Below are 71,768 nucleotides of genomic sequence, written 5' to 3'. Positions count from 1 at the left end.
AAGAAAGAAACTTCAGCAGAAAGGTGGTTCACAACCGTTCACTGAGAAAACTCTCTTTTGGGTCTGAACTATATTTATAATATAAAACATATGCATGTGGCTTCTGATATATATAGAGAGAGTATATTGTACATATATACATATAGAGAGTATACATATATGTGCATACAATATAGATTAGATAGATAGATAGATAGATAGATAGATAGATAGATAGATAGACAGATACAGTTATCACTTAGTACTTAGTATTTCTAGGCTATTGACTCTAGGACTCCTGCAAATACCCAGATTCACAGATGTCAAGTCTAATATAAAATGGCACAGTAACTGTTTGAAAGAGAATTGTCCCCAGAGGCTCAGGCGTTTGAACACTTGGTCCTCAATTGATGGTGTAGTCTTCAGAGGTGTGGCCCTGCTGGAGGAAGTATACTGAGGATGAGCTCTGAGGGTGTATAGATTGACCTGACTTCCGGGTTGCCACGTCTGCTAGGTGCTTGTGGCTGAGGGTGTGAGCTCCCAGCTTCCTGCCCCTTGCTGCCATGCTTCCCCGTGGTGGACTCTTGCCCCTCTGGAGCTGTAAACCCAGACAAACTCTTTCTTCTGTAAGTTAATTTTGGTCTTGTGCTTTATCACAGCAATGGAAAGTAATACATTTCCTCTAATCTGTGCGCATCTGCTTGCAGACTTTAGTGTTATTAATTATGATATCAGGACCGTGGAAGTACTGGGTAGAGAGATGTTTTACTGTACTGTTTGGGGAATAATAGCCAGAAAAACGTTGGAACGTATTTTCCACAGCTGCCTCTTCCCTGAATATTTTAAACTTAGGTAGGTACAGAGGATCAATGGTACATATACATTCCTATAAAACATTATTATGCTTGTTATATGTGTTTAAACAATTCAAATACTTCCCAAAAGTACAATAGAAGAAGCAAACAAGAGTTTTCACTTCCTGGATAGCTAATATTCTACCCCCAAAATTGGTCATATCAGACTGTCTTTATCCCTCCATCCTCAAGAGACTCGTGCAAAGGGGCGGTATTTTGCACGCTCTTTTGGGCCTTGTTTTCTTTAAATAACTCATTGGTTCATCCAGAGCAGCACAAAGTGTCCTGGTTTCTTCGTGGCTGCACAGTACTCCACCACATGGCTATGCAGTGAGTCATGTAACAGGACCCGCCTGAGAGCTGGGGCACCTGGTAGGCATGCTGGGCTCCTCTGCCAGCTGCTCTCAGTTTTCAAATGAAGGAAACAGAAACATAAAAAGTGGAAGAATTTTGCCACCAGAAGCACAGAGGACTAAGACAAGTGGTTCCAGCTGTTAGAGATGTCGAACGTTTCTCATAGTGTTACAATTTGTTTATCACCGAAACAATGTAAAGGTGTTCCTGATGAACAGTGGCAGGGGCGGGGGTGTGACTCTCACATCTGCATGCTAAAACACACACACACACACACACACACAGAGAGAGAGAGAGAGAGAGAGAGAGAGAGAGAGAGAGAGAGAGAGAGAGAGAGAGAGAAACATGTAACAGTTTTTTCATCTGTCTGCAACTCTTCCAAATGAAGAGTATAGTGGCCTTTTAAAAAATATAAAATTGCAACAAGTTCCTAATAGTTTGTGCAAACAATTGGTTGACACCTGGAGAAATGGGAAACTTAAGTAAAATTTAAACAGAAGCTTCTGTGAATGTTTTAGTAGGGTTTCTATTGCTGTCATCATGAAACACCATGACCAAAAGTAACTTGGGGAGAAATGGCTTTATTTGGCTTATGTTTCCTGAATCACAGGTCCTTTGGAGGAAGCCAAACTGGGAAGAACCTGGTGGCAGGAGTTGATGCAGAGGCCTTGGAGGAATGCTGCTTACTGGCTTGCTCTTCATGGCTTGCTCAGTCTGCTTTCTTAGAAAACTCAGGACCAGCAGCTCAGAGATGGCACCACATACAATGGGCTGGGCCCTCCCCAATTAGGAGCTAATTAAGAAAATGTTCTACAGGCCTGCCTACAGCCCAGTTTAGTGGAAGAATTTTCTCAGTTGAGGTTTCTTCCTCTCAGATGACTTTCACTTGTTTCAAGTTGACGTAAAACTGGATCTTGGTTGGTGTGGATTGGAAGATGAGCGTCACATCTTCTTTAGTGAAGCTGTTGTTTGTGTCATTTGCAGTCACATATTTTTGTGTGATGATGATTTTTTTATTAGCAGTGATAGCCACTGAAACTAAGTATTGAAATAAGCCAAAAGGCTAGCTGCCCTTACTACTTCATGCTGAAATGCCATTGAATTAAATGTTCTCAAGCTGATGCAGCATTTCTGTCTGTATTTTGCTCCATAAAATACCCTTAGCTAAGTATATTAATTTGTCAAAATCTAATACATTTTCTGTTTTATTTTGTTATTTTTCAAGACAGGTTCTCACTGTGTAGATCTGGCTGTTTCGGAACTCACCATATAAGACCAGGCTGGCCTCAAACTCACAGAGCTCTGTCTGCCTCTGCCTCTGCCTCCTAAGTGCTGGAATAAAAGATATGTACCACTATGCCTAGAAATATTCATTTTTTAATTTTATTGACAAAATTGAGTTTAGGCTGTTTTATATATGTGATTCTTATTTTACGTATGTTGTGTTATGTGCATAGTAAGTATGCAATGCATGTATTGTGGAGATGTAATGTGTACTTATTCTAGAAGTCTGAACTCAAAATAATTTTTGCTTATAAAACTATGAAAGAAACAAAGTTTGTAAAACTATAAATTTAAATGCTAACCAATCTAGTCATAACTTTAACAAAGTATTGCTCTGAGTTCTAAGTGCTTGCGGGAAAAGAACTGAGAGCCTAGGACTTATTTTCAGCTAACTAAAATGCAAGATAACAAGCTAAGACATCTTCACGCAATCAAATATCCAATGAATTACCCTTCAGAGTTTCATGCTGATTCTAAAAGTCTGTTACAGGCACAAGACCTTTAAGATAAGTGAGGCCCAGTGGGTGGAAGTCAGTGGGCAATGCTTGCCTGGCGTGTATGCTGTCCTGAATTTGATCCCCGACACCAAGAAGGTGTGGGGAGGAAGGAAGAGAAGGAGGAAGAATGGAATGGGGGGGAGGGGAGAAGGATCCATGCATATGCGGGGAAATATAAACAAGCCCAAGTGGATCATAAATTTGAACTGATTAAGTAGGCAGAAAACCATGCAATACAAAGAGTGACCAGAATCAGCATTTCCTCAAGTGCACTTCAGCACAGTGTGAGGCTTCGTGAGATCAAAATGTCAGTGAAGACGGCAGTGAGAGACCAGTGTGTCTTAGAAGGCATCCAAATGTGAAAAGAAGAGTAAGAAATACGCTTTGTCCTCCAGTTTTAGCAAACCTAGGAGGTGGCTAAAAGTTTGTGTTGCAAAATAGATGACAATGATCCTTGGCGCCGGGGACAGTGAAGTACATGGGTAAGAACGGGGTAGGCTGTGGTCCTAGGGTTGTGGGTCCTGATTCAGGCCCAACAGGTAAAAGGAAAATTTCGGGAGAGAAGCGATCCCATAGGCAGGCTAGAAACCATCCTCCAGGAAGACCAAAAATTTCGGAGACAATAAATATTGGGGTGGGAACAGATCGGGTCTTGTTATGTCGTCCAAGCTGGCCTTGAACTCTCAGTGATTCTCCTGCTTCAGCCTCTTGAGTTCTGAAATCCTAGGTGTGCACCTGGATCTAAACATTTAATAATACAGTCTCCATCCAACCCAGCACTGTGAACCCTGTCAAAAGCCCGTGACTGTACGGATCACAGGTGCTAAAGGTGAGCCTACTGTTGTTTTGCTGTGCTGTTGGGCTACGTTCTGAGGGTTTATGTTTGGTCCCATAGACGTGCGCTGCTTTCAATTTCAGTCAGACAAGCTTCCTTTTCCCAATGTTTGGAAATTTTAAAATACTTGCAAATAAGTAATGAGTCAGAGTAGGAATAATAACTGAAATTCAGAAATGCCTACACCTGAATCATGGGGCGGGGGGGGGGGGGACAACAGCAGATGAGGCTGTGGGACGCAGCTGTGGAGATGGCTCAGACAGTAAAACACCTGCCACTCGAGTGTGAGCATGAGAATTCAGAGCCCCAGAACCCATGTCAAAGCCAGTCGGCCTGGCAGCCCACCTGTAATTCCAGCCCTTGGCAGATGGAAACTTGATCCCTGGAACAAGCTGGCCAGACTTGCCAAAACAGGAGCCTCCAGGTCAGTGAGAGACTCTGCCTTGGTATGTAAAATGGAGAGTGATAGAGAAAGACTTCCAACATAGACGTTGTCTACATACATGCATGTATGTTGCTTTGTACACATGTGCTCTCACATAGGCCACCACATGTACACTACATGTATGTATGTAAAAACATTGTGAGATATGGTTAAAGCAAAGCTTCAGAGAAAATGTCAGATATAGATACATATGTAGATAACACTGACTACAGTGGGTTTTTTTGTTTTGTTTTGTTTTGTTTCTGCAGGAACCCACTAACTGATCTGAAAATACTGGGAATGTCAAGATGAATGAAGGAAAAAGCAATTTCTTTTTATTTAATTTTTTTTCATTTTCTGTACTAGCCCCAGTTTCCCCTCCCTTCCCTTGTCCCAACCCACCCCAGCTCTCCCCATCACAATCCCCATTCACTTTTCAGAGGGAGTAAGGCATCCCTTGGGGAGCCAACAAAGTCTGATATAACAAGTTGAGGCAGGACCAAGCCCTTCCCTGCTGGATCAAGGCTGAGCAAGGTATCCCACCATAGGAAATTGGTTGAAGAAAGAGAGGAAGGATTATATGAACGGGAGTTAGGGAGAGAGGGTCAAGATCATGACTGGGAAAACCACAGAGACAGCTGACCTGAGCTGGTAAGAGCCCATAGACTCTGAACTGGGGATCCTGCATGGGACCCAGCTAAGACCTCTGAATGTGGGTTATACTTGTGTGACTTGATCTGTTGGGAGACGGGGCCCAGTTAAAGCAAATTTAGGGTTAAAAGAAGAGGGGTCACTTCAACTACTAGACCTGTGTTTGAACTAAAGTAGTGTTGGAATCTTGAATGAATCCATGGAATAGCAAGGTGGGTCCAGAAAAGGACCAACTTGTAGGCAGGAATATATACTCAAAGGATGTAGAATTTCAAATACTGGGAAAGTCTGTACTATCCTTAACAATTAGCTTTCTATTGAAAAGAAGAGATAAATCTAGATGCACATTTCACCATATAGGAAAAATAAATTCCAGATGGACAGAGATTTAACGATGAAGAAAAATATTTCAAATTTTCAGAAAATAAGTAAGCGAACGTCTTGGATGCAGTTAGGTGCACATGATTAAACAAAAGGCAAATGTTCTCGAACCTTGAGTAGATACGAATTTGACTATGAAATAAAGTACGATCTATAATGTATAACAAACAACAGCAAAAGGCAAGATGCAGATTGAAAAGGGATAATTACAACTAAAATAACTTAATTTTCATGTAAATATAGTAGCAAATGTATGAGAAGAGAGGGGTTAGAATCCCTCTCTCGCACACGATTACCCCTGACCCCCACACCAGAACTGGCTAGCTAAGAAATAAAAATGCTCTGCCCATGAGTCATGAGGGATATGTGCAGTAAAGTGATTGAATGCCACTTGCATCTGGAAGATCAGGACTTTTTTAAAAAAAAAAAAAAATCTCACAAGGACTGGTAAGACCTCAGAAAAAACGGAAAGCTATTCTAGTGAGAGTGGAGTGGGCACAGCCACGGGGAGCTCCAAGGGAGACGAGGCACACGTGCCTACCATCTCGCAATTAATTCTACCCACGTGAATTTATGCTGAGGCTTGCACAAAGAGCATTCGTAGGCAAATGCAAAGCAAACAAGGAACTGTCCCTCAAAAGGCAGACTGGTAAATGGTGGCACCGCAGACTGAAAGGAAAGGGAGCGTGCTAGGGCAGCCTTCTATCCCTGCAACATAAGCAAATCTCTGAAATTCATGGTTGGGAAACAAAAGAAAATCGCAAGATTGTGTGTGTGTGTGTGTGTGTGTGTGTGTGTGTGTGTGCGTGCTATTTATGCTAATTCAAATACACATAAAACAAAGAAAAATGTTGGGATTTATAAATATTTAGTGAAAGTACAAGATCAAGTCTCAGTACAGATGGTTGTGAGTTCAACCATGTGGTTGCTGGGAATTGAACTCAGGACCTCTGGAGGGAATAACAGACACCTATTCAGACTAAAGTCCCCTATGGGAGCACGTATGGATGCAAAGGAAGGGGCCTTGGCTTTAGCTGTTACTATGTGAGAAAAACGTTAGTCATTTAATCTGGTCAAATGATTGTCTATTTTATTTTCTCTACCTTTGTACAGGTATGAAATAGTTCTTTTCTGCATTATTTATTTAGATTATGTGTGCATGTCACATAGGCCCCGGCACACGTATGAAAGTTAGAGGAAAACTTGCAGGCGTTGGGTCTCTCTTACCACCATGTGGGTCCCAGGAATTGAACATGGGTTGTCAGACTTGGTGGCAAGTGCCCTTACTCCCTGAGGCATTTCTCTGGCCCAATGCTTCTTACTGAAAAAACTGAATATAAGAATAATTCTAAAACATTTAATACCAGAAAGCAATCCCTTTCTCTCTGAATCTTTTTCAATACAATAAAATCTGTGCACAACATGTGAGCCAGACACAGTTGAGCTACCTGTCTAGAAGTCCCCAAACTTGGGGAGAACCTGTCCTAACAGGAGGAAAGGTAATGGTTACTCCGTATTATTTTGGGTTGCTATGCAATACCTGCTACTGAGAAGGACAACGGTAGGTTTTGTTTTTGTTTGTGCTAAATATAAACGCGACAAGGAAAGACCCATGGGAAGGGCTTCCCCCCAGGGTCACATCCTTGGCTGTCATGTCTGCAGATGGCAGTCACAGGTTTCCAGGGAGTGCCAAAATATTCTCGGTGTTGGTGCCTGTCCTTGCTTGCATGGTACAGCCAGGGGGCCTGTGATGACAGAGCCTCTCAAAAACTGCAAGTAGCAGGCTCCTTCTGTAAAGGTCATGTTCTCTTGGGTGACCCTGGGGCATTGCTGCATTGAGACAGATGGATGAAAAGAGGAGCTAACAGTCTAGCCAGAGTAGGGGAGAGCAATGTATAAATGCATTATCTTAGAACATACAGTTTGGGTCTTAAATGTTCCCCACCAGCCTACGTGTGTCATTCTTAGTCCCTAGCTCATTGTGGGATGTGACAGAATTCTAAGCAGTCAGGTCAGTTGAAGGTGTTTGGCCATTGGAAGTACTCCCTCAAAAGGATGAGTTGGGATCTCCATATCTTCCCTTTCCTCTTTGTTTTGCTTCCTCACCATGAGGTGAATGGTTTAATCAGGTGCCTTCATCCTGGCTTGCTGCTTGGCTACAGGCCCAGAGCAATGGGGCCAATTGACCATGGGGACCTAGACCTCCAAAGTGGAGCCAAAGAAAACCTTTGGTTCCCCATTAGGTTGATTTAGTTCAGACATTTCTTATAGTTCCAGAAAGCTGACTAGCATAGGTCTGCAAAAGAAAGACATGCTGAAAGAACTGGGGAGAGGGAATGAAGTTTAGGGGGCTCCTCTCAACAGAAGGTGAGATTCCTCCTACTTCTAGCCAGTGAGTGAAATTCAGCTGTAGAGATTCCCCATCCGAAGGGTCAGGGGTGTCAAGTTTCAGTTGCCAGGAGAAGCCTTATGGAAGGGACACTGGAATCTGCCAGCAGGCGTGGGTGTTCCTCTCCTGCTTCCCTCCCCACCTACTACTGTGTCCTGAGAGTGTTATCTGGTCATACAGACAGCAGACGCTTGAGCATGGGGACAGACACTGGATTTGAAGGGTAGGGGGCAAGGGAGGGAGCAAACACAAGAACAGATTTTAGAAATGGCAGGTAGTTCATGCCTATTACTGATGCTCTGGTGTTTCCCAATACAATTACCAACAAAATACAGCTATGCCCACTGAGGACAGGCTTCCTGACACAAAAGGCAGCAGCTGACAAAAAAAAAAAAAATCCAAAGGTTGCTTTATTTCCAGTGAAGAGGATGCACAGGTTGAGATCAGCGAATATGGCCTGGATGCCCTTAAGAATTTGCCATCTGATTTTATAGTATGTTAGATTCTAACCTGTCGTTATTGACAGGTTTAAGCTCTAAGACCTATGGATGTTATCTTATATGGTACAGAGAATATGGATGTTGTGATGGCTGTTCTTGGTTGTCAACTTGACTACATCTAAAATTACCTGGAGCCCAGAAAGAGAGGGCGCACCTGTGACGGACGTTTTGCTTGATTTGAAATGAGTGGATCCTCTTCTAGTCTGGACCTTTGAGCTAAGAAGGCACGTACCTTTGATCCAGATATTGAGGTGGGAAGACACACCTTTGGCTATAAGTCTTCATAAGGGTATAGGAAAAGGAAGCTTTTGCTCTTCGCCTGCCTGTCCTTACCTTGCTGGGATTCCAGTGTACACTGAAGACTAGCCGAGACCCATCTCGTGGACTGAACAATGACTAGATTCTTGGATTTCCCACTCACAGTCAGCCATTGTTGGATTGGTTGGATTGCAACCTGCGAGTTATTCTAATAAATCCCATACATTAAAATATATATTATATCTGGAGAGAGGAGATTCAGTCTCTAAGTTCTATTACTCTAGTGACCCTGGACTAATACAGCTGTGACTAAGCTAAGGGCCTTTGGGAAGGTAGAATGACTTCGTGGGCTAAAGTGGGCATCCCATACTAAGCATGAAACCTGAATTCGATCCCTGGGAGGGAGGACATGGACATTGTAACATGGTCTTCTGACCGTAACATACACACATGTCATATGTGCAACACACAACTCACATGCTTCGTACATGAAATCCACTCCTCTGTAAATGACTACATATAATTTAAAATTTTGAAGAGAGAGATGATGGAATTAGAAGATGTAGATACTCGGGTTTTTTGGTCATCCTGAATTACTTTGATGGGACCCGAGTGCAGTCACAAAAAGGACGCAGAAGATTAAGAAGGTTTGAGTCAGATCGAGGAGGCAGTGTGGCTGTGGTGGCAGAGTGCTACGTGGCTGGCTTAGAAAAATGGAGAATGGGGCTGAGTTAATGGCTACAAAACTCAGCACTAGAATCTAGAAAAGGCATGGACAAGATTCTCTGTCTGGAGTTCTGAAAGGAGCCGGTCCTGCTGACACCTTGATTGTAGTCAAAGTGACTGTAGACTCTGCCCTCCTATTGTAGTGGACAACATAGTGTTGTTTTAGGAGATCGGGTTTGTTGTTATTTGTTTTAGAGGCCCCAGGGAATGAACACAGATTTCTCTCACTGTCTTGATTTAAAAAAAAAAGAAAAGAAAAGAAAAAAGTCTTCCATGTTTTTGGTATGAAGTTGTCAGTAGAAGAGTCTCCATCAAGAGCAAGAATGAAGAAGAGTCTGGTCCCAAAGAAGGCAAAAGAGAAAGAGACTGGGTTAGTGTGTGTTAGGTGTGTGCTAGATCCAGTTCCTTGAATAAGAGATTCTGGATGAAGAGCTGCATCCAGTAGACTCACCATGGACTGGGGGGAGGGGGGACAGAGACTTGGGATAATATCTATGAGGAAGTCAGGAAAGCAGGTTGGACATAGGCTGGAGTCCCCCCTCTATGGGACGGCATAAAGGGCTTATCCTGGGATCCATGACGCTGGGCAGCCCTTTGCAGAGAGCCAGATGGAGCAAGCAAGCTAACCCGGAGGGATCAGATGCCGCAGATGCAGGGTGTTTCCAGAGAAGGGACTGCGATCTCCACTAAGGTCAACCCCCTGGGAGGAACTCAGCACATTGCAGCCTTTAAGATGCTATGGCGCATCTTCCAAGACATGCTGTCTGATTAAGTTCTTGGAGCAGAGACGTAGGGAAATTTTCTCATTGACCCTGCTTTCAGGCCACCCCAGAGCTTGCAAGTCTGAAGCCTGTGTGTTCCTTTTAGAAGCCTGCTGACAGCCACTCAGGAACACCTCGGACAAAGCTGCTGACATAATTGTAAGTGGTTTGGACTTGGACAGAGGTTTGCAAACAAACCTCCCAATTGGCGATTTGGAAAGGCCTCTCTGAGAGAGCCCCTGAATAGATTCCATAGCCCCTTGCTACACGCGTTTGGATTGTTTTGGCCTGGTTTTCTGGGATTCTCGCTGGACCCTGACTGATAAACTAAGCTGTGTAGAAAGCACAGGGGAGACAGAGCCAAACCCCGTCCCAGGCATCACACCACACCAAGCCCCAGCCAACTTTGGCTCCAGACGCTGATGCTGAAGTCCAGGGCAAAGCAGGGTTGGAGCTGATTTCCAGAGAGTCCTCTTCTTGTCAGAGCAGCCCTAAGCAAGGTGAAGACCTTTGATTTCAGCCTTGCTGCTCGAAGTCCTACCAAAAGGCCTTCTGGGATCACGTGATTAAACCCAACCGAACATAGGTATTGGTGCTTTGGCTACTTGGCCTCTCCCAGGGACTTGGAAGCACCGCCTTCTGAGCAGAGTCTGGCATCTGAGGGTCTGGGGTCCTTTCTTACTCTTGTCCACTATTACAGGTGTAATGAGCCAGGAACTGAACTTTTTTCCCTTCCCTGTAGCATGGAGTCATAGTGAATTATCTCAGGTTTGTTCCATCTTCAAGCTTCAGGAATTTGCGGTTCCCCTATAGGCCTGAGGGTACGGAATATAACAGGCATTTGCATAGAATCTGGCACATTCCAGCACCTGCTGGTTGGGAGAAAGCCCCTGTCATTGGATAGCTTCTGCCAACTGGATCGCTTTCAAATGACTGAGTATGTGACAAGATCATACTTGTTCACATTGATCGCTTTACCCCTTCCCCCCGAATCAGCATTTAACAGTCTCTTGTGTCACCAACCGAGTGCTGCCATCAGTAACTGAAGTTTCTCGGGAGTGTGTGTCTGCTTCCTTCATCTTTTTTAATCCATGAGATTACTTCTGAAGTGTAGCGGGATGGTAAAGAAGAAAGTCTGCTAACTTATTTATCAGGGTATTTGTGTTGCAATTTGTGGCAACTACTTACCCCGTGACACTGGCAAGCCATTACATCCCAACATGCTTCTGATAGGGAGGCCAGTCAGGTCATCCCTGCCTACCTCATAACCTCGAATTTCAAGTGCAGCGAGATTTGTGAAGGTTATCGGAATGAAAACTGATATTCCTTTTAATCATAATAGTTTATTACCTTCGGAGCAACATGCAAAACTGTGTACCCATCAGCTGTACTTGTTTGCGGGGGGGGGGGGACCCTTCCTTGTTTGAAACAGAAGTTTTCAGTCAGAATATAAACATAGTGAGTAAAAGATTTGTCATGCCAGCTTCTGATGTTCCCAAGAGAATGTTCCCAAGCAGTAGAAGTTGCTAAAACAGTTTGCAAGATCTTCAGCTCTTAGCAACTATGTCCAGTCCAGACGGACCTAACCCCAGAGGACTGATGCTTTTATTGGGCATTACACGGATAAGGAGCAGCTGTTCTTGTGACCTATGGTACCTTGTGCCTGCTTCTGCATCAGGATGTGCAGCTCTGTTAGCTCCTCTGGAGAGCAGTTCATTGGTCAGATGGCTCTTCCAGTCACACGGATGACAGCAAATGTGAATACAGCTGCAACAGCAAGAATTATCTATGTCTATTTTCCCCGGTTCTACTTGGCAACCTTAGCCCTTCTGGCTTCAGGGTTCTTATTGGAGCAAGCCCACAGCACAGCTCCGAGCCTATTTTCTTCTCCTAACTTAGTTTTCTAGAAAAAGCTGCCCATGGAAGACAGAAAACTCACAGAAATAGTCTCCAGAAGTGCATCATATTTCTCCCTGATTTTACTTGTTTTTATTGTTTGAGACAGGGTCTTCTGTGCCCAAGGCTAGCTTTGAACTCTATACAAACAAGGCTAAACTTGAACTCCAGATCCTCCTGCATTCACCTTCTGATTGCTACTATTACAGGCTTTTGCAGTTCTGCCCAGTTTATGTGGCACTGGTAACCACTACACCTGGCTTATGCGGCACTGTGGCAATCACTATGCCTGGGTTGTGCCATGCTAGAGATTAAACCCAGGGCTTCAAGCATGCTAACAAGCACTCTGCTGGTTGAGCTACACCCCCAGCTGTCTTTGGTGAAAAATAAAACCCTAAATTCATCTTCTCTTGCAAAAGACAGTTGAGGTGACATCATAGGAAGTCAAGGCATGGGCAGCTGACTTCCTAGTCTCCTTGCCGCAGCTTGAATGTTCCTAGAGAGAGCTCAGTGAAGGAAATGCAAGCCATAAAGATTAGAAGGGCTTATGGAAGCTCTGCTTTTATTTATCGTTTGCCCAAGTCTCCATTTCCCTCTCCCCACTCTTGGGTTATAACTGCTGCTCAACATCGTTGCCTGCCTGCATGGGAACAAGTGCCTCAGGTCTGGCGGGGTTGGGCTGGGCTCAGTCAGCATGGATTGGCAGATGGTCTTACACACCACAATGGGTGGACAGGGTCTGTTGTTATAGAAACCAAAGTCCTCTGAGAGCACACGAGTAAGGGCAACGTTGAATTTAGGAATCCGGCAGGTAGAAAGCTCTGGAACAAAGCCTTAGAATTCATCACAGGGTGACAGGCAGGCAGACGGATGAACAGTGTGACTGAGTGTGACAGGGGACCACAGAAGAGGTGCCTGCTCTCTCCTTTGAAAGAGTGAAGCTCTGTCTTTCCTTCCTCCATGCAGATGTTAACCGCCTGTGTTCTCTGGTCTACGGGTGAGACAGCTTTACAGGTGATTGTAATTGCAGAGCCAGCAGGGTCTGGTCTTCAGGAGCTGTCCGGCAGCCCTGAGACAGCTGCAATTTCTCCACAGACTGTCGACTGAGCTTCATATGGTGTTCATGGGCAATATGGACCCACTCCAGTTGCCTTCCGGGTGCACTCTCCAAATATATGTCAGTCTGGAGAGATCCTCACGTGAGTATCGTTCACCCCTTCAAACCCCAGCTGGCCACCCTTCTCTGATAGACGCATTTCTGAGGTCAGAGGAAGTTCCGGCATCAGAAATACAGAGAAAACATTTCCAAAACGTTATGACTTGCTGGCAAACAGACATTTATCTTCACGCTGGATGGTTGCTAGGCTCAGGTGTCTTGGGGCTTGAAAAGGAACCTGTCTCTTTTTAAAATAGCCACTTCCCTTGATTAAGGGTGTTTGTTTTTCAGCCTCCCTGAGATTTGTCACAGTGTGTGATTTAAACAAAGCCTTGCCAGGGACGCTACGGATGCCACTTGCTCACACACCAGTTTTTCCGTGGTGTACGTGAAATGTGCAAAGCACCAGACAGGAATAAGCCCAGCAGGGGTGACTTCTCTTAAGATGACAGTCCCCTCTCTGTGCTACTGGGCTAGGAACAGGAGCCTTGACCTCAACTGCCAATATTTTCCCCATCCCACATGCCTCATAGTTGAAGTATCGAGTAGGGTTCTTCAACCATGACTAGAAAAAGACAGCAAGAAGGGCTAATGGGGGATGACTGATTACAGCTATGGGATGAGAAATCTGAGGTTTGTCATGACTGATTCTGATGTGCTGCTACGTCCCGTAAGCTATAAATAATGTACAGCGGAGATCTTGAATCAATTCCCACAGCCTTCTTGCTAAAGACTTGTCTACAGGCAAATGTCTCTCTCTGGTTCTGTTGGACTCTCCCTCCCTTCCTTCGCCCTGGCTACTCTCCTCGGGGTCTCTTACTGTTTCCTTCTGAGACAGATCAGACCGAGGGAAGAGCGGTACTGTTTTCCTTGTGTTTACAAAGCCTCCTGGTCCTCTGGAGCACAGGTGGTGGGAGCCACCAACGGAGGCCTGGCCAGTGGGCAGACGTGGTCAGTGCCAAGTGACTGCTGGAGGGGGCAGAGGCTTCCTCGCCCTCCTCCCACACAACCATACAGACTGACTCGGTCAAGATATAACTCCTTATTAATGTTGGGAGTTTTGGGGATATATTGACACAATGCTTAAAACAGACATTCTCTTAAACTTAGATTGAGGCTTGGGATAGCAATTTCTTTTTCTTTTTTTTGGGGGGGGGATGTTTCTTCATTTCTAAATTTCTTTGTTTTATTTATTTATTAAAGATTTCTGCCTCCTCCCCGCCACCGCCTCCCATTTCCCTCCCCCTCCCCCGATCAAGTCCCCCTCCCTCGCCAGCCCAAAGAGCAATTAGGGTTCCCTGCCCTGTGGGAAGTCCAAGGACTACCCACCTCCATCCAGGTCTAGTATGGTGAGCATCCAAACTGCCTAGGCTCCCACAAAGTTAGTACGTGCAGTAGGATCCAAAACCCATTGCCATTGTTCTTGAGTTCTCAGTAGTCCTCATTGTCTAAGAACTTCTCCTTTCTCTCTCTACTCTGACTCAATGTTCAGACTTGGAATAAATTCCTGACTGACGGTCTATAGCCCAGAGCTGCCCTGAATGAGTGCAGTGCTCATCCTGAGATCCTCAGGATCTTCTCTGTTTACAAACCTGAACTCTAGTTTATGTCCCCTGGGTCACGTTGCATATGGGAATTTATTTAAAGAGCTCGTAGCATTTTGCTGCATACAGTGTAAAAAGATCTTAAGAATTCACTTCCAGTTCCTTCTTGAGGGGTAGCAGCAAATGCTTGTCTCCAGACTGAGACCTCTCCTGGGTCCAGTCGGGCCAGTCAGAAACAGCTGAAGAAAAGGGACAGTAGAGGTTGATGAGGAGTTCAGGTTGATTTAGGTGACCTGGATTTTACTCCAGGCTCTTCCATGAACTTGCTGATAAGTTTGGCCAAGGTACAACTTCTGTCAGCCCCATCCCTCTACTTTCTTGCCTATTATATGCAGATAGTATTCCTCCCACTTCCGCTTATCCAATAGGTTTCCGAGTTGCAACAGAAAAGGGAAGTGTAGAGATAAACAGAACACGGCAGTGGAGAAAATGTAAATAGTGATTTCAAGAAAGCTTGCTTATGAGCAGATAGCTTTGTGGCTTTGTGGTATGGACTGCCCACACCTCACTAGACACAGTTGTTTTGGAAAAGAATGGACATTATCGGAGAGGGCTGGGGGGTGGCTTAGTGAGCAAGAGTAGTTCCTGTGTAAGCCTGAGGGCTTGAACTCAAATCCCCAACACCCACGAAAAGAAAGATCAAAAAAAAAAAAAAAAAGTCAGGTGTGGTAAGGAGACAGAGACAGATGGATCCCAAATGCTAACTGGTCAGCCAGCCTCGCAGAAATGGCAATCTTCAGGTTCAGTAACAGATCTTGTTTCAGAGAAACAAGGTAGAGATTAGTAAAGGAAGAACCGGATGTGCTCTTCTGGCCTCTGTACATGGGCATGCTTTGCTTCTCGGTACACATGTGCACGCATGAGAGCATGCACACGTTGCACATATGCAGACACATAGTACATTATTTCTTGGGTTAATTTATGATTTTCTAACTTTAGCTCATACACAAAGAACAGAATAATGGTCTCCAAGTGGGATTAATATAATTTCTGGTTGATTCTTTAAACTCAAGGTCTTTGTCAGCACCACAGCTTAAATTGGCTACTCAACGTCTGAGCAACAAGGGCTAGCTCACTTATGATAAAAGCGATTAAAAACCATAGCTAGAGAGTCTTATGAATAGGTATACATGAAAATGGCATGTGCAAGAGACTATCCACTGTTTTGAATAGCACATGGTTAAAAACATGTACACTTGGCCACAGGGGGAAACGTCCAGTGGCCTGGCAAAAACTATAGACACAAATTCTGGAACACTGATCAATTGATATGGAGCATTCCCCCCAAATTTCATTAAGTTGAAAAAGCAAATTGCAGAACAGCGTGTGAAATATAATACCCCTTGTGTCAAAAAAAAAAAAGGTTTTTAGAAAATTGTATTTGCCTTGGAATGCATAAAATATCTCTGGAAGAATTCCAAAATGCTGGTATTATTGTTTGTCTCTGGAGAAGAAAATGGACCATCTAGGGAGCAGACTGTGGAGGTACTGTTTCTATGTTTTGCATTTAAAGCGATGTGGCTGTATTAACTACCCAGAAGGAAGGAAAAGCAAAACCAAACATATGATTTGATCAGGTTCACTTTTTAAAATTTATATTATTACTTTAGCAAAATGTACATAACAAAGCTTATCATTGTAAACATTATTTAAGGGGAAATTATTATTTAAGGTGAGCACAGCTGCAAGGATATAGCTCTTTTGTCTTTTAAAGCAGGTTAGCTTCTTGGAGTTAAGTTAACATGATTTCCATTTCAGAAAGCAACATTTATTCTGCATCCTTTTAATGTCTATTCGTTCAGATGCTTCTCCCCCAAAATGGAAGTCTGAACCTTTTGAATTTAAATTTTAATCTTTTGAGTAATTAAAAACCACTTGAATCTTTAAATTTTCTGTTTCAGGTTGGGCAGGGGGTACAGGTTCATAGTTTCAGTACTTGAGAAGCAGAACCAGGAGGGCCACAACTAGCAATCAGCCTTGGCTGTAGAGAGAGAACTTGGTTCTCACAGATACTTCTCAATGCATGTCTTTCAAAAACAGCTCTGAATGTTAATGGTCTTTCTTCTCTAATCAAAAGGCACAGCCTAGCAGATTGGAATCAAATATTTGCTGCCTGTGGGAAGAGACACTTCACTAGCAAAGACAGACACAGCCTTAGTTTGAAAGGACGGAGAAGGTCATTCCAAGCAAACGAATCTTCAAGCATGTGTTGCTTATCAAACAAAGTAGACTTCATGTCAAATTAGTTGGAAAAGATAAATAAAACCACTTCATATGAAGAGAACAACTCATCAAGAGCATGGTATAATTCTAAACATAGATTCACTAAACATTGGGTGAACCCGTTTCATAAAACAAACAGTAGCAAATACAAACGCACAGGTCAACCTCAACACAACAATGATGGACCACCACAGTATTTCACTCTCACTAGTAGGTCATCCAGACCTCCTCAAAGAAAACCAATCAATAAACATCAGATTTAAATGATATTATATGTCGAATAAACTTACCTAGCAATCATCTACAAAATATTCCAGTCTAATGTTACAAAACATTCCTTCTTTTCAGACTATGGAACATCCTCTAGTATAGACCACATTTTTGTAAGTCTTAAGATGTTAAAGAAAACTGAAATAATTTCTTGCATTCTGTCTCATCATAACAGACTAAAACTAGAAATAAATAGTAAAAGAAGCTTTAGAAAACATATAAACTCATTGTGATTGAGCACACTATTGAATTAGTCACTAAAAATAATAAGATAGAAATTTTAAAAAATCTTGGAATGGAATGGTATTGAAAACACAATGTATCAGAAACTGGGAGATATCATGAAAGAGAGTCTATAGGTATAATTTTAACTATAAATGCCTACCCTAAAAAATCAGGAAAATATCAAATAACTCAATAATGTGCCTCATGGTCTTAAAAAACAAGAGCAAATCAGACCCGAAATCAGTGGATGAGGATAAATAATAAAAACTGTGGTAGAAATTAATGAGGCAGAAATGATAAAAATATATATAAAGAATCAGTGAAAGTTGGTGAGATGGCATGGTGGATAAAAGGATCTGTGGTCAAGCCTGATGACCCACACAAAGGAGAGCACTGACTCCACAGACTTGTCTTTTAACTTCCACACATGTAACTTGGTATTCTTTCTTTCTCTATCTCTCTCCTTACCCCCCTCACTCACTTACACACACACACACACACACACACACACACACACACACACCCCAAATCAATAAATTTAATATAAAAGAATCAGTAAACGAAAGAGTTGGCCTTTTGAAAGAAAAACAAGATTGATAGACCATTAGCCAAACTAACCAAATAATAAAAAAGAAAGGAAGGAAAGAAGGAAGGAAGGAAGGAAGGAAGGAAGGAAGGAAGGAAGGAAGGAAGGAAGGAAGGAAGGAAGGAAAACTGGCCAAAATTAGCCAGGCATAATGGCACATACCTTTAATCCCAGCACTTGGGAGGCAAAGGCAGATATATCTCTATGGGTTCGAGGTCAGTATGGTTTAAATAGCGAGTTACAAGACAACAAGAGATACAGAGTGAGACCTGTTTTGAAAACAACAACAATAACGAAAAGAATATTCAAATTAATAAAATTAGAGATTTTTAGGAAAGAATTACAACAGTACCAATAAAAATTCAAAGAAATGACAGGGTATCCAAATAAATTAGAAAATGCATATGAAATAAAATAATTTCTAATCATATACCATTACCAATATTAAACCAAGAGGATATAAGCAATTTAAATAATAAGTAATGACATTTAAGTAGTCACCAAAAATGACCAAATAAAGAGAGTCCTGTTCACAATGGTTCACTGCCAGATTCTACTAGACTTTAGAGAACCAACACCAATACTCATCAAACTATTCCATAAAATAAAAGAAAAGAAATTGTAACAAATTTATTTTTCAAAGCCTATATTACTATGATATCAAAACGACATAAGAACATATGTGTGCGCACATGCACACACGTGCACACACACACACTATGTCAATCTCTCTGATGACATGTATGCAATTTTTTTCATAAAGTTCTTGGAAACAGAATTAACAGCACATTGAAAGCAATACTCACTATGAACAAGTAGCTTCATCCCAGGGAAGCAAGGATAGTTTGATATAGGCAAATAAATAAATGTGGTGTATCACATAAATAAACTCAAGGACAAAAATCACATGATCTTCACAATAAGTGCAGAAAAAGCTTTTGACCATGCCCAATATCTTTTCATAATAAAAGCCCCAAGGAAACTAGAAATAGAATTTATTTATTATGTTTACAGTATTCTATCTGCATTCTACGACAGAAGAGGGCACCAGATCTCATTATAGATGATTGGTGAGCCACCAGGTGGTTGCTGGGAATTGAACTCAGCTCTGGAAGAACAGTCAGTGCTCTTAACCTCTGAGCCATCTCTCCAGTCAGAAGGAACGTTTCTTAACATAGTGCAGACTACATATGACCAGCGTGTACCTAATGAAGGCTACCTATGACCAGCGTGTACCTAATAAAGTCTATGTTATCATTGTGTACCTAATAAAGACTACATATGACAAGCATGTACACAATAAAGACTACATGTGACCTGCGTGTACCTAATGAAGATACACAAAACAGGGAAAACCTGAAAACGTTTCTTTTAAAATCAGCAATGAAGCAAGGGTGTCCACTCACTGATGTTGTTCCATGCAGGATTTGGATTCTTAGCTACAGCGATAATACAGAAGGAAGAGCTAAAGCAGACACAGAGGGAGGAAGAAGTGAACTATCCCTAGTTGGAGAAAACACGACCCTATACTTTAAAAAGACTCCACCAGAAAAACTGTTACAACTGACGACCAGTTTTACCAAATGATCAAGATGTAGAGCTGAGAAAGACATCAGAACAATCACATTCACAATACCTTAAAAAACAAACAAACGAACAGCTGATATGCTGGAGAGATGGCTCAGCGGTTAAGAGCACACACTGTTCTTGCAGAGTCCAGAATCCACAGCTTGTGGCTCACAATTGCCTGTAATTCCAGCTCTTGGGGCTCTGCTTCCTCTGGCTTCCTAGGGCACCAGCACTTGTGTACACGCTCCCAACAGACACACACAATACACATAGCACATAGCTTAAAATAATAAAGAAAATAATTTTTTAATGCCTGGGAATAAACCTAAGTAAGAAACTGAAAGACCTCTAATGTGAAATTTTTGAAACACTGAAGAAGGAAATTGAAGACTATACTAGAAAATTCTTTCATGGACTGTCAGAATTAATATCATAAAATGGCTATATCATAAAAATTACCTATAGATTCAATGCAGTAACCATAAAAACTTCTATGATAATTTTCACAGAAATAGAAAAATCCTAAAATTCATATAGAAGCATTAAAAAAAATCCCAGTCAAAAAATATTGAGGGGGGAAATTACTGCTGGAGGTATTACAATACTTGACTTCAAGTCACATTGTAGTCCCATAGTGACAAAAGCACGGTGGTACTGTCGTGAAAACAGACACAGACCATGGCTACAACAAAGGACCCAGGCACAGTCACCCAGTTTTTAATATAGATGTTAAAAACAAACACAGCCTCTTCAGCCAAGGGTGTTGGGAAAACTCTACGTCTACATTTAGAAAAATGAAACTAAGTCTCTTCTCCTATATAAAATAAATTCAGAGTTGGTCCAAAATCTTAACATAAGACTTGGAACTCGGAAGTGGTTGGAAGAAAACTTGGACAAAACACTTCAAGTTTCAGAAATAGGCATGGGCTTGCTGAGAATACTCTGAAAGGATTAAAACCAAGAACTGATAAATGGGATTGCTTGAAATTAAAAAGTTTCTACGCAGTAAAAGAAATCATCAAAAGGAAGAGACAGCTTACAGAATGGGAAAAAATTTTGCTGGTTATACATCTGATAGAAGAGATTAATATCTAAAGTATATAAAGAACTAAAATAAATCATTGAAGAACGTGATGGCTCGGTGGGCTAGGGCACCTGCGGCCATGCCTGAGTACCTGAGTTTAATTCCTGGGGTTCACACGGTGGAAGGGTAGAACCGACTCCCACAGGCTGTCCTCTGTCCTCCACATGTCCATCCTAGCATGTGAATGTATACACACACACTTAGAAATCCTCAACAATCTACATGTCGAACACCTCAAACGATCAATGAACCAATGAAGTGAACAGACAACTCTCAAATGATGGCGTACAAATAGCCAACGAAGAAATGAAGGCACAGCCAACATCCTTAGCCACCACGGGAATGAAAATCAAAACTCAACTGCGATTTCGTCTCTCCCTGGTTAGGATGCCTGCAGGTGAGCGGCACATGCTGGTGAGGATGCAGGGAGAGAGAAACACTGTACTCTGCTGGGTGTATGCAGACGAGTCTAGCCTCTGCGGAAATCACTAAGGGAGGTTCCTCCAAAACAAGTGAAAATACAAGGGCTGTAGCCAACGAAAGCACTTCTCTAGTCAGCGTGCTGTAGACAGACTTGCGCATCTCTGTTTATTGTCAAACTGTTTGTGATCGTTACGCTGTAGCATCTGTCTGTCGGCAGATGAATGGATAAAGAAATTGTAATATGTATACAATGGATTAGCCTGTCTGTTGACCCCTCAGCCCTCTCCACCCCTGAACTTCCCAGCCCTGGTGCTGGGGTTATGGAAGTGTGCCACCACACCCTGATTGTATGCATTTTGAGGATCCACACTTGGGTAAAATATTTCACCCACTAAGCCATCATTCCAGCTTTGCTGTCCAGGACATTTGAGTTCAGGTTTCTCCGTGTTAAAATGCACACAGACGAAGTTAAGCAATTCCATTTTCACAATTCATTATCCACCCCTTAGACCTCTTCCTCCTCACAGCCTATGTATATATGTATAAGGGATCTTCCTCCACATTTTCACCAGCCTTTTATTTTATTTTATTTTATTTTTTTGAGACAGGTTCTCACAATGTAGCCCTTGCTGGCCTTGAACCTTGAACGCACAGAGATCTACCTCCCTGTGCCTCTGCCTCTGCCCTTGGAGTTCTGGGATCAAAGGTACGTGTGTACCATCATACAAAGCTGTGGTTATTTTCTTTTTTAAAAAATTTATCAGCTATGTAACTTTTTAACTGATAATTTATGTAGTGTATAGGTAGGTATAGGGTACAAGGTGATGCTAGGATTTATGATCAATTTGCAAAAAAATTCAATCTAGCTAATTAACATATCTATCGCTTCACATAAAAAAATTTAAATGTATTTTTATTGAATCCTTGGGGTTTTCACATCATGCACCCCAATCCCACTAATTTCCCAGTCCTTCCGTATCTGCTCTCCACCCTTGTAACCTCCCCCTGCAAAAGAAAATAAAAAATTAAAATTAAAAAGAAAAAGAAAAGAAGAAAAAAACCAACCAAGCAAACAAATAAAAAAGTGAAAAACCGTTTCTCCGTTCCTCTGGTTAATGAACTGCTCCTCTACCAACCACAGCCTGCTGTGCCTGTCCCATTCCACTGCCCCTTCCCGTCTCTCCATCACGTATTCATCTACCAAAGTGACATTGGGAGCTTGCAGCGTGTCACAAAGCATACCCTTTTGCCCAAACAGTTTTACGTGCGAACGTTCAATGCAATGAGTTGTTGGTCTAGTTCAAAGCCTCTGGCTTCTGCTACACTGTCAATATCGAATCCTCATAGAGACTCTCAGACACTCTGCTGTTGCCCTGAGTCATGAAGTTCCTACGGCTATGGATCCACGGAACAGATCCCTTCATAAACTCCAGCAGCTCATAGATGGGGCAGAGGTTGGGGTGGGCCAAATCAAAGACGTGGATCTGGGCCTGAGAGATAGCTGAGTTGGTGAGCCCACCAGATCTCCTGCACCCACGCCACTGAGGCCAGCTCTCCCACGCCCATGCCATCAGGGTTAGCTCTCCCATGCCCACTCCACCAGGGCAGCTCTCCCACCAGGCCGGAGAGGGGCAGGGCCAGCTTCCCCTCATGAACATTGCGAGAGGGGCAGGACCAACTCTCCTCTCTCACACTCATGCCATGGGGGAAGTCGCCCACGTCCTTGCCAATTCTCCCACGCTGCACAGGCAAGGGGCGGAGCCAGTTCTCACACTGTCTCACTGCTGGCGCCACCATGTGGTAGCCAGTGAGAGACAGAGCCAGCTCTGCTAGACCCTGGGACTTCAACATGACCTCAGGCTGCATGCAGTACAGACCACAGAACCTCACATGGTCTTTGGTGATAACACGGGTCACGGACATCAACATAGTCCTTGACTGAAGCAGGACCACAGTCCCGGACACGGTCCTCAGCGGTGGCACAGACCCAGGCATCACCATGGCCTCAGGTTGGCAGCGCAGGCCTCTCACACCAGGCTGTTCGTCCACAGGGCTCTGGTTCTGCCTCTCTGCATTGCCCGTAAGCCACTCGACTTCTCTTTCTGTCCCATCGCTCTCCTACGCACTTGCTCATTTCTGGCACAGGCCCGCACAAGTGAGGGTCAGGCACCGCCCAATGTCTCGGCCCTGATGTTATTTTCTTAATGGCAGTCATTTTGACTAGGACAAAGAGGAATCTCGATGCAGTTTTAATCCACATTCCCGTGATGGCTGAGGAGGTAAACATGTCTTAAGTATTTTGCCGTGGTTTCCCTAGAAGTTTGATAGTCTCATCTCTTCTATTGGGGGCTGTGGTCCACTGTGGATTGATTTTTACACCGGATGAGAGATGCAGACACAGTTTCATTCTCCCTCACGTGAGAATCCAGGTTTACAAGCACCTTTGTTGAAGAAGTTCTTTTCACAATGGGTGCATCTGAGATCCCTGTCAAAAATCGGGTGGCTGTGACGCTATGGACATATTCTTGGGTCCTATAGACTATTCCGTTTGTCTATGTGTCTGCTTTGGTGCATTATCATACTGTTTTGCTACCATGACTTTATCATGTAACTCGAATTCTGCCACCTTTGATGCCACTCCAAGAGCAAAAATTTAGGAAACCTAGTTGTTGCCCACACAGAGCCTTACACCCTAGCTCTGCCAGGACCCTGTGGACCCCAGGTGTATTTAACAAGGTCGTGTGGAGCCCTGTGCATGTTCATTGTTTCAAAAATGGGTTAGAGACCAAGAGAAACACAATATTGATCTTTTTTATAAGAAGGCGGTAGACTGTGAAATCATTTGCCGTGCTCAGTTGTACCTGCTGGCCACGGGGTCCTGATGTGTAAGTGAGCCTTGCTGATCTGCAGAATGCTGAAGGGCATTTGAAAAACTCCAACTATTTGCTGAGGATGTCCAAGATGAAAACTTATAGCTTGACTATTTTCCATGGCATGGATCTTACCCTTGGCAACATGTGTTCCGGGGTTAAACACTGGCCTGCTGTTATTGAAGCTTGTGTTGACATCTAGACTACTAACGGTAGTTTTCTTCGTTGGTCCTGTACTGGTTTTATTTAAAAGCACAACAAAGCGATAGACTTCCTGTGCTCATCACCAACAGAGAAATAGTCAGCCGGGCGGTGGTGGCGCACGCCTTTAATCCCAGCACTCGGGAGGCAGAGGCACGCGGATCTCTGTGAGTTCGAGACCAGCCTGGTCTACAAGAGCTAGTTCCAGGACAGGCTCCAAAACCACAGAGAAACCCTGTTTCGAAAAACTGAAAAAAAAAAAAAAAAAAAAAAAAAACAGAGAAATAGTCAATTGATAGACAGACTTCCGGTGCTCAGCACCCACAGATTCATCAAACCCTGAAGAAGATGGTGGAAAACATGATGATGGTGCAGGCAAATGACTGAGAAGAAGTAGAAAACTGGGAAGATGGGGAAGGTGAAGGCTTGCTGGGCAGTAAGGTCTGAGTCCGGATCTCCAGAACACATGTAAAAAGCTGGGCACGGTGGCAAACACCTGTAACCCTGGTGCTGTGAGGGAGTGACAGGAACCTTCTGGCAAGCTAGTCTAGCCAGTTGGGGAGTTCCAGGTTCAGTGAGAACTTCTGTCTCAAAAAAAGGTGAGTGTGGTGGTTTGGATGAAAATGGCCTCCATAGGCTCATAGGGAGTGGCACTATTAGGGGGTGTGGCCTTATTGGAGGAAATGTGCCACTGAGGGTGGGCTTTGAGGTTTCAGATGCTCAAGCCAGGTCCAGTGTTTCTCTCTCTTCCTGCTGCCTGCTGATCCAGATGTAGAACACTCAGCTCCCTCTCCAGCACCACGTCTGTCTGTGTGCTGTCCTGCTTCCCACCATACGATAATGGACTAAACCTCTTTCCTTTATAAGAGTTGCCATGGCAGCCAGGCAGTGGTGGCGCACACCTTTAATCCCAGCACTCAGGAGACAGAGGCAAGTGGATCTCTGTGAGTTCGAGGCCAGCCTGATCTACAGAGTGAGTTCCAGGACAACCAGGACTGTTACACAGAGAAACCCTGTCCCAAAAGATAAAATAAAATATACTAAAAAAAAAAAAAAAAAAAAGAGAGAGCGTTGCCATGGTCATGGCATCTCTTCACAGCAATAAAAACCCAAACTAAGACAGTGAGCAATTGAGGAAGGCTCGCAATGTCAACTGCATGCGCACTTACACACTCACACAAAACCACCACCACCCACATAAAACAGAAATGAAAATGTCTAGAGAGCATTGGGAAAGACACAGAAAATGCTTTCTCTTTATCCCCCCTGTAATATCTTGATAGACACCATGGGCTAACACTTGTGAAGAAGCCCAAGCTCCACGATTGTTATGATAGTTCTAGAAAAGACACAGAGCATGAGACAGGTGCCAAAGTCAAACGAGCTGACAGATGTGGCCACTGTCCAAGAATTCATTTAAAATTCAAACTTTTATTAAGGACAGATCAGAGCCCCATATCAGCGGGGAGCAAGCTGCCCTCGTTGAGTTGTGCTCAGTGTTGTTGTAGCATCAGTTTGCTTTGGGGGATGGTGTAAGGAGCAGCGGCAGGAGAGCCACGGCCTTGTCACTGTGCTTACTCTGGGAACGCTGCTGAGGGTATGGGTCTACCTCTCGCACGCACCATATCTTCTTCACCTGAGTCCCAAGGCAGAAAACCCCTTTCGCATTCATAATGAGAACTAGTTACTTTTCTGAGCGTCTTGGGTAGTTTCCACCTTCTGGGTAAAGCAGTGTGACAAAACAAAGTCTGGGTCCTTCGGTGTTGACTTGGTGACCTGATGGAGGAAGGCCATTGGTTAATTATAATAAACCAACTGCTTGGCCTCATAGCTTAGAACATAGATGGGAGGAGTAAACAGAATAGAATTCTGGGCGGAAGAGGAAGTGAGGTCAGACTCTGCTCTGCTCCCGGACAGACCCGACAGCTCTGCGCTCTGGAGCAGAGACGCCATGCTCTGCTCTCCCAGGCAGCTCCAACCCACGATGGATTTAGGCTATAATCTTCCCAGTAAGCGCACCTTGGGGTGCTTACACACATTACTAGAAATGGGCTAGTCCAGGTGCGAGAATTAGCCTGTAAGGGCTAGAGTTCATGGGCCAAGCAGTTCTTAAATGAACACAGTTTGTGTGTTGTTATTTCGGGCATGAGCTAGCTAAGCGGCCGGGGTGTTGTAGACGCAGCCCCACTGTTCTTATTTCAACAGTGACCCACACCAGTAGTGTACCGAAAGTTAAGGCTAGTATGTTTGGGGCCATACACTCATTTTACTGCTAGGTTCACAGTTTTTCTCTCTAGTTTCATCTCTTTTACTCCATCTTTAAAAATACAATGAATTAATTAGGACCTCTAATTGAGAATGACCAGGAACTCAAACAGGGATGCAAGAAGGGTATTATGCTTATTGAAAATGATACAGGAGTGGGTGTAGCCTCACCCATGGTTGGGTTGGGGGCTTTTTCCTTAAAGTGCAGTCTCCTTCCCTGCCACATAACCTTGTTCCATTCCTAGACCTTGACTTCCCCTTCCCTCCAGGGAGCTGGCTGCACCAGCTGGTGCTGTTTGGAGACAGCAATTCCAGGGGGAGATTTTATTCACCACAGAATTCAGACAGATTTTCTAAGGTGAGTTCCTATAAGTGGTTTGGCCAAGCTTCTGTAAGTGGAGGCAAGGGGTCCCCAGACTGACCAGGTGTGGGTGCCTGTGAGGGGATGGCACCATTATAACTGACAGGTCAATGGTTCCCCGGAGGGGAAATAAAAGGATGAAGTGGCTTTGAGACAGGCAAACCCTAAGCCTACAGTATTCTTTTCCTTTCGCTTTTATCTTTTAGACTTAAACAGATAGATTTTTGATAAGCCCCTCATAACCTTCTAACAACAGCACAGGCCGTTGATAAATGCTTGGGGGGAAATCGAACTGTAATTTGCCAGTCACTTGGTGAGAATGTGGTCAGAACAAGGGGCGTTATGTTTATGACTCAAATATCTTCTGGCTTCAAGTTCTGAGAGTAGAATCATCTGTCTGCTCAAGCAGGAACAGACAGATCACGGCTATGAGGCAGCGTGGAGACATGCTGCAGCTTCTTGCTCCATGAGCTCTCCTTTTTCTTCGTGGCTGCTGTTCACCTGTTCCACCCTCCATTGTCACGGCAAAGCCATTCACTTGGTGCAGCTGGAGCTGCGTCAATGGCGCTAGAACTGCCCCCCCCCCAATGCAAGACAATCTGCCTTCTATTTGTCTCTGTACACATCCTGCTTCCTCCGTCATAGGCTGACTTCATGTACCTGTGACAGCTTAGAGAAGAGAGGGGTGGGGAGCCTACTAAATGCTACAACGAAGGCAACGGGTTTCTTTAATGAAAGCTATTGTGTGCCAGTGTTGGTGTGGGCTTAGGTAGTCTGTTTCTGGCTGCTGGTATGTTTTATAAGAAAAAGGCACACACGGTGGTTGTGACCAAGTCGACAATCCAACAAGCAGGGCTGTTGACCCAGAAAGAACCTCTGCTCCTGGCAATCCCAAAGTTTCTATTCTCAAAAATGCTTCCTTACAGTCACGTGCTGTGGGAGAGGAGAGACCCGAGCGAGTCAGGTGAGTAAGCCCCTGCCTACCTGCCTGGACTGAACCTTCTTCAAGGAAAGACTTATTCCTTATCTGCCCTTCCCCTTCCCTGTCTCAGCAACTAGACTCAGGAGTCATTTTCAGTGAATTTATGTTTTTGCAAAAACTGAGAAAAAAATGACATTTTTTAAAAAATTGAAGTTAGAATTACAGCACTCTCCCTTCTTGATCCTCCCTCCACACCTTCCCCATAGGCCCTCCTTACTCTACTTCAAACTCATGGTCCCTTTTTCTCATTTATTCTTATTGCATGCATATATGTATATGCACATATATTCCTAAATATAACCTGCTCAGTCCATATGATGTTATTTTTGGTATGCTTTCAGGGACGGCCTTTTGGTACTGGACAACCAGTTAGTTGGTATTCTATTCCCTGGGGAAGACGATTTCTCCTGTTCTCAGCACTCCTTAGTTGCCTGTAGTTCCTTGTGTAGGGGTAAGGCCCCGGGGACTTCCCCCATCCACTTTGGCATGTTTATCGGTATTGTCCACACCCAGTTCATATTTGGACAGTCACGTTAGCGAGACTTTATTGGTGTAGCTTCTTACACACAGTCTGCTACTGTGCTCATATTGGTAGACACGGTGAGAAACACACAATACAGGAGAAAGAGGAACACACAGGAACATAAAAAGGAAGGAAATGATGCAGGTCTTACAAGCAGGGATGCTTTAGGAAAAATTAGGTTACATAGATAGAAGAGGATGGAGCCAAGGTCCCCAGTCTTTCTCCAGCAGTAAAGCACTGGGCCACTGGAGCTAGAGATAGGGCTCTATGCTTAGGAGCACTGGCTGCTCTTCCAGAGGACTTGGATTCAATTCCCAGCACCCATGTGGCAGCTCACAACCAAGACAGCAAATTCCATTTGAAAACAGAACCACAGACAACTAAACTAAAAGACAAGAAGTTATTCTGACACAGCCTCACTGGAATTTCTGTGCTTTTAGAAGCTCATTTCCTTAGTTTGTCCACCAGGACCCACGGCCCTGAATTACAGGGAAATAAAGATACAGTGAGGGGTGGCATGAGAGAATGTGTGCCCAGGTAGTTGGCAGAAGGACTGTGCCTGCCTCCACGCTGCCTGCTGCCATGCCCACCCTTAGGACCTATATGTCCCTCCAGCAAATGAGCCTTTGGTCTTAAGGCCATTTTAATAGACAAAGACCCCCTGTTCTTTATCTGTGAGTCACTGGAGTCCTTTGTTGTCCCTGCGATCTGTAGTTTTCATCTTTGCTAACCTCCCCAGTTCTATGGCTTCACTTACCTGCTTGAGGAACCGCTTTCCTTTTATTTAATCAGGCCAGGATGCATCTGGCTCAATCTATAATGGAATATAAGCCATGAGCCGAAGAGCACATTGTAAATGTTTGGAGAGATCGGAAAGATCACCTTTGGTGAAAATCTGAATTCTGTCTCTAGTTGCAAGCTGAGAGGGGATTTCCAAACAGCACTTATTTATATAACATTTGTTTCTTTTGCTTATAAAACATCAGCACATTCCATTATCTCGACTCTGAAAGTCTGGGGTCTGAGAAACCATGCAGGCTAACTCAGTTCTTGGTTATAGTTCAGGACATGGAGTTTCAGAAAGTCAAGGCTTCCTTGTGTGAAAGGGTATTTTAGCCTCGTGATTCTGCCCCTGGCCTTGATGGTACAACAAGAGACACTTCGTGCATCCTCTGTCAGTAGGGATTTCTCTAATTGCTTGGGGTAGGGTCCATGTCTTGGGAGGAATGGGATCTACCCATGGCCAAGAACTCATTTTTTCCCACTGTTATTTCCTTCGCTTTAACCAGGAAATACTCTAATGAAATGGAAAACGGAAAAACAACACGTAGCTGTTCACACGTTTGTCTTTCTCAGTACTCTATGCGTGAGTTTCCGTTTGGTTTTGCTCTTTCTCTCTTTAAAATTTAGTGTGTTTTTTTCTTTTTGAATTATTTTCTTTGTTTTTAAGGATTATTATATAATCATCTCTCTCTTCCCTTTCCTCCTTCCAAATCTTCCTGTATATCTCTACTTGCTCTCTTTCAAATGTTTGCCTCTTTCCCCATTAGTTGCTGATACGCTGTACGCATATGTATGCATGGTTCTATAAACAGCAATGCAGGCTGCTCAGTCTGTAGAATGCCACTCACGCTCCCTCTCCTGAAATGTTTCCTGATCCTCAGGTGTGAGAGTGGTTTTGTAATTAGGACTGCTCGCCACAGCTCCGCATTTTGATTGGTTGTGGTTTTCGGTGATGGTCTCTGTTGTGAAGAGAAGTTTCCTTAAGAAGGGGTGAGGACCACACTTATCTGTGGGCACAAGACAAATATTTGGATTGTTGTTAGGGATTATGCTGTTTTAGTGAAGTGGTGGTTGTAGGTTCTCCTACAAGATCCATGGCTTCACTAGCTGTAGGTAGTGGGAAAGTTTTCACTACCAGGCTCGCTTTCCTTCTTGTCGAGTGGCAGACATCAATGCTTTGCAGTGCCTCTGCCAAGGTCCAACATGCTGGAAGCAGACACAGGAGCTCTGGAGTGAGGTAGTGCCATCTGCAACAAAGAATAGACCACCACTTGGGTGGAGCTCCCAGAATACAGGAGAAACAACCATAGTCTGCTTCCTAGATGGACAACACCGGATGTACGTGGATCACATCCTGGCTTTCCCCGGAGCTACGATGGGTGACCCTGATGTACGTGGATGATATCCTGGCTTTCCTCGGAGCCACCCCAAAGGGCACTGCTGCAGAATACTATCCCAGTTCAGAAAGACTCTGTTTACACAAAGTGAGAGACAGCCTGAGGTACACTTACACGCAGGCCAAGGAGAAGTAAAGACCTGTCTGGCATGGACATTAGAAGGAAAACAATTGGAAGACCAGAGAGCAGGGAGTTTGGGAGTCGGAAATGAGATCAACCTGCCTGCATCTTGGAGAAAAAAAATACTGAACTAGTCAGCGAGATGAATTGTCCTGTGAAAAGAAGTCAGCTCCTCTTCTCAGTCACTGAGGTCCTTCAGCAGTGGGTTTGTGAGTGCCCGTTGGGAACCCATCACAGCAGGGATGGGTTCCCAACGGGATCCCTCTCCTTGAGACTCCACTAATAACTGTCACTCACAAATGCCCTTCCTGACGGCTGCTGAGACCTACACTGTCAATTTGCCATGTCACTCTACGGTGAGGGAACCAGCTGGCCACATGGTAGCAGTGAAGTGATCATGTGATTGCTGGTCTCTTAGGAAGGGCTCTGGTGAAGCCTTCCACACTGGGGAAACAGTAATCCACCCTTGTCTTAACTGGTATCTACTCCGTCTGAATGTGGGTTTCCTCCCTCTGCCTCCAGTGCTGCTCACCACATCACCTCTAAGGTCTCACAGAATGCCCGGTTTGTTGGTATGCTGCCTCCTATGTAACACAGATCAACGAGCCTACCTTAGAGTGAGGCTAACATCTTATCTGATAGACCGTTATAGAAGGCGTTTACCCTACCGCATATACAGCAGGTGGCCCTGCTGTAGCATCTTCTCAGGAAGACGACTCTGCAGAACCGGAATGGGTTATTTTAGGACCCAGTATATTTAGGGAACCAAGAGCTGATATGCGGCTTTGTGGCTCAAGTAGTTACAGCACAAGGGTCTGGGGACCAAAGACAAGGATTCAGGTTTGACACTGCGGCCACAGCTCTCAAGGACTCACTGGAGAATATGTGCTTCTGGTTTCTGCAGAAACTGGGCAGGACAGAAAACTCAGTCAACACTTCTTCCACCTTCAAAATCAGTTTTTTTTCTCTCTCCTTTCATTTCACTTTCTTATTCAGTATGTAATAAAATATCTAGTTCCCAAGCACACTTGTGTCTGAACTAAGGGATCACCTAGACAATCCAGAATAATGTATTATCTAAACGTGTTTAACTTAAACCATGTCTTGAAAGCCTAGTTTACTATAAAGTATCTTTGGGAGCCACCAGAAACAGGATCATATGGGCTTGCTAAAAGGATCTTCTCAGGCATTCCAGCACTCAGAAGTCTCAGAAACCGGAGAGCTAACAGCCTATGGTTCAACCCTTGGCCAGTGTGGAATGGGAGCTCATGGCTCTTCCTCTTTCTCACTCTTAGACAACTGACACACTTTCTGACACACAGCTGTCAGGATAAGAGCACCCGGATTGGAACTCTGGTGCTCACAATGGCAGCCAGCCCAATAGAGTGGAAAATTTTATGTAACAGTTTTTACCTCTATACTACTGTCTGTGAAGTATCTCCCCAAATGTAAACTGCTCCCTTGAACTCCAAATCCCAAATATACATAATAATAGCACGTAGGCTTAAATACACTGCAGTCAATGGCCAACAGCTGAAAAGGAAAGGAGTTAGTGAGATTACTCTTGCATCTGTCTCTTGGCCCAACAGCCTTAAAGGCCAACAATGACCCAATGCCAATAGTAGGTTCATATCCAGAAGAATCTTGCTAAGTCCCCTTACAAAACATCCTTCCCTGTTGGGACTAATGAGTCCTGGCCTTCAGCTGGATGTTGGGACTAATGAGTCCTGGCCTTCAGCTGCTCTTCCCTGCTAGAACCTTCTAATTGAAGTTGCTAGAAGCTGTGCCTGTCTTAGAGGATCAGAGGATGGGATTATGCCAAATTAAAATATAAACTCTCCATAACTTCCTGTGGTTCTATAGATGCCTTAGGTTCAAAGGGCCCTGAATAAAACCCCAATTCCTTCTTGCCCGGAACATTCTTCCCTACTTAATGAATGTAAGTTCATATCTCTATCCAATGGCTCAAAGAAAGCTCCATGTCATCTTGGACTCTTTGTTTTCTCACCCCTTACAAGTATTCATCTAACAGTGCTAGGCTCCACCTTCAAGCATACCCATTTTCCACGCACCCTTGACATGTCTGCTGTACCCATTCACAGCAGCCACTTGGGCTACTCTGATATCCTTGCAGTTATCTCCCAACTTCTATCCTTGTCCTACAGTCCATGCTCAATAAAGATCACAGAAGATTTAAAACTTTAAGAGTCACTTAAATAAAAATATTGATCCAATTCTTTAAAAATCTCCTCCTGTCTTCAAGCTTTCCAGTGTTTGTCTTGTCCTTCGAAACAATCCACAAGCTGTCCGTAATCTAGAAAGTTCTGCATGATCTGGCCTCATTGGGCTACAGTCATCCTGCCTCTTGGGTGTTCTCGGAGTACTAGTGCGCTTCTGCCTCGGGGATTGTTCGTATGCTTGTGTGCTCCATTTGGAAGGCTGTCAGCAGATACCCAAGGCAATTTCTGTTCAGTTCTCTCTTTGGTTCCTCCCATATCACTCTATGTTGTCAAACACACACACACACAAAACTTCATCCTTTGCTTTGTTTTCCTTCATGGGACTTTTGCAGTCTACAGTACACTCTTGATTATATGAATATTGTTTATGTTCTACACACACACACACACACAGTAGAATTCTCTTTCTTTCATGGAAGCAAGGATTTGGTTGCGTTTTTAGCTCTGCTAACACCGTAATGCTAGTACATTGTTAGCATTCAGCATATAAAGAATGGGTTAAATATCCTCCTTCACCTGCTTTGTGAAGAAGATGCCTCACATGACACAAGATGAAAACTTAGGTATTTTATTTCTTAATTTAATGATCCCCTCAGTGCTGTGTTTGAGGCATGGCCCCAAGTTAAAGGGGAAGATGCAGGCCCAGGTTGTCCCATCCTCACGGTCCCCAGCTCTCCCTGTCCTCTGAACCTTTCTGTGGCTAGTCCAGCGCTGTGCCTTTCACACAGGAAGTCGGTTCACCATAGCTTGCTCAGCAAACAGCCTAGGACAATTGATATCTCCCTAGGTTCGCCTCAGAGAATCTCAACTTCACCACCAGCGTGCAAGGAGGAAAGAGTTTCTGTAGGTAGTCTAAAGATCTTGTCCAAAGCTTAGGTTACTAGCCAAATAGCCCAAAATTCAGAAAATTAGGACTTAGAATAAAGTTCAAAGCAAAGCACTGAATTTAACAACAACATTTAATGGAGAGTTTTTATCCTATGGATCCCTTGCTCTCAGACTGAGAATGCAGCTCAGGTATAGTATTTGCCTAGTATGCACAGAGCCCTACATTAAATCCCCAGCTTCATGTCAACCAGGCGGTGTGGAACATGATTGCAGTCTCAATGCTTGGAAGGTGGAGGCAGGAGGATCAAACGTTAAACAGAATTCTTAGGCGCATATCAGGTTTTTTTTCAGCCTGGAACACACACTGCATTGTCTAAAAATAAATAAATAAGTAATCTGAGCCTGAATGGATGGCTCAGTGGTAAGGAGCACTTGCTCTTGCAGAGGATTGGGGTTGGTTCTTAACACCCATATCAGGGAGCTTACAATCTCTCCAGTTCCAGGGAATCCCGCGCCCTCTTCTGGTCTCTGTGTGCACCTGCACCTACATACTCACAATTAAAAAATAAATTTTAAAAAATCACTCATTCTATATATTTTATTTAAGTATGCTAACTAGAAAATGCAGTCGTTCATATGAATTTTTATATTATTATGAATTAATTAATTAACTTAATTTTTCACAAACATATATTGAAATTATTTTCTTCTTAACTGAAAGTCAAGTAAATAAATTCTCTAGAAAATGTCTACCTAACTAGATAGCCAACCACCAGAGGACAACAAGAATTATATTTTTAAAAAGAAGGTTGGTGGGCAAAAGGTCACATGTAGCCTGGGTATTGTGGTGGCTCAGACACTTACTGCCAGCCCTCTGGGAGGCAGAGGCAGGTGGATCTCCGTGAGTTTGAGGCCAGCCTGGTCTACACCAAGATTCCCAACCAGCCTGGGCTACATTGTGAGACTCTGACTTAAAAATTAAAGTCATGTGTGACTTGGCTACGGGATGTCCAAGACGTTAAAGTCACGTGTGACATGGCTACGAGATGTCCAAGACCCAAGAAAGGGAGGAAAGAAACAACAAATAGAATTTTTGATTGGAAAATGCTATGATAAAGCCTAATCATTTGTAAGCTAATGCAAGATTAAAAACAATAAATTACCTCTCACGGCCTAGCAAAACATGCTTCAACTTAAGTCATTTAGAGCAGAATTGACTTTTCTCCCGAGCCTTGTTTGGCTGAACATCCGCGACTCGTTCCTCTGTATTTTATCTGTGTGCCGAGCTGAAGAACTGACTGTGTGTAGGACAGAGGCGGGAAAACCTTGTCTGTGAAGGGCTGGGGGAGGGATGTGCATCCGACCATACGTGGTCATCGAAACCCACAGGCTCTCAGATGCCTCGTGCACTTCCCCATGGTGTCTGCACTCGTCCTCTCTGCAGTCTCCTGCATCTGAATAACCCGTGGCGTACTTTCACCTGGTGCAGTGCAGATGCTAAGGCCAGCTGTTTGGACGCCTCCTTTAGGAACTGCTGGTAAGAACAGCACTCTGTGTATGCTCAGCACTGACATATTTTTTTTTCCTCTAAAATTTTCATTCGGTGGTTACCAAGGATACGGAGGGCAGACTGTAGTTTAGATTTTGATTGCCACGCAGTCTCTGTAGCTAATACTCATGTCTGCCTTATAACACAGAAGTGACCAGACAATGCCCTGAAGCGTGTGTGTGTTCTGAAAACAATGCTCTATTTGTGGGTTCTACAGCCTCAACTGTGTGCAGTATTCGTGTGTCTTGGAATAATGATTGCTCTTTTTATTTTTCTCACTACGGAATCTGTGAAAACTATGTATGCGCATACTTGTAAACACACACATATACTAATTATGTGAAAAATAGTTTTAGGTAACAGACCATACAAGAACAGGTCATGTGTCACATCTGTCTGCTAACTGAGCACTTCGCCCTTAAACCTGCTGGTTGTTGTACCAACTCTGGTCCCCTCCACAAAGACGCTTGTCTTCCAGCATCCTGGAAACCTCTGTTCCTGGTCTGCAAGCAGCATTCTAAGACAGGGAGGAAGAAGCTTCAAAGCTTTTGAGAGCAAACCTCTGGCCCTCACTCAGCGTGGCCACAGCATTCAGATTCAGAATAAGCCACAAGAGGAGCAGACAACCACACCCCTTGCTGAAAAAAAGCTGCACGACATTATGGTAAGCTTTTTTTCCCCTTAAATCTCCTATAGTGAGTGAATGTTACCGAATGGATTTTGTCCTCTTCTCCATTCCTGTATTAAATTTTTAACACCTAGTAACTCAGAATACGATATTTGAAGACATAGTAGTAGTATATGCGATTGGTTAATATGACGTCATTCCAGAATCCTGTGGATGAGAATCAGCAGTCGTGTTCCACTTAGTTATAAGCAGAAAGGGCGTTTGCTGACAGATGTGCAAACAAGGAAGTATCTGTGAACAACAGGTAAAGATGGAGGTGAAAGAGCTATAAGCCAGGAACACCAAATCTTGCTAGCTTATTAGCATGGCCACACCATCAAAAGAAAGGACCACACTTGGGTTGAACAACAGAAAATTCCTTTCTACGGTCCTGCAGGTTGGAAGGCTGAAGGCACGGAATCAGCGGTGCTTCTTCTGACCTCTGTGGAGAGAGATTTGGTCCCCATCACCCTCCATGTGTCTTGCCTAGGCTGACCTCAAACACTTAACATTAGGCAATCCTCCTGCCTCAGCCTCCTAAGTAGCTGTTCCCTCTGTCTTTACATTGCTTTCCTTTTATGAGTCTGTATTCAAATTCTCTCATTTTAGAAGAACGCCATTCATACAGAATTAGAGTCCTCCATGATGATTTCACTATAACTTAACCCTGTCACTACTTTATCTCTAAATAAGTTCACATTCTAAATCACGAGAGGTTAGGATTTCAAAATAAGACTTTTATAGAGACAGAGTTCAACCTCCAGTAGCTAGAAGCCAGACAGAGAAAGAATCTATTTCCTTGGTGTTCTCAGATGGAAACAACCCTGTTCACAGCTTGGTTCCAAATTTCCAGTCACCAGACTTCGAGAAGAGAAATTTCTGCATGGTGTGGCCCCAGAACTTACTAGTAGTAAAGATGGTTTTACAAGCTAGAACTACAGCTCGGATCCCATGGCTGGCTTCACCACAGTGATGACTTGAAGTTTAGACCCAGACTCTTGGGTTCAAATCTGCTGACCAGTTCAGAATACTCTGCAAGTCACTTGGAGAGACTTTCTGTGTGCTAGTCACGGACTCCATCAGCTGGGATCCCTCATCATTCACACATTTCTGAAAGAGAGATCCAGGCAGCAGTCCCCATGATTTCAATTTACATCCCCCCCCCCCCCACACATGAAAACATAAGTTGAAGCAAGCCAACAGCCAGAAACCAAACTATTCAGGGATTAAAAAGTGGCATTTGATCACATCTGGTGTTATTTCATTTAATAGCTGAGGGGGAATGTTTTTTAAAAATGCATGACTTTTGTAAAGCCAGGAAGTTCCAGTCAGAGGTCACTCCCTGGAGCTGGGTTATGCAAATGCCTCCATCTCTTTGTCCTCTTTCAAATGATTCCTCGTCATTCATATTCAACCCAGAAAAGTAATGCTGTATGCTTTAATTTCAAGTTAGAGTTGATTTTTATTTTTTGCCCTTTTTTTTTTAAATGTATCTCTCCTCATCTTCATTTTGCACAGCAGGATTTATTACTTTCATTTTGTAGATGAGAATGTCGACTTTCGTGAGCACTCAATCAATTAGAGGGACAAAGCTTCACCTCATCATGAAATCCTAAACTCAGCCCGGTTTCTGCTGTGGAACAAAGACGTCTCAGGAGTTAAATCCAGTCAGACCACAGAATCAGAATATCAAATATTGCTTTAACTTTTAAATGTGATTTGAATGTGTTGGACTGTAATCCTCATCCAGACTTCTCAGAAATGTGCCAGTTTAATCTAACCATGGTATTTAAAGATGAAGCCTTTGGGGGATCAGTAGGATTAGACAGGACCTAAGTGGGTCTCCCATAACTAAAGTTTGTTGGATTTCTAAGAAGAGACAAACCAGAACATCCACACTCACTCACATACACACAGTCTTTCACTCTATGATATGTTGGTTCTGGAGCTCAGCCAGAAAGAGGCCATCACCCAGTGTCAGTTCTTGAGCCTCTAGAACAGTGAACCAGATAATGTTCTCTCTCTCTCTCTCTCTCTCTCTCTCTCTCTCTCTCTCTCTCTCTCTCTCTCTGTGTGTGTGTGTGTGTGTGTGTAAGCACTCTTGCCATAGACCATGAATAGAGGGGAAAGGACACTTGTGAAAGTTAAGTCTCCCCTTCCTTCATGTCAGTTCTTCCGCGTCAGCGGCAGAGAGTGAACATGGGCCGTTAGGGTTGGTAACAAGTGTCTATGAGGTGGACCATCTTGCTGGACCCCTGAGACTTCACTCAAGGCAGTAAGGATGTAGACAAGGTCAAGGTCAGGCAAAGTCAAGAAGAGTCTATGGACGAGCAAAATACTTTTCAGCCGACACTGAACAGTTCATGGTTGTAGGTGTACAACTCTTTAAAGACAGGAGGCTTAGCCAAGGATACGGATGGAGGGGCTGGTGCTGGTGATAATAAAAGAGACAGAAAGTGAAAGAAGGGTATAGATGCTTAGTGAAGGCTGAGCCTTGTGAGATTAACCTCCATGTTCCCTGGAAACATCCAGGTCAAATTTATTCCTACCTTCTGTCCATAAGAAACTGTGAGATTTGTGATTGAATGAGCACAGCATGGGAAACCCTAGCTTCATGTTTTAAATACTATGGTAAGTGATCTGGACTTTTCAAACTACTCGGTTTGCTTGCTTGTTTATGGGGAGAGTGCTGTGGGTTTTTTGCCTCTGCTATTAACTCTTGAAAGAAAGCGGTAAAATTTCCTAATGTCTGGCGGGCCTCCATTTCTTTTCTGTAGAATGGTGGGGTTGCACAAAATAGATCAGAGATGACATATTTGTGGCATGTGGGCTGCTGCCACTCCTGATTCTGATGTCCCTTTACAAACTTAATCAATAGTGATGCCTTGCTTGCTAAGTCTTAGCACATTCTGGGTCTCTTTATCAACATGATGCTTCCAGCCAGTCATGATCCATTGACACAGATGACCAGCAAAGAAGCCAGCTGGGCCCTAGGCAGGGAGTAAGACCTATCTTAGACCCAAGTCTCCTCTCTGTCGGCTGCCCTGTGACACCAAGAAAACACTTAACCACTGTGGCTCTTAGCCTCCTCGTCTGTTAAAATCTAAAAATGACCCTTCTTACACAGTTCTTTAAAGGACCATCTGAGACCACAGACATCAACCTTTGCGGATGACACAGGGTTGGGCACAATTGAACAATTCTTGCTCCTATGGTCTTGGTGAAGTCTTATTTTATTTTATTTTATTTTATTTTATCTTTTTGGTTTTTGGAGACAGGGTTTCTCTGTAACTTTGGAGCCTGTCCTGGAACTAGCTTTATAGACCAGGTTGGCCTTGAACTCAAAGAGATTCACCTGCCTCTGCCTCCCGAGTGCTGGGATTAAAGGCTTGGTGAAGTCTTGCACAAAGCATGTGCTGTGTAGATGACTGTAGACACTCAGAGAAAGGTAAACAGATGACGTTTGTTGCCAGTTTTCTCTCCAACTGAATTCAGAATGGGGGGCTTAGCCATAAGCATGGGATTAGAAAGTGTAGATGGCAAAGTTATCGCACTGATGTTTGGGTCCCAGATCTCTTCCTGGCACCCAAGGAAGGTTTTGAGCAAATTAATTTAAGGCATTGAACTCAGTTTCTTTGTCTATAAAATGGAAAAATGCAGTAAAGAGTTACACTGAGGTTCTTAAAATGAACAAATCAAACATGCCAAGGCTTGGCACCTGGCAAGTGGCCATCCATGGTATTAAACAGCTGAGGCTGGGAATAGTTTAGAATTTGTCCCAGGTAGGAACTCTTACATCCTACAGAGCCTTGCTGAAGACTTTAAACTCTTTAATCAGTTCCAAGAGCTGTAAATTGAAGAGGAAAGTATTCCTGCTTTTCTGGCTTGGGTTCCCCTAGAAAAAAAATTGTAAAAGTAAAACAGAAAACCAGGCCAGGCCTCGGGGCTGGTGAGGTGCTTCAGTGGTTAAAGCACTTTTTGTGCAAGCATGAAGACCAGAGTTCACATCCCCGGCATGAAGACCTGAGTTCAGATCTCCAGCATGAGGACCAGAGTTCGGATCCCCAGTACACACATAAAATCTGATGGCAGCAAGATCCTGTCATCTCAGCACTGAGTACTGAAGGTGGGACGGAAAGACTGGTACATCCCAAAGGCTCACTGGCCAGCCAGTCAAGCCCAAATGGTCAGTTCCTGCATCACTGAGAGTCTGGTGTAGGGGATGCATGCCATTAGTCCCAGCACTTAGTGGGCAGATCTCTGAGAGTTCAAGGTGAGCCTAGTCAACATACAGAGTTCTAGGTCAACCAGGGATACAAGGTGAGACCCTGCGTCAACGCTGTCATCACCATCATCATAGATAGATTGACCTCTGACCTCCACATGCTCACACAGGATAAGCACCCCCACACACATATGTACACATACATGTACAACACACACACAGCTTTCCTTTTCATTATTTTTACTGTGTGTGTAGCTCTAACATACTGCTCAGTAGCCTCTCTCTCAAGCCCCTCAACAGTAGGCAGCTGTCCAGTGTGGCTGAAGTTGCTCAGTTCAGATGGTTTCCTGTACATTCTAACAGTCTGCATTCTGAGGGCTTAGTTAATCAAAGGACTTCAATAAAAAGTTGATTTCTCCAAAGGTCTGTTAGAAATTTCTCAGGCACCTTTTACTCAAAGAGCACCACAGGGGGGGAAATGTTTCTCATATGGGTTAAGTCTCAGGCAAATAAAACTGTCCTTTACTCCAAAGAATAAGAAATCTCAGTGTTCTAGAAGGTTCTTGGCTATAGCCACAGCAGGAAATAATAGGAATTTTTGATATTTTAGAACCCTGAGGTAGCCAAATTCTTTGGACATTCTTCCAAAAAGAGGGTGTGTCAGAAAAATAAACCAACAAACCCTTCAATAGTTTCATTGTTGTACCTGCTCTAATAATCTGAGGGGAACTAAGGAAGATGATGCGTATGTAGCCAAGTGATCATAGCAGAGGCAGAAATGCAAATTGATTTGGAATGGAAAATTGACTGTATTACACCAAGAGGCAACTGCCAACAGAACGCCTTAGCTGCTTTTTCTAAACAGGGCTCTGGCTGTGTCCCTTTCCTTCCGGACCTGAGGTGTCTGGATTTCAGTGGACCATAGTCTCTGACAACCCTTGGTTTCCTTAGTTCTGGGCAGGATGCAAGCATTGCTCATCTGTGGTGATCTCAGCCCTCACCGAAACCTCTGACCATATTTGGGCCTCTGTAGCGCTTGTTCCAGCAACAGAAAATGCAGCTGAGCAGCAGCAGGCAGCAGCCACAGTCAATGTGGAATGCAAAAAAGGAAGGTGGGAGATGGAAAAAGACGAAAGAACGGGCAGACAGCCAGAGATAGGAATGCACCGTGTCCTGTGGGAGAGACAAGAACACCCTGCTCAGGGGTCCAAGTCCGCTATGCAGACTCTGGCCGATCTAAGGAGTAGAAGACAGAAAGACTTGAGCTTACTACCTGCTTAGTCATCCACATAAGTAAATTAATATAGAATGTGTGGGAGTCCTCAACCCACTCAAACATCCCCCCAAAATAAAATAAATAACACACACCAACATAGCGTAACCCCAGAAAGACCTAAACCCCTGTTGGCACAGAGTGTGGACTTGGAGATTTGGTTTGTGTGGTTTGTGTATAGAACACGAGGCATAAGGAGTTTGCTTACGTCAACAGCCCTTCAAATACAGAGATCCTGCCTCACTTTTGCTGGGAATTTCAGCTTATGCGTGCCAAGTTCTAAGCGGCACCCCAACTTTTGCCTAAATTGTGGTTCATTTAGCTGAAAGTGCCTACCTGGTTGGTTTTTGTTCTTGTTGTTTCTGTCTTTATTTCTTACTTTTTTGGTTAGAACAGGGTTTAATTTTCTGGTATGAATTCTTTCCCTGAAATAATGCCCTGTAGTCCTGAAACTGTCTAGCTATTAATCCCCTAAAGTTCAATTGCCTTGTCATTTTCTGATGCTGAAATGAGTTTGTTAGAGGAAAATTATGGCATACGCATGCTTGTGTGCATGTGCGTGCATGCGCATGCGCACACACACACACACATGCGCACACACACACACACACCATGCCTTGAGCATTGGAGAGTTCAAAAAAGGACACCCCAAGATCCTTCTGGGATTTTTGTCTCTTTCCTTATGATGCTATATGACTTCCATGATCTATTTATTGCAAGTTTTGGAGTGCTTTGCTGCTGTAAAATACTCATACAGCATAAATAACTCCTCCCCATGATATTCCAGAACTTTCCAATCTGGAAATCTGGCCTGAGCTTCCTGCTTAAAATAAACCAGAGACAGATTTTTCCAAGGGAAGACAGCAAGTTCCTATTGGGCTAACGCGGTCTTTTTTTTACTATATTTACTCATTCTTAGTATGCCTGGCTACTAAGTGTTGTGTCTTCTCCTTGTTGTTCTATGTATTGCTTTTTGCTTTGAATTTTATTCTGCCTCATACTATTATTATCCTTTCTATGTATTTTAGCAGTGTTTATACGCTATCTCCTTCCAGCTCTTCTCTTTTTTTTTTCTTCCTTTTTTTAGAAAAGAGTCCCACTCTGTAACCCGGGCTTATTTCAAGTGCCATGGCCTCTTGCGTCACCTCCTGAATGCTGGAATCCCTGCCGTAGCCACCAACCCTGAGCTCAGTGTTGTTCTGGCATAAGCAGTGTCTCATAAGCACCATAGCTTTGGGTTTCCATTGTTTTACAGTAAATAAGAGCATCTTTTTTGATGGTTTTAAGATGATTTGTTTTTCATTCATTCTTCTTCTTGATTTTGGTGGTAAGATACACATACGATTTACACATACAATTGTGTCAGTGTTCAGTTCAGTGGTGTAAACGCCATAGCATGTGACACTCACCACCATTCACCTCCACAGCTCCTGACACGTGCTTAAAACCAAACTCCAACTCCCTACTTCTCTTTTCCCCAGCCTCTGAGTACACTTTACTTTCTGACTCTTTGGTTTTGTTTTAAACTAAGTGCTGAAAATAAGTGAGATAATAAAGTGGTTTGTCTTTGGGACTTAACCTGGCTCAGCAAAGTTGTCAAGTTTCACTCGTACCTGTCATTCGCTGGGATAATCTTTCTCCCGAGGCTAAACGATATTTGATTGTATGTAAATACTACTTGGGATGCTTCCACATGTTAACCCAGGCTGCTATAAACTTGAGTGCATAAATATCTGTTTAAGGGGCTGGCTCGTTGGCTCGTTGGTTAAGAACGGTGACTGGTCTTGTGAAGGACCAGAGTTTGATTCCCAGCACCCACATGCGACCCACAGCATTAGTCATGGGGTGTTGGACACCTTCTTTTGGACTTTTTGGCACCAGGCACAAATGTGAAACACATATATACATACAGGCAAAACACCCATGCAGATGCCATAATAAAATAAATATTTAAAAATAAATAAATGTTAAAAAACACAAATATCTTTGCAAGATCCTATCTTTAGTCATTTTAGGTTTATAGCCAGAGGTAGAGTTCCGAAGGTTAGCTGCTACTTATGGGGTTTATTTAACTCATGTTTAGAGATTTATGAATAGATCTATCTTATATTCCTTCTACTTTAATTCATATATTTTAAATTTTTACTTATCATTATTGTGTGTGTGTGTGTGGTTTATGATGTGAATTTGTGCTATTGTATACATGTGGAGGTCAGTGCCTTCGTGTGTGTGTGCATGTGTGTGTATGTATGTGTGTGTTGTGGACATTTGCTGTGGCACTCATGTGGAGGTCAGTGTGTGTGTGTGTGTACATGTGTGTGTTATGGACACATGCTATGTCACTCATGTGGAAGTCAGTGTGTGTGTATGTGCATGTGTGTATTGTGGACATTTGCTATGGCACTCATGTGGAGGTCAGTGTGTGTGCGTGTGCATGTGTGTGTTGTGGACATTTGCTATGGCACTCGTGTGGAAGTCAGAGGGCAGGTTTATGCAGCTGGTTCTCTTCTTTATGGATCAAACCCAGGTCAGTGGGCAACCAGTCCTGTACGTGCTGGGCCCATCTCCCTGGCCCCTTTTGTTCGTATAGTATACTCATGTATTTACTGGTATAGTCAGTAAATATTTTCTTCCCTCACTTATTCTCAGAAACAGGATCGTTGGAGACTGCAGATGAATTTTGGTTGTAACCATGGTGATGCTGATGCCCAGCCCAAGTGCACCTTTAGATACAATATCCTAACGGAACCTGTCTTCAAGTTAACAAAGGCAGCCTTGGACAAAGCTCTCTGATTAGTGATTGCCATTATATTTGCACAGGTAGGAGTCGACTTGACTTTGAATTGTAGCTCCTCCCTCCACATTCACTAACTGAATGAGTTTGAGTATTTAATTAGCGGCTGCACCTGCTAATTTCCTCATTTGTAAGCTTCCAGTGATTGAGGAGCTCACCTGGGGTGGGAAGCATTTCTCCCACGGGTCTAGGCTCAGTGCATGGGCTGAGCCATGTCTATATATATATATAAAATAACACATCTCCTTCAGCTTGTGAAGCTGCTTCCTTTTCAGAGCTGGGGTCTGGTTGGTATGCAGAAGGCATGTGAGCTATGTAATCTGCTTGTCAGCAGGAGAGGAGGCAAGTGCCAGACCATTGGTTGAAGCACTTCCGGAGGACTGTGGTGGGCCTTGGAATTCCGAGATAAGGAAGTGCTAAGCCAGACCGCAGGCTTCTGCTGCTGGCGTGGAGAGGCAGAAGCCTGGTGGCTCTGAAGGCCACCAAATAAGGAAGGACCACGTTTTCCTCTACCTTATCTGTGTGCATGCCAGCGAGCAGAGCGACTTGCCTCATGCGTGGCAGCGTCCCCAGACAAGGTTTGGAAGAGAACTAGGTGCTGCGTTGGGCTGAGAGGTACTGCAAGGAAACGAATCAAACAACTTTTCTTTTCCTTTTCTCATAAGGTTTCTATCCTTTCCTTTAGTTTCTTACCTCCTCCTCCTCCTGTTGACGTACGTCATTTACCTAGAAAAGAGGACAGCTGTCCTTTCCCAGAGCTCCAACGACCCTGCCCCGCCCAGTGTGACTAGCCCAGGTTGGTGATTCTGCTCTCTTGCCAACCCAAACTGGCTCCTCTGGGAGCCATTTGATCTGTGTCCAGGGGCTGTTTCCTCGCCAAGCATTCCTGTTCAGTGAGAGGACATTTTTTTCATCCCTGATAAACAAGCCCGGCCTGCCACAGCTGAGAGGGGTGGGTGCTTGGCTCTCCCTGTTGCTCCACTTAGGCCCCAGCAGACACAGCCCCTGAGGCACCAGTGGCTCTGTGAATTCCTTTGTGAAACCCAAGATCCTTGTCTCCAGAGGAGAGCAGAAATTTCCAAGGGGCTTCAGGCTCCCTCCTCCCTAAAAGCTCTGCTCCTGCCACCAGGAGAGTCTGTTCGCAAACAGGCCCTTCCCTTTCTTGGATTGAGTTTAGAAAGCTCAGGAAGACTCCTTCACTGAGGAGAGAGGCAGGGTCACCTTGACTTTAGGGTCACAGGAACAATGACAAGCCTGGGGTGGTGGCTGGGGTGGGTGGGTATCGTTAGAAGCATCTGAATCCAGTCTCTGTCAGAGGATGAATGACAGCTCCACTTCCCAGGGGACTGGAAAGGTGGCGTGAGCCCTCCATGTGCTGAGCTGGAGGATTAGAGGTGGGGCACCAGAGAGTTAATTCCAGCACTTGGTAAGCAGAGGCGGACTGATCTCTGTGAACTCAAAGCCACCCTGGTCTACGTGAGGAGAGGTTGTCCGATGAAGGGGAGTACACAGGAGAAAAATAAATTGTAGGAAAAGGGTTGGTTGTGTAGCTCTTACCTCCGCTGGTGCCTCCCTCTCTATTACCCTCATTCCTGGGCATTTCGTTGACAGTTAAGGCTGGAGAGGGGGCTCTTCTGAGAACACTGTTTATAGATCTCGCAGGGGGCCTGGGTTTAGTTTCCAGCATTTACATGGTGGCTCAAGGCCACCAGTAACTCCAGTTTGGGGGATCTAATGCTCTCTTCGGACTCCTCGGACACTGCCCACGCGTGGTGCACAGAAACTAAGATGTCATTTTGGTGGGATGAAATGTAGAAAGAACTCAGCTCTCCTGTCCGAACTAGGGATGACGCATGTCATGGTCCCTGAGGGCTAATGGTCAATTTTTCTCCTGAATATATAGCGGTTGGCTGAGTCAGTGTGCCCTGTCCTTGTACTGTCATCAGAATACACCCCATGACATGCCTAGTGCCACCGAGGGACAAGAAAACAGGTCACGGTGAAGCTCTTTCTGGTCCGATGTGTCTTTTGTCCTAATCTGCTCAGCTGGCCTGCCACACAGGAAGCACAACGCCCAGAGGAGCCTGGTTCTGGGCATTGCTGTGTCTCCATGGAGTCTCCGAGAAAGTGACTGCTGGAGTTGTAAGAGCAGACTGGCTACTCCCTGGTTTGCACCTTCCAGTGACCTAAGCAGGGACCTTCTTCTTTTTAGCTTAAGTACTCAGTGCCTAGTGGGTACCAGGATTGCTGTAAGAGCTCGGTGTATGGGGAAAGCAAGACTCTTGCTTCAGGGAGGGAGCGTGGTAGTTGATACTGATTCCTTGGCAATTTTCAATTTTTTTTTTTTTTTTTACCTTCGAGCAGCAGATATCATTGTAGAAAACGATAAATACTCTTGATGGTGATATTCTTCCCTGGTGTTAGCTAAGACAAACAGAATAACTACCAAGGTTTAGGGGAGCCACAGAAACTTACATCACAACACAGTTCTGATGAGCCAGAGGTCTTAGCCCTTGGTGTCTCCCTGGCTGCCCTGGGTATTCCAAAGGGCCTAAGGATAGACAATGCCTTGCCAGTGCCTCCCCTGGTTGCAGAAGAATTCATGGTGAAGATGACCTGAAGCAGTTTCTGTTTTATTAGAAAACTCCTAACTGTACCAAGACACTTTTTTCTTTTTTTTGCCACAATCTCTCTTGAAGCCAGAAATTGCATTTTGAAACTGTTTTCCCCTGCTTTAATAAATGGCGGAAAATGCTCAGATGGATTTTCTCCCTATGTTTGCAGTCACAGAAGCGTTTATCTCTCATCCCAAGCGGATGTCCTATGTAATTGGGTATGAAGTAATTCCAAAGTTGCATCAGAATCTTTTCAGGGCGTTGCTATGGCAATTGGACTTCTTTTGAAAATATAATAATAATAATAAAAAACCAGCCCTGCTTCATTAGCAATTCTCTACCATCCACAATAAATTTAGCCTTCCAAAAACTTGAGGAGGAATAATTATGTGATCATATTTTAACTGATCTTCTTGAGGTTGTAATAGTAAAGTCATCCTTATCACAGCCTGAGAAAGATGGTTCTTTAGAATTTTTGCCCTTCTAAAACTATGGAAATCAGTGAAGAAGCCTAAACAATAACCTATTGTTTGGGGGGAAAGATAAATTTTAGAAAGTCACAGGCAACCTTTCTGACCCTTATCACAAAAGAAAGGGCTTTGGGGAGGCAGAGCAGAGACAATAATGCAGAAGTTTGATCAGAATATCTAATTTGCAATATGGTGGTTCACCAGTAATCCCAGCACTCAAGAGAATGAGGCAGGGGATTGTGAGTTTAAGGCCAGTATGAACCTCACAGTGAGACTTCTGCACCTCCTCCTCTTCTTTGCTTTCTCCAATCTTTGGGCTGTTTAGTAAACCCGGAAAAAAAATATACTCAAAGTAATCACGATGGTTGGTTTGGTTTGGTTCCCAGTTTGATATTGATATTTTAATTCATGTCAATAGAAGGTGTGACTTTTAAAAAACTCAGATTTGAGAGATTTGGCCTTGGCTGCTCACTGGGCTGGTGAAAGCCTTACAACCATGTTTTTTTTTTTTTTTTTTTTTTTAGACTTTGGAGAATCAGTGTTGTAGTGTATATGTATATGTATACACATATATATGTATGTATATGTGTGTATATATAGTGCATATATGGTTTTGCAGTTTTGGGTACTTATTTCTATTGTTTTTTCATTCTGTGATTTTCAAGGTTTCCATTCAACTTTAGACCCTGTGGTGGTTTGAATAAAAATGGCCCCCATAGGCCCATAGAGAGTGACGCTATTAGGAGGTGTGGCCTTGTTGGAGAAAGTGTGCCACTGGGGGCAGGCTTTGAGGTCTCAGATATTCAAGCCATCCATACCCAGTGTATCAGTCTCTCCCTGATTTCTGCAGATCCAGATGTAGAACTCTCGGATGCCTCTCCAGCACCATGTCTGTCTGTGAATAATTTTCTTTTAATTTCTCCTCTCTCTGTCTCTGTCTCTCTCTCTCTCCCCTAGTGCTGGGAGCCAGACCTAGGGACTGGACCATGATGGACTGGACATGTGAGAACTCTACTACCAAGTATATTCTCAGACTAGAAGGAATTCATTTTATTAACTTGTTTCTCATGATCTTCATGTTCAGGTGGAAGTTCCATCCCCTGGGAGTTGCCTTAGTTCAGACTCTGCCCCCAAGAAAGCCCGCCAAACGATGACCCCTCGCCAGAGATGCTCCAGACCACTCCCACAGCTCCTCCAGAGGAAAAACACGAGGTTTTCTGATCTTCCTTTCACATCTTCTCCCTGGGGGGCTGGGAAGCCATACAGGAGCATTGGTATCCATTAAGCCTGGTCTTTTTCTAATTCGGTTTGATTTGATCTGATTTGGATCATTGCATTGGCTTATTGAACTGTAGAAACTTTTTACTTCATAAAGACAGTCATTAATAATCAGATTCTGAGGCCAATAATATCAGGACAGCTGGACTGTCTAGTGCAACTTAAAGAGCACATGCGTATGTAGATCTATATCCTGGAGTGACATTCTCAAGATTGAGTGGAAGGTAGAACCAGGCGGAAAGTTTTCTTAAACACCAATATTTGTTCCGTAGTGCAGAAATTTGTATTTTGTTTATCTGAAATCGTGGGTGTAAGTTTTCATGTGTTAGTTTGTTTTTTTAAACTTCAGAACCCTCTAAGATGCACAAGTCCTCAGAACCCCCACCCTAGGAAATGTTAACTTACATCTCTGGGGCTCTAACTGGGAAGCTGAACTCTTTAGGGTTCCTTAGTATTTGAAGGATTATAATGCAGTGCGACCCTCCCGGGTCCTCAGCCATAAGCATTTACCTTCAACTTTCTTTATGACTAGAGGATTGCCTGTCAATTACCATGAGAAATGGTGCAATTTATTGCACACAAAAAGGGGAATTCAAGCTATGTGATTTGGCTGGAAATGAATTTAAGAATCTCACTGGAGTTCAGCTAAATATTTATTTAGCCCCATGGCTTACCAAACGTTTGTCTATTCCTTTGAAGTCCTGGGCCCTTAGTGAATGCTAAGAGTCAGTCAGATCCTGAAAGTAGCTGAAGTCAACTGTTGGAACGGAATTGTCTGCGTTTGGCACCGGTAAACATTTTACATGGGCGCATTGTCCCTTGACTAGACTTCCTTGACCCTGGTGTCTGTGTAGCTGAGATGAGATTATATCAACAGCAGAACTGACAGCGAGGTGTTCTCTTCACTCTTACACATTGCCTACTGTCAGGCCGAGAGACCAGGAGCCAGACAGACTCACTGGTGGGCAGACAGGCAGGGAGAGGGGCCATGGTTAGGTCAGAAAGGTGAAGAATTTCCAAGGTGGTCAGCTTCTCTCTCAATCTCCCTCAATCTCAGGTCAGCGGGTCCCCTGCTGATGGATTGACTCATCAAGTTCACGGCTGGATCAGGACATGTCACACAACAGTGGCAGACCAACCAACCACCCTGCCTGTCTTCAAAACTGACCAATCCTAAATTAGGGGAGAAAAACTCTTCAGAGGCTCCAGGAGAGACTGGATTTTTTTTGGCTTCCCAAATCTCCCCTTTGCTCACAAAGGGTCTTTTTCTCTGTGTGCCTGTTGCATGTGTGTGTTTCCTCACTCCCAATAAATGTCTTTCCTGCTAATTTTGTCTGTTGTAAGAATTCTCTACCGCTGCATGTTGGCAGAATTTTCCTGCCCTTTAATTCTTTAACTGGCAGAGAAGACAAACCCAACCAAGAACCCTAGACTGTATAGTCATTTCTAGACCATACCACTTAGGGGGCTTGTCTGGGATTTCTTTTGAAGACTGTGTCAAGGCCTCTGAGATTAGACCTCCAGCCTTCACTTATTCAGTGTCAGGAGGCCTCCAGTATTCTGAACAGGAACTCTCTGTCCACTCAAGACAGTCCTATCAAGAGCCCAGAGTAGAAACATTTCAGTTCTTATGCCCATCTCTTGACAGGGGATGCCACAGCTCTGTTGAAAATGTCTCTAGTACTTTTCTGTTGTTCATATATGGATGGTTCCATGCCTGGTTGGCAGGCGAGAGGAGGCAACCTTAAAGTTTGTTTGCTTGATTTCCTGCCTTCCCTTTGGCATTTTCCAATGAGTCATTCTTGGCTGTAAAGATACTTGGATTCAGGGCCTTTATCTGAGCCAAGGAAGGTGAGCAGGATCTGGGAGCAGGAGGCTATTAGGGGGTGGCAAAGAAACAAGTATAATAAATACAACAGCGGAACAAGATGTCTTCCAAGTCAGGATCTGGCTGTAGTCCTTGGGGCTCTCCTCTTAGTGCTGACTTAGGTTGTTTAAGGTCAAAGAATATTAATAACAATAAAATTTGGTGTGCTTTATAAAATGCCTTCAGTTACAGCAAATAAAGGCAACCACTGTGAAAAAGCGCCCTGATCATAAGTAGAAGTCAAGTAAGATATGCATTGCAAATGCAAAAGTCATCTAGCTCCTTAAAATAAGCAGGTAGATTTGTTTGTGCTGGTAGAGAAGGATCTCCAAGGCCTATTAGTAAGTGTGAAAATCATGTATCAAATAAACCCTCGGCAAGAGCTCAAGAGATCAATAATCTCTATGTTATTGATCTTTTAAAATAATATGCATGTTACCAGTGTGATTAGAAATAGACCCAGATGTGTGAAAATAGAATACTTGATATTTATGCAGAAAGACAAAATTGCCCTTGGAGCTGAACTATAGCACCTGAACATAGGAGGGGTCTGAGGACCCTTTCCAGTCCTGGGTACTCGTCCTGACTGCTCCTCATGCGTCTAAGCGGATGCTCTAACCTTAGCCCACCAATCTCTAGCCTCGAATCTGCATTTTTCTCGGGCTTGCTCAAGCTTTCTCCACAGCATTTGAAAACTCAATCTCAATGACAGCATCAAGGTCGTGCTTCTGCTAAGAACTGGCCTCATATCTGTCTCTGGACCACTCTGATCCATTTTGAGGGAAACACTCTTGCTTGGCCTTTGGTTTTAGAACACAGTAAGCATGCCATGTACTAATTACGGTCGGTGACGCCATAAAACGAAAGTGCATTACCGAATGCTTTTAATTACTTATAATGATGGTAAGGTGGCATGTCATGGAGCCATTTTAGCCCCAGACATCACTCCAGAGAATTCCAAACAGATATAGACCTGTGCCACCAAGACCCAGCTCCCTTCCCTCAGGGCTGTTTATCCACAGGAATAGGATGTCCTGAAGCAACACTTCCCCCCCAACTTGAGTGCTGATAAGTCCGGTTATCAGAAAGATATTGCTGTGGGTGTGATGCACAAGCGCGTGCATTTTTCCGATAGGTCAGTCCCGTGAAAGCTGGCAAAGACGGAAAAAGAGCCGCGATGTGGTGCAATATTAACAGACAGCTGTCCCTGGCTTCCCGATAAGTGGGATGACTCGCATTGCTAAGCCGTGCGGTCACTGCCAAAGGAATGGCCCTCTCACATTTCCTCCTGATTCGTATACGCTGTGGCCAGCTTGTCATCTCCCTCTTGGGCTTCCCAGACACTGAGTCTGGAATGAGAATTCACCTGCCTCTGAGCTGGCCATCGGTGGGGGGAGGGGTGATACTTGACTTCCCAGGTTGGAAGATTATCTCACCCAGCCCTAGCTATATAACCAGCTGGTGTAGAGGGGCTCCGTCAGGACAACTCCAGGGGTCCATCCACGAGACAGAGACACATCCAGACTCATCGCTGCCAGCATGATGGTGCTGCGAGTAGAGGAGCTGGTATGTAAGACATCTTTGTCACCTGACCAAACCTGGTTCGTCTTGGCTTTTATGCGAAAGCTCAGAAGCCCTTTCTTTTTGGGGCATAATTTACTGTAAGGGAAGTCCGCAAATGTCAAGTACGGAACAGAGTTTGTTTGCACCAGGAAACAAGTGGAAAAACTCAGGGCTGACAGCTATGTATTTTCTGCATATTTCTCGTTTATTGTCTTCTCCTTGGGTCTCCTTACTGTGATATGCAATACTGTGGTTATCATGCCTTGGGGTACAAGTTTTATGGCAAAAATAAATGTCTGGACACTGAATAACTCAAGACTGAAATGAAAGAATTGAAAAGTAAGTGGGGCATGTTGGTGAATTCCCTAAGAGAAAGCAGGTTGCGTGGCTAAAAGTAATTTTATGTGTGCCAACCTGATGTACACCTTGTCTTGCTCTTGAGAGAGCAGGTCATCCTGGGAGATCTGTAGTTATGCCTCCGACAGTACACTGCCTGAGCGTGGTGCTCATCAGGGAGGAGGGATGGAGGATGTCCAAGAACATCCTTTGTGGAGAGTGACCCTAGGATGGGTAGCATCGGCACTGACTTCATCATCTTCCTCACATATAGGTGACGGGGAAGAAGAATAGCAATGGGGCCGCAGGGGAATTCCTTCCTGGGGATTTCAGAGATGGAGAATATGAAGCTGCCGTTGCTTTGGAGAAACAAGAGGATTTGAAGACACTTCCAGTCCACCGCGTGAACCTGGAGGAGGAACAACGGAAACGTGAGAAACAGCGAGAGGCAGAGGTGAGGATCTCCCGTGGAATCCAGCAGAGGGAGACTGGGATAAGGAGAGAAGGAAAACAAACCCTTCTAAAGATGTTTCTTCGCTGAATTTGAACCCACAAAGATGTAAAGAAGCAATATTCTTGGAAGTGATTCTTAGATGAGACCATGACCTCTGGATTCTGAATCAATGATTTTATGTGCTATGGCCATGTTTTGATCAAAAGACAGAAAGATAGTCATAATTAGGGAAGCCCCAGTGGGACACATTTCTTCATTTTGGTAACATAGTTGCCATGGATTATTGTCAGAATAAGTTTGCTGTATTTACTGGCATTTGTTTTTGTTGACGTTTTTATTGATATTTTATTGCTTACTAACATAATAAGAAGCGCACTAGTTGGCAGTGACCTCTGTTCTGATTCTCTGAGTAGTCGGGGTCACTTAAGAGAAAACAGCATCAATATTTGAGCACTTAGCATGTATTTTCCTTCCTAGGTAAAGCATACGTTAGTTTTTGAGAGTGAGAACACATCTTCTTTAGAAATCTGGGACTTATAGTACTAATTACAAAATGATCACTGAGAGACTTCATTGTGCCTCCATCCAATTAGTCAAGGGCTAGTTCTACAAGCAAAGGAAGTAAATATGACTTAGATTAAAATTAAACCCCAGATACATTAATGAAAAAAAAATCACTGAAGTCAGACATTTACTTAAAAGTGTTTACATTTCCTTTCTGAGCAAAGCATCCACACGCTTCCTTCAGAACTTCAGTCTGTTCCTATACCACCATAGTTAGAACTCATCAGACTTTTAAACATCTGATTTCTCCCCCCCCCCTTTTAAGCTCAAAAAGAAAAAACTAGAACAAAGGTCAAAGCTTGAGAACTTGGAAGACCTCGAAATAATCGTTCAGCTGAAGAAAAGAAAAAAGTACAAGAAAACTAAAGTTCCAGTTGTGAAGGAGCCAGAACCGGAAATTATTGTAAGGATGGTTTGGTTTCCAGGACTGTGCACCCAAGTGGGCTGGAGGGATGTGTGCTGTGGAGAGAAGACAGCTGCAAAACCCGTGGCTCTTTCTCTTTTCTTCTCCTTTCTCCTCAATCTCTGTCTCTCTTCTTTGTTCCCATCCACTTTCCTCTCCACTTCTTTACCACCCTCCTCTTCCTTGCCCTGCTCTCTCTCCACCCCCCCCTCCTCTCCCTCCTCCTTCCTCTCTTTAGACTGAACCTGTGGATGTGCCGAGGTTTCTGAAAGCTGCACTGGAGAACAAACTGCCCGTCGTAGAGAAATTCCTGTCAGACAAGAACAGCCCTGATGTCTGCGATGAGGTAGGGCTCATGCCTTCCTGCAGGCTGTCAAATGCAGTCTTCAATGCCTTCCGCTGCAGGCTGGCTAAGGCAGTCTGTGATGCCTTCCACTTAAAAGTTTCTCCAGCTGTTGCTACATCTGCCAGGAGCCTAAAAATGAATGTTTTGTTCTCCCCCACCCCACAACCCCCAAACACTAGATTAGCATGATGGATTGCATGGAGATTTTCCCGTTCTCACATAATTCTGTCTGATTTATATGAAGAAAGCTCGTCTTTAACTTGGATCCTTTGGAGAGACTTCCATAAAGGCAAGGCCAGAAAGTTTCTCCGGAAGAAAGATATTATTAGCAGCATCATTGTTTAGACCCAGATAGCTCAGCATTAGAAGCGGGAGGTGGAATTCCTAGTTTAGCTCCATCGCGGCCAGATTTGGAGCAGCTCCCGTGCGTTATCTTCGCCTCAGTTTATCTGTAAGCACGGTCTCATTCTGTTAGCCGAATGACTCGTTAATCCAAAGCCAACTTGTCAGAAATCGTGACTTTGTATTGCATCTTTGATGAACTGAGAGGACAGTTCATACCAAGGCTGAGTTTCCTTTCTTTTAAAAATTAACTTAATGGTTTTCGATATTTGATCTAGCACCGATTCTGGATGGGAGAAAACCGTCTGCCGTACTTGGCATGTGCAAATACAAAAGGTGACATTTCACCATGGAGATGGCTTTTGAGGTTTGAAGTCCACATCCCTTTGCCTTGGCCTTCAACACTTAGGAAGGGTCTAGGCCAGGAAGCTCAGGTTCTAGCTGCCAGATGATTAATCCTGCAATTTCAGGATCTTTGGTATTCTGATTCATTAAAAAAAAAAAAAATCATGGCCTTTCTATCACTTAGGTCATCATAGGCCAAGCTTCATAGCTCTTAAAGGATTATGCGCATTTTAATATGCACCACTATCTCTTGTTTTAATCTTCGACAGTATAAACGGACGGCTCTCCATAGAGCGTGCTTAGAGGGACACTTGGCAATTGTGGAGAAGCTAATGGAGGCCGGGGCCCAGATTGAATTCCGTGATATGGTAAATATATTTCTTTGTTTGGAAATGAGCCAAAGCAAGCAGGCCGCCTGAAAGCTCGGGGAAAACGTACAATGAAAAACTGGCCTGATTGGACTGAAAATTGATCTGAGAAAACTAGTCAGGAGCTCACTTCTCCATACAAAGGGACGCGGGGCAGTGGGGCTGGGTCACGTGGAAAGTATTTTCCAGAGGGCCTGAAAAGGAGAGGAGTGTTGCAGAGAAGAAGAGGAAGTGAAAGTTGTCGGGCAGAATTCAACAATCTCACCAGAGAGTTTGGGTCATTATCAAGTCAGTAGCATTCCTGGCCTTTCAGCACCCCACTCCTTGCTTCAGACAGTGCAGCCTGCTCCTGGCCCCTCGGCTGCTAGCAATGCATGCGAATTTCCTAGCTGTGTACTTTATATGATGGATGCCAATGGCCACCGATGAGGTTTGGAGTCAGGCTGCATGCTAAATGAATCACAGCTAAGGAAAGTGGCTGCTATTCAGACCCTAACAGCCAGCTGCTGTGGCTGCCATAAAGACCAGTAGACAATCCATTTTATACCCTGAAGATTGAACTGGGAAATGCTTCACTTATTTATATGCAGCTCGGAAAAGGAATAATAATAAAAAAAAATTCCGAAGAACCTACCCTGAATTAAATCAAAGGGAAAAATATTGAAAATATTGAAAAGTCTTAAGAAACTAATAATAATAAAGTTTGGATGAAGAGACGCCCACGTTCGGAACCTGGAAGTCCAGAGACGTACCAAACAAAGCAGAGAGGTGGCAGTCTCTTCTAAGTGCGGCATGCAGTGACCACAGTGATTGACAGCTGAGGTCCCTAGGTTGTGCTGGTGTAAACACAGCAGAGCCAGCAGGAAATGGCCAAAGAAAGACAGGGACCTGGGATGAGGTGTTCGATCCAGATGAAGATATTCTGGAATATGATCAGACTTATTAAAACGCACACAAATCCAGCCACTCCCACACAGTTTAGCTGAGCTATTTAGAAGAACCTCAGAAGTGCCTCTCAAGACCAAGAATGCCCAGAGCTATCAGTGGCCCATATTCTCTGGGACCTTTGAAACCAAAGACCAACTCCCGCTCCTAACAAAATTCTGCTTCACACTGTTCTTGTCTTGTATTTTTCTTTCCCAAATAGCTTGAATCCACAGCCATCCACTGGGCATGCCGTGGAGGAAACCTGGATGTCCTGAAACTGTTGTTGAACAAAGGTGCCAAAATCAGTGCCCGAGACAAGGTATTTCCCTGCCTTAGGCTTCTTGCTCCCTGCCTGCCACGGAGGTCCCTCTCCTAGTCACACACACACACACACACACACACACACACACACACACACACACACACACCCTTTTCAGGTGCCTCGGGGCCTCGGCAGTGTCTGTTCTCACGCCTTCCTCCGTTTTCTAACTGTTTAGCTGCTCAGCACAGCGCTGCACGTGGCAGTGAGGACTGGTCACTTCGAGTGCGCGGAACATCTCATCGCCTGCGAGGCGGATCTCAACGCCAAGGACAGAGTGAGTAACCGACAAAGCTGAGACACCTTATTGAAAATCCCTCGGGCAAAACCAGGATACCCTGGCAGGATCCACTTCCTGGCTTCACACTTACCGCCTGCTTACCCTGCTTCTAGGAAGGAGATACCCCACTGCACGATGCTGTGAGGTTGAATCGTTATAAGATGATTCGGCTCTTGATGACCTTCGGGGCGGACCTCAACGTCAAGAACTGTGTAAGTAGTCAAAGCAAGGGTGCCACTGTTCGGTGTCCTACTTTCCAGAATTTCTCAAGTATTTGCAAGTGTAATTCTCATGGGAGTAACTTTTGAGATACACTGAGGGTTCACATGTGTCTGTTTCCATAAGGACAGGGTGTGACTTGGCAAGGACCTGGGTCACAGGGTCAAATATAGGGGAAACTATATGCTCTGACCTTAGAACCTAATAGTTCTTTGAAAGGTTAGTCTTGAATAAAAGATGGTCAAAACTGTTACATTTAAAATACACATTGTGGGGCCAGAGAGATGGCCCAGGGATCACAAGCACTGTCTGCTCTTCCAGAGGACCTGAGTTCAATTCCTAGCAATCACATGGTGGCTCACAACCATCTGTAATGGGATTCGATGCCCTTTTCTGGCTCGCAGGTATACATGCAGAGAGAGCATTTATACATAAAATACATAAATAAATTAATCTTACAAAAATAAAATAAAAACCACATTGGATAATTCCAACCTGCCTTGGTCATTCCTGGCTGAATAGAGGCTGAAGTAGGTAGGAATAAACACACCTGTCTTTCTCGAAATAGTTCTGAATAACACAGAGACTGAAATTAATCAATAAGCAGTCTGGGGGAATTCCAAATAGTCCTTCTTTCCTTACAACAATGCAGAATGTTGCCATTCTTCCAGGGGCCACCATGCTTTTTCTGATTTTTTAAAAAAGGTAACTACTATTCATTCTCCACTTTATATGCATATGTCTTGAATTAATTTCCTACATTAGATCCCAAGAATTCCTACCTAAGTATACATATGTATTAATTTAACTTCATCTGTACATGGGGAATGTAGTCAACTTACCCTCATGGCTACAATTCCCAGACAAGCACCATCTACCATAGGTTAAAGGAGAACATCAGGAGGATAGTCACATATTCCCAAAGAAATGCTCTTGAGAGTTTTGAAGAATTGTTTAAAAGAGGAACGGTCTTCTTGAGGCAAATGACCACCACCTCTTCTTGTGTTACTGTGAGGCTGAAGGGACAATTAAAAAGGAAACTGATCCCAGCACTGTGGAGGAGGATCTTAGGTTCAAGACTAGCGTGGGCTATGTGGAGGGGGAACCTGACTTGATAAGGAGAAGAAAGGAGTGGGTAGGTGGCGCCTGCTCGGCTTGGGGAATGTTAGCAGTTAGGGGCCCCTGCTAGGTACTGGGATTAATGTCACCCAATAGTTCTCTCTTCAAAAATGAGCCTAAGATATATTCAAGGAAATCTTCAGAGATGCAGAAGGTTGGGGCTTATTTATTTGTTTATTACAAGCAATGAAAGACCATAAGCAGAAATGAACGGTAATGCATATTGTCACTAGGGCATATGAATGACATCAGTGGGTGACGACTAGGCTCTGGGGTTTCTTGATGGTGGCCCTTCTCCAATCCAGTACCTCGAGGCACTGTAGAATTGGAAATCTTTCTTTGTCTTTACTTGTTTTTGTAACTCACAAATTTACATTAAAAAAAAAAATCTCTTGATTCTCTCCCTTCCTCTCTTTCCTGACCTGAGCAAAATCAACTCTCTGTGTTGATTAGCATATCAAAGCAGCCAGTCTACAACCTCTGGGATCAAGAGTACTTCCCAATACAGATAGAAATACTTAGGATTTCTCATTTCTAAAGAGAAGAATTGCAAAGTGCTGTGGTTTTAATATGTGTGAATATCTTGAGACATGTGCATAAGGGAGGTCAAATTCGGGACTGAAAAAAAAATTTCTTTACATGTCTCTAACACCAATTTCAAAGAAAGTAAATTTTATAAGAAACCTGGTGAAAATTCTGAGTTGTAAAAAACCTACAGAGCAGTCAACAGCCGGTCAGCAACTGGATGGTTACCTATGGCTTGGTGGTAGTATACTTACCATAGGTTTTCAAATAATGCCTCCTCAGATCCCTTCTGCAAGGTCCTAGAAATACCTGCATACATTTTTGAATTTCACAATGACTTGAGGCTCTTTGTTACCTTAGTGCCTAAGGACCAGGGATTTTTACCAATACCTGGGTTAGTTCTGGGGATGGTGAGAGGAAAAGTCAATAGAAACAACATGAAAATCAGTGACAGGACAGTTAGAATAAACAGTACATCACTCACAGCAAAAAGCAGATACTTTGATAATATGCCTCATCAGATACAGAGGGTGTGGACTGACGGGCACCTCCCACCTGGAAGTCAAAGTTTTCTTTCTTCTGTGTAGGCTGGGAAGACCCCCATGGACCTGGTCCTGCACTGGCAGAATGGAACCAAAGCAATATTTGACAGCCTCAAAGAGAATGGCTACAAAACCTCTCGCATAGCTACGTTCTAAGGAAGGAGACTCTCGACAGGAGCTGTTCAGAGGTGTTTTCGAAGCACTGCCTACCGGAAGAGCAACCAGCTCTAAGATCCAGCTTTTGTTTGCCAGAGGGTAGAGGAGATAGACTTAAAGTCGCTTCGAGAAAGCACTGGGTTATAGGTGTTCAAATTTCCTTTAGTGATGCTCACCATTCTTATTTATTTCTATTTATTTATTTATTTTGTAACACTGGTATTCAGGCTTTCACGAGCATTTTGGGGGCGGGGGAGTAAAACTCAATCTGTATGCAGCATTCAGCATCTTCCCATAGATCTTAAACCATGTGGGTGAATGATGTCTAATCGCATACTTTTCTTCTCTGTCACATAGAGCTATTCAACGTACTTTTAAATAGCAAGGGTGATCATTGCTGCTCTCTTCTGAATTCTTACTGCTCATCTTTGAATGGAGCAGCAGAAGGCATGTGTGTTGATGGGGAAGGGGGTGAAAGGGATTCTGCAGGACAGACACTGAAGCCCGCTGTTCACCCAGAAGTTTGGTTTGATTGGTTGTTTACCAAGTCACACCACTCTCTGTCCGGAGGGGGAGGAAACTACATGGGTGAATGCAGGAAGGAGGTGGAGGGAGTGGGAAGTGAGGCCAAGATGAACTGCGTTCGCTGAAATCAAAGGCAAAAGGAAAACAGACACTGTAAATGTGTAAATGTATATTGTGTTGTATGTATATTTTATATTCATAATAAATGCAAACAAATTCTAAACTAAAGCTCTTTGTCAGTGCAGTGGTGGGAATCTCTCTGGTAAAGAGTCCTTTAGGAAGATGCTTGTTTATCAGTGTTTTCCAGCTTTCTCAATCTGTATACAAATTAGAAAAGTCTAGGGGGCTGGAGAGATGGCTCAGTGGTTAAGAGCATTGCCTGCTCTTCCAAAGGTCCTGAGTTCAATTCCCGGCAACCACATGGTGGCTCACAACCATCTGTAAAGAGGTCTGGTGCCCTCTTCTGGCCTGCAGACATATACACAGACAGAATATTGTATACATAATAAATAAATATTTAAAAAAATAAAAAAAAAATAAAATAGAAAAGTCTAGGGGTTTGGGAAGACGGTTCAGTGGTTAACAGCCCTTGCTGTTCTTGCAGAGGACCCGAGTTTGGCTCCCAGCATCCCATAATGGCTCACAGACATCCATACCAGTCCCAGGGGATCGGATGCTCTCCTCACTTCCACAGGCACCAGGCACACACATGGTGCACATAATTCATAAGAAATGAAGAAAGAGGAGGGGAAGAAGAAAAAAAAGAAATGTCCTCTAGAAACCATAGTCTCAGAACTTACTGTGTTGACCGGTCACCCCAGATATCATAATAAACTGAAGAATTGCCCTCAGCTGGTCTCAGGTGGGGCCTGCAAATCAGCATGTTTTGGTTTTAGTTAAGTTTTTTATTTCTACAGTTGTGTTTATACAGCCAAATGTTTTTACCTCTGTCATGTGATATTGTAACTGTTTACCCTTTTGCATTTCTTGAGCTCTTTAATGATGAAAATTATAACTTAAACATATTTTATCCTTGGTGCCTAAAAATACCATTTTAACATTTCCCACCCTCTCCTCAGAGAGGGTAAGGGAGTCAACAAAGTCTAGCACATCACTTTGAGGCAGGTCCAAGGCCCTCCCCACTATATCTAGGCTGAGCAAGGTATTCCTACAAAGAGAATGGGTTCCAAAAAAAAAAAAAACAGTTCAAGCAGTAGGGATAAATCCTGGTGCCACTGCCAATGACGCCATACAGTCTGCCCCAGTCATACAACTGTCACCCACACATTCAGAGGGCCTAGTTTGGTCCTGTGCTGATTCTTTCCCTGTCAGACTGGAGTTGGTGGGCTCCTATTAGCTTAGGTAAGCCGTTTCAGTGGTGTCCCCATCATGGCCTTGATCTCTTTGCTCACATTTTCACTCCTCCCACTCTTTCATTGGACTTTGGGAGCTCAGCCCAGTGCTCGGCTATGGCTCTCTGCCTTTGTTTCCATCAGTTGCTGGATGAAGGTTCTATGGTGACATTTAAGATATTGTGGCGCACACCTTTAATCCCAGCACTCGGGAGGCAGAGGCAGGCGGATCTCTGGGAGTTCGAGACCAGCCTGGTCTACAAAAGCTAGTTCCAGGACAGGCTCCAAAGCCACAGAGAAACCCTGTCTCGAAAAACAACAACAACAACAAAAAAGATATTCATCAACCTGACTACAAGGCAAGGCCATTTTGGGCACCCTCTCCTCTATTGCTTAAGGTCTTAGCTGGGGTCATCCTTGTGGATTCCTGGGAATTTCTCTAGTGCCAGGTTTCTTGCTAGCCCCATAATGGCTCCTTCAATCAAGATACCTCTTTCCTTGCTCTCCATCTCTGTTCTTCCCCCATCTTGACTATCCAGGTCCCTCAAGTTCGCCTCCCCACTCCCCCTCCTCTTTTCCTCCCCTTCCACCCTCCCTTATCCCTAACCCCAACCTCCAGGCTTTCTTACTAGCTCCTGCTATGGAGGCCAGAGGCAGAGAACTAAAAAAAAAAAAAAAAAAAAAAGCTGTTGTTTCCGCTCCAATGGTGTGGGAAAAGAGACCCCTGGTGGGAAGAATGATTACTGCAGGTTAAGCAAGCACTTCTTGAGTTCTCATCAGGGCTTAACTCACTAATTAGGGGCTTGTTAATCTTTGTATTGTGGACAGGTGCTGACAGGGTCAAAGGCCTCCCTTGAGAGAACATTCTGGATCAATGGCTTTTGACCTTCAGTGGGAAAAGTTTGTTGGCAAGTGCTAAGTGAGGCGCTAAAGACATCTGGTGAGAAAAATGCATCGGACCATCTCAGCCCCACTGGGACAGACAAGCAATAAAGAAATAAGTAGAAATAATAGATAATATCAGTCTATTTTAGGTCCAGTGAAGGGGGAACCCCAGAGTGCTCTCTCAGTGTCTAAAATGTGGAGGGCTCTTTGTGGTGGAGATTTTTTTTTATGACTTCTAGTTTGAGGGAGATTCTAAAAGATGAACAGGGCTTATTCAAGCCTGGAGTTCTGCAGGCAACAGCAGAGCGTGGACAATCTCAAGGGTGTGGGGAATGTTTGGAACTCAGGACATATGATGTCTGAGGAAGACTCATGTCAAACCTTAGCACTGTCTTCCCATAGCATCCTGGGTCACCTGGTCAGAGATCTCAACCTTCTTAATCCTGCGACCCTTTAACACAGTTCCTCACATTGTGGTGACTCCCAACCATAAAATTATTTTCATTGGCACTTCATGCTACTCTTATGAATCATAATATAAACATCTGTGTTTCTGACGATCTTCAGTGACCCTTCTGAAAGGGTCCGGAGGGATTGCGAGCCATAGGTTGAAAGTCAGTGATCTAAGCCATAGGATACAGGAGTACTTCCAACACAGTCAGTGTTTCTCTTGCTCATGATGACATTTGACTGATACTATTTATCCCATTTCTATCACACCAACAGTTTTTAGAAGTGCCTGTCTTCCCCCTGAAACAGCTCTGCTTTGGGTCTTTTATCTTGTGTTCCTTTTCTCCCTGAAGAAAAATACTTCATCGGCCGATGGAGAATTCTGGAAGTTGTTCTTGACTTTATTTTTATTCATCCCTTTTGATCAAGACATATCAAACATGCTGACATCCTGTGAGAGTCTGCCCAGTACTCTATGTCCTCCAATCTGGGCAAGGCCTGCAACATCAGGGTTATGCAAACCTTCCTCCTGCCTCCTGGCCTTCAGGTTTGCTTACTACTCTTTTTAAAAAGATGTGTGTGTGTGTGTGTGTGTGTGTGCCAGAGCCCACAGAAGCAAGGAGAGTGTGGGATTCCTGGAACTAGAGTTACAAGATATTTGAATTGCCCGAAAAAGGTGCTGGGGATTGAACACAGGTCCTCTGGAAGTGAAGCAAGTGCTCTTAACTGCTGAGATCCTCTCCAGGCCCACCTCCACTCTGCTGTTTTTAGTTACAGCCTGAAGTTTCCTAAAAGGCAAATCTGATCCAGTAAGTTCCCTCTTTCAAACCATTCAGCGGTGTCCCATTTTTCTTGGGATCAAGAGCAAACTCTTTAACTAGACATAAAATGTCCTTAACAGTTGGTATTCTTTTCAATATTGGGGTTTAAACCCAGGGCCACATGCACACAGGCAAGTGCCCAAGCCTCTGATGTACTTGAACTCACTCTAGTCTAGGCAATCCTTGAATTTGTGACTCTCTTACCTTGGTCTCCTGAGTAGCTGGGATTACAAGCCTCCAGATAGCTGGTGAAATCGGCTCAACGTTATTCCAGATTATAAGGAAAATACTTGGGGGACAAATCCTAATTCGCATTCAGTGGCAATGGTCCCATTATAAGGTTTCCTATGTGGCAGTGGGGTCCTATAGCAGAGCTCCTAGCGCTGCAGGTCTCAGTTATCATTACGTGCCGCAAGGGAGGCTTCCAGCAGGAATCTCTGCCAAGGGTCACCCTAGAGACAAATCGGGTATCTGGTTTAGAAACAGCTTTCAGATAAGGTCAGTCCTCCAGGCCCAGGGACATTCTGCAGATAAGGGGAGGTAGCAAACAGGAAGTTTCACTGGGGATGGAGGGAGTCTTCACTTCAGAGCTTTTAGACTGCAACCTCTGATTAGACAGCAAGGCCTTCCAATGTTAGCTCTGCAGTACAATTTGAGGTCAGCGATGGTGGTAACTCCAGTAGTTTCATTATTTTTGTTTTAGCTATAGTATATGTGTGTGTTTCCATATGAAGCTGAGAACTGGCCTTTCAAGAGCTGTGAAGAATTATGTTGGGGGGCTGGAGAGATGGCTCAGTGGTTAAGAGCATTGCCTGTTCTTCCAAAGGTCCTGAGTTCAATTCCCAGCAACCACATGGTGGCTCACAACCATCTGTAAAGAGGTCTGGTGCCCTCTTCTGGCCTGCAGACATGCACACAGACAGAATATTGTATGCATAATAAATAAGTAAATAAATATTTTTTTAAAAAGTAAAAAAATAAAAAAAATGTAAAAAAAGAATTATGTTGGAATTTTGATGGGGAATGCTTTGAAACCATAGGTTGTTTTTGGTAGGATGGTCAGCTTTACTGTTTTAATCATTAAAAAAAATTGTAGCACAGGCTGACCTTGAACTTGTAACCTTCCTGCCACCACATCTTTTAGCAAATCCTACTGCTGTGCACCACCACTATCTAAATAGAATTCTCAAAGAAACACAAATGGCTGAAAAACATTTAAAGAAGTGTTTAACAGCCTTAGTCATCAGGGAATGTGAATCAAAACACTTTAATTTCATCTTACACCCATCAGAATGGCTAAGATCAACAACAAAAGTGAGCAGCTCATTCTAGATGTGGAGTAAAGGATACCCCCTCCATCTCTGGTGGAAGTACAAACTTGCACAGCACTATGGAAATCAGTGTCGCAGTTCCTCAAGAAGATGGGAATTGGTCTTACTTAAAATCCAGCTGCACCACTTTTGGGTATATAGCCAAAAGCTTCATCCTACTATAGAGACACTTGCTTAACCATGTTCATTGCTGGTCTGTTCATAAAAGCCAGAAACTGGAAACAATCTAGATGTCCCTCAACAGAAGAATGGGCAGAGAAAATAGCACATTCACACAAGGGAATATCACTCAGTTGTTAAAAAAATGAAATCAGAAATTTGCAGGTAATTGGGTGGAACTAGAAAAAAATCCCCGTGAGGTAAGCCAGATCCTGGAAGACAAATATAGTATGGATTTGCTTGTTTGTGGATATTAGCGGTTAAATAAATGACAATCAAGCTATAATCCATAGAACCACAGAAATTAGGTATAAAGTCAGGGACTTGGGCGTGATGCAGATAAATCTCCCTAGAAAGAGAGAATGGGATAATTACAAATAGTTATGGATATGATGGGTAGGGACAGGAAAAAGAGGGTCAAGTAGGGTCAATCTCTATTGGGAGGGAAGAGGAGGACAAGGGAAGGGATACATGAAGAGACAGATAAAATTAAGGACCATTTGAGGGGTAGTATGAAAACTGAGTACAATAGCTTTCTGAAATACATACATACATGAAGCTGGTTTGAATGAAATTGCCTTCATTTGAATGAAGGAGACAGAGCCCCAACTATCACCAAATGAAGCTTTCAGTACTGAGACTGAGTTACATCTACTCAAACTCTTGGCCAAAGGTGCCCCATGGGAATCCTCAAATAACCCAAGCTGTTGCCAAGTCTATAGGTTGCTCTCCATAAACTGACAGCAAGGCTCCATTGCTGAAGACAACATCCAAACAACTCACTCAACATGGAGAAGCCAAGCTGGAGCCTACGTAGACCTTTCACCCTTACACGACAGCAACTTTGGTACAGGAAGGTACTCTGCATGCTACCAAAGGAGAAACTAGCCACAAATCCTTTGTTCTACAGTGGTGTCCTGCATGCAAGATGGCAATGGAGGTAACAGAGCTTGTGGAGTAACCAGCATCTGATTTGACTAAAGATCCATGCCATGAAATGGAGCCTATACCTTGGGTGACCAAGAATCTGAGGATATTCCAGGGACCTAAGGTAAAGCCAAATACTACAGTTTAAAAAAAAAAAAGTGGCAATAAAATGACTCCTAATGATAGTCTGCTGTACGCAGATCATTGCTTTGCTCAAACATCATCAGAGAAGCTTCCTCCTTCAGCAGATGGGATCAAGTACAGAGACCCACAGCCAGACATGCAGACTTTGGAATACTCAGCCCTAAATTTGATCTTCCATCAAATGTCTCCCCTTAGGGCTCTGGAACCCTGTGGAAAGGGAGGCAGAAAGAGTGCAGGAACCAGAGGAAAAAGAGGACACCAAGAATAAAAGGTCCTCTAACCACAACTGGGCTGACACACATATGAACCCAGAACCTGAGGCAGCATGCACAGGGCCCGCATGGGTCTGCACCAGATGGGGGCCTAGAACTAACACAGCACATGCCCCCATCCCTAACCCAGAAGCAATCTCCGATTGATAGTCACTTGCATATAAAAATTTTGTTTTCTCCAACGGAGTTTCACTGGGGAAATAAACCACTCTTAAGGGTAGGCTGCAAGCCAAGCAGTAGACGGATAACCAAAAATGAACTCAGCGTCGTCTTTGGAGGTTCCTTGTCTCATGTTGTTAGGGCTTTTCCTTTTTTTTTCCAATTTTTAAAATTTTATGGGTACATAAAATTTTGAGTATGCAAATGAGTGGGTCCGTGTCTATATCTGTTTCTTGTGCCTTTTCTTGGGCTCTTTCCCTTCTGTTGTTGTATCCTATTCTAATGTGTTACTTTTATTTTATTGTATTATTATCCCTTAGAAGCCTGTTTGTTTCCTAATGAAGAGACTCAAATGGGATTGAAGAGGGGAAGTGGGAGGAACTGGGAGAAGAGGGGAATCCATACTTAGGAGATATTATGTAAAAATCTACTTTCAATAAAAGGAAAGAAAACATTTAAATGTATTTGTGTATGGGTACATGGACACTGTGGGGAGGGAGAGACAATATGGGGTACATGTGGAGGCCAGAAGTCAGTTTTCTCCCTCTAACATGTGGGGTCTGGGGTTCAGGTCATCACGACAAGCAGCAGGTGCAGGAGTCCTGATTTGATTTTTTTTTTATGGCTGAAGAGAGCCCATCATGGAGAAGGCACAGCCGCTGTAGCACGAGGCTCTGGTCAAGTGCATCCAGTCAGGAGGCAGAAAGTGATGCTGTCTGTACCTCTAGAGGCTAACTTCACGACAACTCCTTTCTATGAAGATCTAGGACCTTGGCCCATGGAATGGTAACGCTCACATGCAGGGTGAATTTTCCCACCTTATGAACTAATCTAGATAATTACTCTCAAGGCATGCTCACAGGCCTGTCTCGCAGTTGATTCTAGATCCTGTCAAGTTGATTAGCGAAGTTAACAACCAATGTACGCACCACACTTTCTTATCCACCCATCTGGTGATGGAGGTCTAGGCTGGTTCCTTATCTTGGTCACTGTGAATAGTACTCAATGAAAACAGTCAGTGAGGTCTGATTTTACAGAGGCCATCATGCTTTACGTGCGTGCACAAATCACACAGAGGCACCTATATGACATTTCCTCCACTGTTCTCACTTTATGGTACCTATGTGCGATCCGATCCTCCTGCTCCAGCCTCCCCAGTGCTGAGATCACAGTTGGGAACCACCACGCCTTGCACTTGTCAAGGGTTTTCATTATGTATAGAATTAAGAGTAGATATTGATTTTTATCACATCTTTTGGCATCTATTTGAGTAGTCTTTTCCCTCTCATTTCTTCTATTAATATGGTAAAGCATAATGCATTAAAAAGAGCTGCTATATCCTAACTTTAAAATGGAGATATTCTTACATTCCTGGACTAAGCTTCGCAATGCTCATGGCTTGTTCGCTGCTAATGTTTGCTCTCAGCAATGCTCTTCACTCTTTTTATTTTTTCAGTTAATTGCACTATGTCTTGGTCCTCACATCAATACAGCATAAATGCATATTTACAAAAATAACAATTTCAACTCAGCCTGGTGAACTTGTTATTAAAAATGAATTATTCCAAAGCTTTTCTTTTCGAGTCAAATGCTTTGAACTGTATACCATTAGGAAAGTCACTATGAGGTACTGAGGAGTTTCTAATGAAAACAAGGCATCTAATTGCTGCTCGAAGGCAGCAAGTGAAGGGGACAAGTAACCTCGTGTGAGTGTCTCTTCTGCTTCTACAAGGTCAGCAGTCCTTTAGGAAGAACTTTAACTCAACAAATACATAAAAGAGAGGTTAAAAAAAAATCAATCAGATAAAAGTGACCCCCATAATTGTAGTGAGCTGCGTGGTGTCACACCTGATGGAGATGTATAATCAACTCCTGAGATGGCTAAAGTCTGACTTATGCCTGATCACGCAATGATCATCAGCTGCTTGCATATGTGTGGGCCTATGGGCAGTGCCCACCTGGCAATCCGGGATTGGCAGCCCATTGGGAGAGGTTTGCCCGGGGAGAGAGAGGAGAGAGAAGAGAGGAGAGAGAGAGAAAGAGAAGGAGAAGGAGATAGATTGCTGTGAATAAAGTCCTGAAAACTGCTGCAAGAAGAGCTCCGGGCGTTGCGTTTTTCCTTGCTGGTCGAGGGTGGACGTGACACATAATAGGGTTTAAAATTTTCAAAATAACTTTTTTTCAGATAGTAAAATACAAAATCCATATGTATCAAGTAGAAAAACATTAGTTTATTTATCTTCAATATCTTAAAATACTGAAACATCTTACTTTGGTATATTTACTATGGTTTATTATTCACAAAGAGGATAAAAAAGCTTTTTATCTTAAAGTATATCTAAATGAACTGAACTGCCAGTCTTTAGAAAACGCCTCACTGGATTTTCTTTGCCGCTGTTATGGTCTGAGATAAAGCTGTTTTCTAGACTGCTGGTTCTAGTTTAGTGAAAATACCCACTCAGCACAAATTTACTTCCACTGTGACGAAGAGCTGTAATGGGAGGAGGAGGCTGATGGAGACGGCGCCCTCATCACCCCTCACATTTAGCTTTCTTGCTAACTGGAAGAGAATCATCATCCGCTTCTGATGGCCGGGGTTTCTTCACTGTAGAAATAATTCCAAAAGCAGTTTTTCTAGTTTCTGTAAAATAGAAATGACAGGATCTTACTACCTAGCCTAGGCTGGACTTAAACTCCTTCTATAGTCCAACTCCTTCTATACGATCCTCCCGCCTTAGCCTCCTGAGAGCTGGGATTACAGGCATGCATCACCACACCCGGTGTAAGATACAATTTAAGGAGAAGTGGTTTAACCAGCACTAACCCATTTCTTTGGCCTACAGCACAGTAAATAAGAAAACCACAGAGAGCGCTTACAAGTGCTGATGCCACTTTTCCCAACATGCACAAAGAGCAGCATTTCAACATCCGGGCCATTCCTAAGGATTACCTCCTAGGTTAAACTGCAGAGCAGGGCTGCTTCTCCAGTGCTCGCCCCATGGCATCCTATGCAGTCAGAACCAGCCATAGGCACCGGTCTAGCGACTGCTTTATGTATGGTAGAAAGACGGACAAATCACAAGCACAGATGTAGGAGTCACGTGTACTGCTCCCACAGTGAGGGCTGTGCTGAGCTCATTTTATAGCACATGCCACCAGTCTCGTAAATCATAACATCCCTCTGAACGTGTGCGGCATTGACTACCAATGGCCTGCTAGCCAACACTGATCTAACAAATGCTTGCTGAGCAAACTATAAAATCACACTCAGGTTTATCAATCCTTTCTGCACTGTTAAAGAGGAATTACTTTACATGCTCAGGTCAGTTTGGCAGCAGAGTTGAACTTAAATTTGGTCAACCTGTCTTAAAAACAAGCTAAGAGACCAGACACTGTTATATAACGATTCCCAACAGTGATTTTTAACTGTTCCAAATGTTGGGATTAGTACCCTAAAAATACACATAGTAGGAATGAAGGCACACAGGAGAATCAACGGCCTGGATGAACTAACGAAACACCATGGGAACGCCAGTGACACGACTAGAAAGAGAACAGCCAGGAAACAGGAGGAAAAGCAGCCTTGCAAGGGGAACGAGGGCCCTGCCTCACTTGTGGGCCTTCCATTTTACATGGGTCCATAAATCATACATGTGCAGATCACATGGAAGCAGAAGTCCAGGAATCTAAGGAAACTGTCTAAGGAACACAGGGGACCAATGTGGGTTACTGGAGGAGACTATGAACAAAGAGGACTAAGGGGGGTGAGCAAAGAGACTAATAGCTATGTGTGTGTGTGTCTGTGTTGCTGGTGAGTAATATGCACAAAAGGGACTAATGGGGTGAGAAAAAAGAGGGTAGAGGGGCATGGGGGGAAGAATATGTTCAAAGTACATGTATTATAGTTACAAGGAAATGGCCTTATGTAACTTAGTATAATATATTCAAATAAGCAATAAAACAAAATAAAGTAAAACAAAAGCAAAAAACATCTTGGGGGGAAAAAACACCCAAAATATATACTCAGTAGATACACGCTCATGTAAACCAAAACAAGAAACGAAGCACTCTGAGTTATGATAAAAGCAAACGTTACAGACTGACTTTAGATAGTCTGATTCACACAATTATTTAAAAAAATTTTGTTTGTTTTTCTTCTCAATGGTTTAGCATGCTTCTTTTGTTTTTCTATTCCTGTTACAAAATACCCTGATAAGAGCAACTTAGAGAGTAATGGGCTTGTCAGCCCACAGTTCAAGGGTAGAGTCCATCATGGTGAGAACTCAGGGAGACAGGAGCTGGAAGTGGCTGGTCAAACCATCTTCACAGTCAGGGAGAAGGCTATCAACACTGGTGCTCAGCTTGCTTCCTCCACTTCATCCAATCGGGAACCCCACCCAGGGGTCTTTCTCACACACATTAACCCAATCTTACGTTCTCAGGGGGCTAACCGTTAGCAGGTGAGTCTGAAGCCAGGTGCTTTTAGATCCTGTCAAACTAACACCACTATTCCCATTTCTGTTTCTGAAACTCATTATTGTTAGCAGGGAGCAAGTTCATCCAGAGAGAAGCAAGCAGGATGGATGTTAAAAACCTGTGAAGATGTAGGCAGGGGACACTGTGTTGTTTGAAAGAACACATTTACTGTTTACTCCTGCAAAGTAAACTCTACAATGCATACACTATAGAAAGTAAAGTGTAATGTCTAACAGGAGGGCAAGGAGCAGAGTGCATGGTTAGAACTGGCTGAGAAAAGATGGTCTTAGAGGACTCTGCAGAAAGGACAATAAAAGCAGATGTGTCAACTGCTTGTTAGTGACCTGACTCTAACATGACCTTGCTCACCTCCATGGAGAAACGCAGCTCGGCAATTTGTGGACACGGCAGCCTTGGCTTCGCTCTCAGACAGCCCAAACAGCAGCCCTCTGATAAGTTATTAAAGATTTCAACCCAGGGTTGGCAAGGATATGAGCCAACACAAACACAAATGAAAATGACAGCTCACCCGGTCAGCAGCACACACACTAATTCTACTGCAGGTCTTACCCAATGGAAACCTACAGCTGAGAGTCCCATTTAACTGTCTTTGTCACACAGAGAGAGCCCCTTGTTTCTCAGTTCTGCTGCTTAATTCAAAACCAGAAGGATGAGGAAGTTTACAGCCTGCTGTAATCTGCTTCTGAGGCTACTGATCAGTAAATTACAACTAAAGGGTAAGAAAACATCAGGCTAAACTTCAATACCACTTTTGATTCAATTTTCTAAGGGAAAATTCCAGTCCAGTGTGATGGCTCAGCAGGTAAAGGCACCTGCTGCCAACTCTGATGATCTGAGTTTGATGCTCAGGACCCACAAGATGGGAGGGAAATGACTCTTGAAAGTTCCCTACTTGACACATGCATCTCTCCACCTAATATCAACTGCTTTTATGCTTTTAAAAAGATCACTAAGAGGATACAAGTTTGCCACATCATACGGTCCTCTTATTTCCAAAGGCTAAAAGAAGAAAAATGGAAAATAAAATGTTATTAACATTTTAACTAGTTACAATAAATAAGATACAACTAAGTATCCAAATATAGGTAAACTTCATAAGGTTCTTATAAATTGTGATAGGTTTCTAAAAATATAAACAAATCATTAAAAGCATTTTTAACAAGGTAAAGGGAAAAAAATAAACTCATTTTATTCTAATTAA

General features: G+C 43.7%; 2 protein-coding genes across 5 annotated transcripts in view; one reads left to right on the top strand and one right to left on the bottom strand.

Moving 5' to 3' along the window:
• The first annotated feature begins 44,431 nt into the window (after positions 1 to 44,431).
• On the top strand, positions 44,432 to 59,735 carry Ankrd1 (ankyrin repeat domain 1). Of its 3 annotated transcripts, none has more exons than XM_050160689.1 (10): positions 44,432 to 44,622; positions 48,177 to 48,304; positions 52,411 to 52,590; positions 53,420 to 53,557; positions 53,796 to 53,903; positions 54,860 to 54,958; positions 56,106 to 56,204; positions 56,383 to 56,481; positions 56,598 to 56,696; positions 58,935 to 59,735. In XM_050160689.1, exons 2-10 carry the CDS (start codon positions 48,260 to 48,262, stop codon positions 59,043 to 59,045), a joined length of 978 nt encoding a protein of 325 aa, XP_050016646.1. In that variant the 5' UTR covers positions 44,432 to 44,622; positions 48,177 to 48,259; the 3' UTR covers positions 59,046 to 59,735. The 3 variants fall into 3 exon arrangements, with proteins under 3 accessions (XP_050016646.1, XP_050016654.1, XP_050016663.1); XM_050160697.1 differs by having other exon boundaries at positions 44,440 to 44,585; XM_050160706.1 differs by lacking the exons at positions 44,432 to 44,622; positions 48,177 to 48,304 and adding an exon at positions 51,119 to 51,803 and having other exon boundaries at positions 58,935 to 59,734.
• An 8,546-nt stretch (positions 59,736 to 68,281) lies between these two features.
• Rpp30 (ribonuclease P/MRP subunit p30) overlaps positions 68,282 to 71,768 on the bottom strand; it is a 21,344-nt gene continuing 17,857 nt past the window's right edge. For both annotated transcript variants that reach the window (XM_050160113.1, XM_050160103.1), the window contains 3 exons: positions 71,529 to 71,566; positions 70,916 to 70,995; positions 68,282 to 68,711 (listed from right to left, as the gene is read on the bottom strand). In XM_050160113.1, coding sequence (XP_050016070.1) covers positions 68,602 to 68,711; positions 70,916 to 70,995; positions 71,529 to 71,566 — 228 coding nt within the window. In that variant the 3' untranslated portion in view covers positions 68,282 to 68,601. The remainder of the gene's footprint in view (positions 68,712 to 70,915; positions 70,996 to 71,528; positions 71,567 to 71,768) is intronic.

The sequence above is a fragment of the Alexandromys fortis genome, unplaced genomic scaffold (assembly GCF_014885135.2).
Source record: "Alexandromys fortis isolate MF-2015 unplaced genomic scaffold, M_Fortis_MF-2015_v1.1 scaffold_10, whole genome shotgun sequence".
NCBI lineage: Eukaryota > Metazoa > Chordata > Mammalia > Rodentia > Cricetidae > Alexandromys > Alexandromys fortis.
The sequence above is the reverse complement of the archived record's forward strand: the minus strand, read 5'-3'. Positions and strand labels throughout refer to the sequence as shown.

What these genes read in the sequence shown, in the direction of transcription:
- Ankrd1 (XM_050160689.1), top strand. Translation starts at nt 48,260, where the DNA reads ATGCTCCAGACCACTCCCACAGCTCCTCCAGAGGAAAAACACGAG. An exon ending in CTCCAGAGGAAAAACACGAG is followed by an intron (nt 48,305 to 52,410) that starts GTTTTCTGATCT and finishes CCTCACATATAG; the next exon opens with GTGACGGGGAAGAAGAATAG. An exon ending in GCCCTGATGTCTGCGATGAG is followed by an intron (nt 53,904 to 54,859) that starts GTAGGGCTCATG and finishes AATCTTCGACAG; the next exon opens with TATAAACGGACGGCTCTCCA.